The sequence below is a fragment of the Lacerta agilis genome, chromosome 2 (genome assembly GCF_009819535.1).
Source record: "Lacerta agilis isolate rLacAgi1 chromosome 2, rLacAgi1.pri, whole genome shotgun sequence".
Lineage (NCBI taxonomy): Eukaryota > Metazoa > Chordata > Lepidosauria > Squamata > Lacertidae > Lacerta > Lacerta agilis.
This window is the reverse complement of record NC_046313.1, coordinates 120109536-120168127: the sequence shown is the minus strand read 5'-3', so window position 1 is coordinate 120168127 and position 58592 is coordinate 120109536. Positions and strand designations below refer to the sequence as shown.

Here is a 58592-nt window from a genome sequence, read left to right as displayed (position 1 = left end):
AGGGAGACTTTGATTTGTATAGAGGCAACAATTGGAACAATGTTCTTCTCATTCAGCAACCCAGCACCAGATCTTTACTAGGGGCACATTTTTGTCAGTGTCTCGCATATATTCCTCAAGCAGGTGACCCTGTTCTGCTTCCTCCCCATTGATAACAGAGACTAAGTCCAGCACAACAAATGAGGTACTTTTGAAACCATTCTGGATGGCAGGGTCTCCAGCCAAGGCCTTGTGACCCATTTCACATGAGGCCTTGTGCCCCGCATATTAGGGGGTTGGACTGGATGGCCCTTGTGGTCTCTTCCAACTCTGATTCTATGATTCTATTGTTGGTTCTAACCTTGTGAAGTTTTGCTCTTCTCCAGATTTGAAAACCACTTTCTCCAATTAAACATGATAGCAATCTCGCTGCTGTAATCTTCCATAATCCTTTTCTAATAGTGTGTTCAGAAAGAGTTCTGCCTTCTACTGAACTTTTTTTGTTTGTTTGTTGTTTGTTTGTTTTTGCTTCTATTTTTATCTAAGTAATTTAAATTGTGATTGATATTAATGCTGTATTCTTAGTTTTAGATTTTATGATTTGTGTGGAAATTGTTTTACATTTGGTTGTGTACTTTTTGATGTGTTTTATTTATTGTCTATGACTTTTGTTATGTTGGTAATTATCTAAATCTTGTCATGTTGTAAGCCACCTTGAGCATTGTTTTAACTATGGAAAGGCGTGATACAAATAAAAAATGATGATGATGATGAATATTAACTTTAAAAATCTGCTGTATGTATGTATTTGAATCCAATATATTATTTAGCCTTTTTACATGTCCACCCAGCATGATAAAAATGTCCCTTTGTGTTCTGTCATTTCAACAAAACATTTGAAACATATTTATACATTCTCAGTACTTCCTCAGGAGTTAAATTCCTGTGATACACCGTTTTATAAAAAGTCTCTTTGAGATCATAACAAAATGTAAATTTTATTTTTTTGCCAATTAATTTTTATTCATTTTACAATAGTACTTTTCATTATATCATCTACAATGATTTTTATATCTTAACTTACAAAGGTTTTTTGCAGTCCTACCAATGTATTTAGTTGAGTACAAATGTCTTTCAAATAATTTGTAAAATTAGTCCAATATTTGATGAACTTTTGGCCCTGATGTTCTCGGATTCTTCCCGTCATTTTAGCCAGTTCTGCATACTCCGTTAATTTCAATAGCCATTCTTCCTTTGTCGGTAATTCCTCATTTCCACTTTTGTGCTAATAAAATTCTCGCTGCGGTTGTTGCATATTGTAAAAGCTTAATGTCTTGTCTATTAATATCTGTACCTACAATTCCCAGTAAGAAAGCTTCTGGTTTTTTTAGTATATGTATATTTCAACAATTTCTTCATTTCATTGTATATCATGTCCCAAGAGCATTTCACTTTCTTACATTCCAGCCAAATATGATAAAAGGTACCTTCTTTTTCCTTGCATTTCCAACATTTAACAAAATGTAAATTTTAACCCCTTAGTCCACATATGTTCATTCTATTCTATTTGTATAAGATCTGGATTTCTAGAGAGGATAGGAAGTGAGGGGCATGGTCCTCCAGAGCAAAATCCCCTTCCTCCATCCCAAGTTCCTTCCTGCAAGGGAAGGGTGTGTGGCTTTGCTCCCTCTCTCCATGTGCTGCCTCTGAGGTGCCTTTGGGACCTGGTGAATCTTCTCTCTTGTGCACTGGGGTGCACTCACTGGCAGAGGAAGGGGGGGTGTCAGCAGGTCCTAGTCACGTGTAGGCATCTTCCAGAGACACATGCCCGACTGGCATGTTCTCTCCCTGCTGGTCGATCGTTCAGGAGATTAAAAAGCTTTCTCCAGCCCAAACATCACAGCGAGTGATACCTAGAGGCATCAGCACACTTACAGAATCAGCAGAGTACAGTCATACCTTGAGTTGTGCTCGCTGCAGGTTGCACGTTTTCGGGTTACAGATGTGCCAAACCTGGAAGTACCGGAACAGGTTACTTCCGGGTTTCAGCGCTTGCACATGCACAGAAATGCTAAGTCGCGCTTTGCGCATGCACAGAAGTGCCGAATTGCATCATGTGCATGTGCAGACGTGGTGCTGTGGCTTACGGATGCTGTGGGTTGCAAATGCGCCTCCCGCACGGATTGCGTTCGCAACCCGAGCATCCACTGTACTTAGACAGTCAGCGTACAGACTCAGTAGTGCAGCATTTGGCTAAACTACGTTTATATACATTATACACATACAAAAAGCAATTTATTTTTAAAAATCCGATTTAAATTTTAAAAAATCCGATTTAAATAAAAAAAAATCCGATTTAAATGATAAAAAAATCCGGGTTTTTTATTTTTAAAAAAAATCTTTGATTTTTATCCACCCTGCCGGGAGGTCTACAACTCTGTTCTTCCTTTGCATCCAGGCGCTGCTTCCTCTTTGAGGGGGAGGGAGGGGTTTTGGGAGGGGCATGCCTTTCTAAAGGAGCAGAGAGAAGCTTCAAAAGCGAGAGATATGAACAGAATTAAGGGCAAATGAAACAGACCTGGTCTTGCCCCTCCGCCGGAAAGGCGCGGATTTGTGGCCTTGCCCTCTGCATAACACATTCTTTCAACAGCATGCAGCGGGTTCACTACCTTCTTTGACTGGCAGGAGCTCTTCTATTTAGCCAACGACCAAGGGAAGTTTGTGGCCATGTCTCCAGTGGAGGAGCCCCACATCCAAAAGTCACCTCCCCGTGAGTTAGAAGAACTCTCTCTTGCTCTTGGCTCCTTCTCTCTTGCCTGTTACTTCAGCTCCTGCTCACGTTCCTCATCCATAACAAAGTATATAGGCCCATGTTGTAAGTCTGAGAATTAGGACTAATCTATACTGGACAGTAAGGTGAAGGTATAGGTACCCCTGACCGCTACGTCCAGTTGCAGATGACTCTGGGGTTGCGGCGCTCATCTCGCTTTACTGGCGGAAGGAGCTGGTGTACAGCTTCCAGGTCATGTGGCCAGCATGACTAAGCCGCTTCTGGCGAACCAGAGCAGCGCGCGGAAACGCCATTTATACTGGACAGTATAAAATGTCATAAATGTGTTATAAGCATGTGACACCAGAGGGTGCTGTAAAGTGATGTAAAACTGTCGATGTAAAATTGCATTGAGAGCTATGTAATGCTTTTGTAGTGTTTTTACAATCTGTATGGATCCAGCCTTAGCTCAGATTTCTCTTCATTTTAATCTACAAATGATCTTGTAACTACAACCAAAGCCTGCCTTCAGATTGCTACCGTGAGTAAACTTTATTCTCATTTTAAGAAGACTGTTTTGTGTTGTTATCATTAAGAGGGAAATAAAGGGGGGAAATACCAGGAAGAATCCAGTCTGCACAAAGGGCATCCGGGATGGCTTCATTCTAAGGCTGGAAACAGGTAATCAACAGCTTCCATGAGTAAGGAAGGATAATATAAAACTAATATATCCTCTCCTAACTTCATATGCACCCCCCATATACACCTGCACAAGAAGCCCCCTCCCCTTTGTAGCATGATCTCACCAGAGAGGGAGAAGATGCAAGGCAGAGCAGGGACCCAGTTCCTGGGTGCCTTTAAAAAAAATATTTAAAATATTTAAAGGCTTCACGGGACCCTGCCTGATTCTTTCAGGTGGAAGCCTCATCCCAGATATCAGGAATGTCCCCCAGCAGCAACATCCCACTAAGTCAGTCCAGATGATGCCATGGTCAATGGCATAAAAAACCCCTCCTTGAAATGGCAACCAGAAATAACAGGGTCTCCCTCCCCTCGTCCCTCTTGAGATGAAGGTCATCCCATCAGGGCAATTGAAGCTGATTGTGGGGGTGGCACCGAGACCAACCATGCCTGCTGCCCCCTCACCCATCTTTCTGGTGGCTCCTGAAGGGGGCACACACCTCATTTTCTGAGGGGTGTTCATGGGGTGTTTCCTACCCAGAAGGAACAAGTTTCCTACCCCAAGTTGACGTCTTGGATTTTAAAGGGTTGATTCCCACCAAAATCAAGGGATTAAAATGTTTCAGTTAAATAATGAAATGTGTAAAAACAGCCTTTTCACTAATGAAGTTGTGTGGAAATGGGCAGATTTAGACTGCCGCCCCCCCCCCCTTTCTCTCCCAGGGCGGACAAGTGAGGCACTCTGTGAATATTGACTTTTAAGGGATGGAAACAGTTCAAAGACAACAGTGGAAGATTTTAGGAAAATCTTTATTGGTGTGGTGCAACTCAGGGGAGATCATCCCAAGGCTGTGAAATCATTATGACAAAATAGATGGATCTTTACAGAGCAATTAACAAAGCACCCACAATGAGGAGATAAAGGCATCAGGGCAGGGGAAGGAGGGGGCTGTTGCTGGGAACTGGACTCATCCTGCCTGTTGGGGGGGGTGAAATGGAGGAAGAATTGGGGGGGATGTGCTTTTAATATGTTATCGTTCCTAGCTGCTAATTATGAGCCCTGAGCCTCACAAAGGGCGGAGTGGGGTGCGGTAGGGGCAGTCCGCACCGGGTGCCACCACTGAAAGGGGTGACAAGTCCCAGGCAGTACTCACCACAGGGCCCGCAACGCGCCTGAGCCACGCTGTAGGGTGGTTGAGGGGGAGGAGGCAGGCAGACTCCTCTGAGCCACGTGCACCGCTGGCCCCGCCCCTGCGTGCCACTGGCCCCGCCCCTGCGTGCCGCTGGCCCCGCCTCCCACCGCCCCAGGCACCCAATCGGATTGCTCCGCCACTGAATGAGCCATGAAGGAAGTGGGGACTCTTTGCCAGATGCAAATGGGTGGACCCCCACACTGAGCTCTGAGTTAGGGGGCAGAGACAAGAGAGTTTTGAGCTTTCGGGATTTCAGTTTGCTGTGGCGGAAAAGGGTTCAGTCTGTCGGTGGCAAGCTGGAGGGAGAGGATCAGAGCCATGGCTGGGGTTTGCTAGAATCCAAGGCAGCTGTTAAGGGTTAAGGGAGAAGGAAGAACCTATTGGGGTGCGGATGCTGTGAGCCCCTCCAATGGATGCTCAGGCTGCAGAGAGGTCTAAAGAAACCGTATGTCCTAAAGACACCACAGTCTCCGCTGGGTCTCATTTCCAAAGGAAGCACGAACTCTGGGTATGTGCCTGGACCCCTGGAAACATACCCCACTCAGAGACTGGGGGTGGCGTGCATCAATATGGTTGGCTAATTCCCATTTGGATCAGGAGGAAGAGGATGGCTCTGCAAGGGGGGGGGAAGTACTTGGACTCTTGTCCAGAAGGCAGGCCCTCCAAGATGGCACTTGTTGAAAGTGCATCAAATTTTATGGGGCTCCCCCATCAGGGCTTTAAGACCTACCGGTAACTTTCAGTCCTGACACTCTGACTGGATTCATCATTGCTTTAAGGTTCAGCTCAGGCTTCTCCGGGGAGATTCAGAGCACAGAGTCTCTAACAGAGATGTGCAAATAAAGCTAAGCCAGGCTATGATAACTGCCGATCTGCCAAATGAAAGAGCAATGGAAACCTCAAGGGACACCCAGAAAAAGGAGTAATAAAAAGCAACCAATGGAAAGCTCCCATCCTCTGAGCAAGGGCAGAGGGCAACTTGCAGGAAGGAGTTCTCCACATCCCGGGATCCCGAGGGAACAGCGGAAGTCTAACTGATGAGTCCTGCAGGCAGAGAAGAGAGAGACAAGCCCATCACTGTGGGGTGCGAAGAGGGGGAGATGAATCCCTGGCAGGATTTGGGGGACACTGAAACAGAGTGAGCAGCAGGCATTCCGAACTACAGTTCCCATTGTGCCCTCTGTTACGGAAATTATGGGGGGGGGGTCACCTAAGCAAAGTCTCCTCCTGAGTAAACTCATTTGGGGTATGGAGTGATGCCCTTAAGGGGACCCATCTCTCTGCCATGATCCAGTAGGCGAGAGACCACGTACACAGGGAAATGCCTCAGCAGGTAATCTCTGGGTGCTTCAGGCTAATATCCCTCAACCAGAATCCCATTGTTCTCTCCCAGATAAGTGCTCAAGGTATCCTTGCCAGTACTTAACACCCATTCACACTTCTCAGGGCTATCTCCCTGATATTGCTCTGTTTCCCCCATATGCTAATCTTGTCTTTCCTGTTTTTCCTATATGAAAATCATGTATAACCCTTCCCTTTTGTGAGGTAGTGATGATGTAGTGATGATGTTTCCAAACTGTATTCTGGGATATGATGGGAGTTTTAAAAGTTCTTGTAACACTGTTCTGGGTGGGCAGTTTGACTGTAACCTATTGCGCAATAAACCCTGTCTTGTCCTTGCTCCAGTGGCTGGACTTCTTTTATTTAACTCCGCAGAAACCAGTGGGCCTATCCCTAAGGGCCAGGTGGCTGGGCAGTTCCACACCTGGGATTTTTTCCATAACAGTTGGTGCCGAAAGCCGGGAGTTGCGGTTCTCCCATGTTGCTGACTGGGGGCCCTGAAATCTTCAGCCGGCACCAGGCCATTTGCCTGGGAAGATCTTTTGGACCCCCGGCCATCTTCAGGGGCGGTAATTTGCAAGTCTCTAAGGAGCCAGCCAGGGAGCAAAGACAAGATTCAGCCGGCTTCGTCTTCAACGATCCAGGGGATCGCAGTGGAAGACGCGTGAGTATAAATCCAGTGCACTGGTGATTTGGGGGTAGGGGGGTGGTTAACCTGGCAACCGTATTCTCTACTTTCTTGCCTATCGTTCTTCTTGCCTTTCTCTCGGTCTGTCCCATAGACCGCTGCTCAACTCGGAAGGGGAGTCCTGAGCTCTATCTCTTTTTTCTCCAATACCCGGTCAGCCGCCCCGTTAGCTGGCCTAACGAACGCAAGGGACTGGGCTCTTTTTCTACTTTGCCAGCCGCCCCGAGTAGGTGAAAGATCCTAACGAACGCAAGGGGCAAAGGACTTTCTGCACTATCCCCAACCTCAGCTGCCCCGTTAGCAGGTCTAACGAACGCAAGGGAGGTTTTTCCGGACCGTTTCACTCTATCGAATAAAGGGCTGCCCGATCTGGCACTGCAGTGGCAGGCGTCCAGTAGGGCTCCCTTCCTTTAGCTGTTAAACGATAGGTAGGAGGTTGCCAGGTGGGGAAATTCTGTAATGGGTGGAAATGGTTTGGGAAAATAGGAATAGTTGAGAAGAAACGGAAGAGAAAGGAAGAGGAAAAGGAGCTCCAGAAAAAGGAAAGGAAGAGGTAGTTTTAGTGTAGATCCTCTTGGTCAGCCGCCCCTCTAGCCGATCTAGAGAACGCAAGGGACCAGGACTAGTTGAATTGGAATGTCGCGTGTTTGCTCTGTGTTAAGACCCCATTTTCTTACCCCTGTCTGCATTAAGATATCTTTCCCGGCCTCTCTTTAAACCCCAGGTTCCTCTTAAACTCCCAAAGGAACGATGGGTGCCAAAGCTTCGAAGCTTGGTCAGGCTCCTACTGGGAAGAAGGCTTCTCGGAAGCCTTCTGTCACCCAGCCGGAACCAGACTCTCCCCTCGAGTTTGTTTTGGATCACTGGAAGGAAATTCCAGACCATGAGCTATTATCCAGGCAGAAGTTGCAAAACTTCTGTAGGAACTCCTGGCCATCATTTACTGCAAATGTACCATCAGAACTCCGCTGGCCACCGGAGGGATCCTTTAACATGGATCGCCTAAATTCCATGAGAAAGCACTTGATGGAAGGAAGACCCCCACCAATTAGAAATTTGGGACCTTCCTACTAACTTCGCTTAATGAAACAAAAGGGAAGTGAGCCAACTCCTTACAATAACCAACTAAAGGATGGAAATCTATGTTTACATGTTACATGTTGTCTGTTGTGTGTATGTGAGTCTGTTGTGTCTCTGTCATTTTGTTTTCCTTATGTAATTCAGTGATTTAAAAGGGCCTGAGAAAACCAGAAACAATTACAAAAATCCAGTCTGAGAGCATGTATGTTAGAGATCTTAAGAGAGTTGTGTTTTAAAACTGGCCATCAGACTGCCCTTTCTTAAGTGCGCATTGTTTAAAACTGCAAGCTTGCTTCAAATTTTAGTTTAAAGAAGCTATTTGGACCTGATCAACTTAAACATGATATGTTTTAATCCTCGATTAGGAGCCGCCCAGATTGGCTGGGGAAACTCAGCCAGATGGGTGGGATATAAATAATAACTTAATATTTTATTAAATATGATACTGAGGGGTGCAAATATTTATTATTCAAGAGAGGCTCCAAAAGTGTCCCTCCAAGTGGTAGGAAAATCCCCTGAAGGGGTTTGACTGTGTTCTGAGAAGGGGATTGCCCCCTTCCCTTTGCAACTAAACAGGAAAGAAATCTGTACCTAATGAGAAATGTCTAGTTGCAACTTGAGTTTAGAGAGAGCTAGTCTACTGTCATGTTCTAGTCTACTTTGGAATGTGCTGTGAATTTAGCCTAATGTTTCTGCTGCAGACAGCCAAGTTGAGTATAACTGCTCTCGCAAGCTAAACTGCAGCGCCTGTAATTTCATTAAGCCTTAGGTAGGTCTCCCTTTGAGAGAGAAATGTGGTTGCTGTTGTTCTGAGGAATTGTTATGACTATATGCCTATGAGAATATGGTGTTCCTTCTAGGAAAAGTGTTATTAAGGGTAGAAGCTTCCATAGCCAGCAATTGTCTATCTGAGTCCAGTTTTAACTTTGATTTGGTTGGACAGAAGGGTTATTGTAAGGCTCCCAATATCAGTCTGTAAGATCAGCCAGGATTAACTAGCCCTTTTCTTGGAAAATGCCCCTTCAGCTTCTGTCTCTTTCTGGTCCCCAAATCGGAGTTTGCCCAGGTTCTCCTTTTGAGTTTGTCAGCCTTAGAAATTGGCCATAGCTTCTTAAGGGTGCACAGTTTAAAAAAAAAAAATGTGTGAGGGCTTGATCAACCCAAAAACATGGCAAATATTGGAATGGGTGGAAGTGGTGTGTAAAGATTTGTTGTTTTAAAGAGACTGTAGAAGGCCATTTTCCCCCCTCTCCAAAGAGAAAAAGAGGGTGTGTGTGTGTGCTTACCCCTTTTCCTGCAATAAAGGGGAGCAGGCAAAAAAGGGGGATTTGTAACTTTGAATTTTTATATAAAAATTTTGAACTTGTGAACTCAGTGTTCAATACACAATTTTCCTGCTGCAGAAGTCTTAAGTTTTACAAGATAAATTGCAGTGTCTGATTTTCATCAGCCTTGAGCCTTTAAAAAAAGGTTTTCTTTGTTCTGTCTGAGCCTTTTCCTTCCCCATCTTCTTCTGTGCTTAAACAGGTAAATCTACTCCTGAGTAAGGTTCCTTAACATGGAAACTTGGGGGGGGTGGTTGCTAAGGGTAACCCCCCTTCTCACTTTCTCATGTGTAGTTATTGTAATTCTTAACTCCTATGCATTTGTTCACTAGGCTTTAGGAAATTTGTTCAATCATTCACTTTAATTTTAAATCACTTCAATCAAAATCTAGGCTGTTTGAAAACTAAGGTACGATTGGTTGGATCAATTCTTGAATAAATACTATTCCTTATAAAAGACTCTCCCTATCAAATCTTAGGAAAACCGTCTGTTCACTTGTATCTTTAAGAAAATTTCTCTAAGAACTTGCCATCTCTAGTCTAAGGAAAAACTCACTCAAACTAGCTTAACGTTTGCTAAAAGGTTCTGTATAAAGATGGTACTTTTCTTTTCCTCTTAGTACATGTGTGCTTGCATGATAGTTGTGTCTGTGTACATAAGAATTGTCTCTCTCTAGTAGTAAAAATCTTGTGAACCCTGTAATTTAGGGGGTTGGACTGGATGACCTCAGCGTCCCTTTCAACTCCCACTTTATAGCTATGTGGAAGGCCATGCCATGTGTCTGCAAGCATTGGAGGGTACTTTTTAAATCCTGGTGTGGTGGTGGGTTGAAATTCAGCCCAGCTTTCAGAGTTATGAGTAGAGTGCTGTGTTTTGTTTTATAAAAGGAGTGATTACCAATTCACCTAGCTTAAGTTTTAAAGTTTAAGCACATACTTGAAGAGCCTTGAAGAGCCATTTTCCCATACATGAGGGGGCAGAAAATTTAGTCTGCCTTGGCTAAAATCACTGAGAATATTTGAATTTTATGAATTCTGACTCTCTGGCCATTTTTACTCATATATAAGGGAGCAGGTATTCTGCTAATGACCAGAGGGGGTGCACACAAAATAATAGCCCACATTTTAATAGAGATCTGTACCCCGAAACCTGTAGATAAAGGAGGCATAGCTCCCAATTTATTTTGCCTGGGGTATGAGATGTTTATTTGATACCGTAAACATGATTAATTAGTGCTGAGACTTCATTATTAGGAATTTAATTTGACCAAACTTAGCTAGGTTAGTCTGAATGCTGAAGTTCTAAATATTTAAAGTTTAAGATTTATAAGCCCATTTCCTAAGCAGTGAGAAACAGGAAATGTGTCAGAAAATGTCTTAGGACGAAACCCTAGAAAAATGGATTTAACCTGACCAAACCAAAATTTAATTTGACCAATTTCATTGCTGTTTGGTTAGGGGTGCGTATTGCTGGGTTTCTGTTTAAAATCCGACCCTGTTCTTTAAAAAAATCTACTCCTCACGCTTACCTTCCTCTATTCAAGGTAATTTAGCCAATGGATGCAACTCTTTCAAATGGTACAATAGGTTTCTAAATCATGAATTCTGTACATGCACAGAGGCTACTGACAAAGCTTAGCCTTGCAGGGAGATTGCTCCAGAGGCCACCTGAAGAACAACAACCGAATTAAGTATTTGGGCTTTAAAATCCTAACATGCCAAATTCTTTCCACAGGTAAAAAAATGAGAGTGCTCTCTTCAGGATTTTTTGTTTGTTTGTTTTTAGAGAAAGGGGGAGATTTAAGTGAATTCTATAACAGTTTTTAATGCATTTTTAGGAATGGGGGGGCAACTAAACAAGGTCTCCTCCACACTTGGAAGGTAAAAAAAATTAAAAAAAAAATTGCTGTCTTTTGATTCTACCACTGATTTGCACCTTTGGTAAAATGCTTCCTCTGAAATCCACCCAAGTGATAGACTATGCAAACGAAGGTTCTATTGTTCTTTCCCAGTAGGTACTCAATCCTATCTCTTTGCATTTCACCCCAAGCATTCTCTAATTTAATCTGGTATAACCCTTTCCTTTCCTGATTTAACAATGATGAAATGTTTTGTCCCTCTCTTCTTCCACAGCAAAGAAAAAAAAAAGAGTAAGGAGATACAAACCGTAATTTCTCTTAATCTTCCTTCCCTTACAGTCATTTTCCCCTTGGTTCCTCCTAGGTCATTTTTTATATTTTGGGGACATGTCGATTACATGTTGTCATTTGTTGCATCTCCTGAACTTATGGCTGATATTTATTGCACATTGTTTAAATGTGGATCTAATTTTTGATCTTGTTTCCTTTTAATATTTTTACCTTTTGAAAAAAAAAATCCAAACAAACTTAGCAGGTAATAACAGTAATTATCTAGAAATGGGATGACAATATTGAAATGAATAAAATGCTTAATGTGTTAAGATTTTATTTTTGCAGAGACCCAAGGAGGCTTTCCCTTTGGTTCTTTGGCCCCTTCCCTCCTGTCTTTTAGCCCCAAGTATTCCTATTACATTACAGGCTATTCCTTCAAAGGATGTGTTTATGAAAACTGGACAATGAACCTACAGCAATTCTTCAGCAATTGAACAGCATCAAAAGTGGCCACATCTATCTCACTTCAAAAGGATATGGACTGACTGGGGGTGGGGGGGGAGCTGAACTGTAAGGACATTTTCTCTCCTTTTGACTTCAAGACTCTGTGCCCCAGAATTGTCTCAAGATCACTATTGCTTCAAGATATGGAATTGATATATAATTGTTACGTTATATGTTGTGTGACATTATGCAAAAAACCTTGAACTATGTCTGACAGTATATGTAAATTCCACAAAGGGGGGAACCCAATTTTTGTGTTTAATTGTTTTCATGTTTACTGTATGGTGTCTTGGTGTATATTGCTTACACCCCAATGGAGGATTCTCATAAATTTTATGTTTTCTGATAGATCAGGCTATTTCGTAGTCCAATATTTAGGTTAGACCAATTTATGACCACATTCCTTGTCTCACCTGGTATTCCAACCTTCCCTACACATTTTAGATTGTTTTAGGTCATTTTATCAAGAAGAAACTTCAAGATCAAAACAGAACCCCAGATACATGAAGGTGTTTATGCTTTGATTTAGCAGGAATGGTTCCCTATAGGTTAAATTATTAATTTGGAACACTGCCTTTTTAGAATGGTTTTTCACAGTTTGGTTTGGAAAGTGAGAACCAGGGGCATATGTAAATTCTAATTGGACTTTGTTTGAATTGGACAAAGTGTATCCAAGGTGCCATTGGCTTTTGTCCCCTTAAATAGCAAGAGTGCAGGCCCACCCCTTTGAGAGCAGGACCAAAGCCACAGAGGCCCCAAGGTTGGTCAGGGTGCGGCATTTCTCTCCAGGGAGTGTCACACCTAACCACATGGGGTAAAAAAAGGCTTTAGGTCAAGTCAATGCAAGCCCTTACACCAGGGATGCATGTTGATGGGTGTTGCTGTGGCATCAAGAGACCAGAGGACAGCTAGCTTTGACACCTGGGAACACACACCAAAAAAGAGAGAAAAAAACAAAACAAACTGCATTTTCAGTCACAGGCGGACCTTTCTGGTAAATAAGCATAAACCACTATTGGAAATGATTCTCCCAAAGTGCTAGCATAGTAATTTAGTAACAAAATGTAGCATATGTTATTTTTACGTAATATCCTATGTCTCGCTAGGTACACTGATACACTTCCAAAGAGCCTTAAGAGGCGTGACATGCAAGTCCCTGTCAGGTTACATACACCCACACCTGGGAGGTTGGATGCCATGATAATATTTAGTGTATATAACATGCAGGACGAAAGGGGGGTGGGAAATATGTCTATCTCTGAACTGTAGATAAGTGCGGAGAAAGGATTTGCGGTTCTTTCAGAACCTGATGCAAATCTATCTCCGAAGGGGGGAATGTTACGGAAATTATGGGGGGGGGGTCACCTAAGCAAAGTCTCCTCCTGAGTAAACTCATTTGGGGTATGGAGTGATGCCCTTAAGGGGACCCATCTCTCTGCCATGATCCAGTAGGCGAGAGACCACGTACACAGGGAAATGCCTCAGCAGGTAATCTCTGGGTGCTTCAGGCTAATATCCCTCAACCAGAATCCCATTGTTCTCTCCCAGATAAGTGCTCAAGGTATCCTTGCCAGTACTTAACACCCATTCACACTTCTCAGGGCTATCTCCCTGATATTGCTCTGTTTCCCCCATATGCTAATCTTGTCTTTCCTGTTTTTCCTATATGAAAATCATGTATAACCCTTCCCTTTTGTGAGGTAGTGATGATGTAGTGATGATGTTTCCAAACTGTATTCTGGGATATGATGGGAGTTTTAAAAGTTCTTGTAACACTGTTCTGGGTGGGCAGTTTGACTGTAACCTATTGCGCAATAAACCCTGTCTTGTCCTTGCTCCAGTGGCTGGACTTCTTTTATTTAACTCCGCAGAAACCAGTGGGCCTATCCCTAAGGGCCAGGTGGCTGGGCAGTTCCACACCTGGGATTTTTTCCATAACACCTCTAACCATTGGCCATGCTGGCTGGGGATGGTGGAAGTTGGAGTCCGCAGGGCCTGGAGGTTATGGGTCTGGCAGGGGAGACTCTGAGGAGGGAGACTTGGCTGGCATGGGGAATCCCACGACTCTGGGCCAAAGGTGCCCCCCTGGACTCTCTCTCTCTCTCTGGTCCCCAAGACTCCTCCTGTCCCTGCTTTGCACCCTCCTCAAGTGTTTCCACCTTCCTGGGATGTTCCTTGAACTCTGAGGATGCCTCTCGCTTGCCCAGATGAAGAATGGAGAGGGGTAGAAAGTAGTCTTATTCTGGAAAGGGAATATTTGTGTGCATTGCTCCACCCACTTTTGCCTGGGGACACACCCAAAAGTGGCACATCCCACCCCCCACTGGCGGCCCAGGAGAGAATGCAGCCCTGTGGGGTTACAAAGGTTCCCCACCCTTGGAAAGTGGGCAGGGGAACAAAGGTCTGGTCTCCTCACTTGGCCCCTGAAAGTGAGCTTTGCCTGACAGACTCCCAGGAGAGGAATTCTCCTGCAGACCCACTTCCAGGAGAGGAAATTACAGCATGTGCATATTTTTTTGGGGGGGCGGTTTAAAACCAGAACCACCCCCCACCTCCGGCTGTATGAAAAGCAAGCAAGGGGGACATCCTAAGCAGCCGGGAGAAGGGGTGGGGAAAGGAGGAGGGTGGAGGAGGAGAGAGGAAAGTTACCTGCAGGCTGGGGAACAGCTCTCCCTGGGAGGGAAAAAAAGAATAGATAGAGCAATACTTGGTCAGCATCAAATATCACCTGGAATAGACCCCCTGAGAACCCCACAGCTCCCAAGATCAAGATAATGCAACCAAGGAACAACTAAGAACTGTTCCCCCCTCCCCCTGCAAAACAGAATATGAGGGGTTAAAGATTACTCGCTATATGGAAATGAATATTTCTTTCCCAACACAGAAAGGACACCAGGGGATGTTTGGCAATCTGTTCTTCTCCCCATGCACCAATGCCCCCCACAAACCGCACCTCGTTCCTTAGGCTGCATCCTATGGGGGATCAGCCTTGCCCAGTTATTAATTAATTCACGCAAAGTAATTCATGCAAATGAGGAAGAGGTCCATGTAAGGCGATGGGATCCTGGCTGCAGGTGTCTCAAAGGCCCTGTGCTCTGTGTGGAGAGAGAGCCTTGCTCTTACTGCTTTCAGCAGAGTTTTGATCAGAAGAAGAAGAAGAAGAAGAAGAAGAAGAAGAAGAAGAAGAAGAAGAAGAAGAAGAAGAAGAGTTTGGATTTGATATCCCGCTTTATCACTACCCGAAGGAGTCTCAAAGCAGCTCACATTCTCCTTTCCCTTCCTCCCCCACAACAAACACTATGTGAGGTGAGTGGGGCTGAGAGACTTCAAAGAAGTGTGACTAGCCCAAGGTCACCCAGCAGCTGCATGTGGAGGAGAGGAGATGCGAACCCGGTTCACCAGATTATGAGTCCACTGCTCTTAACCACTACACCACACTGGCACTTCAGGAGCACTTCATAGAAGACAGGAGGACCTTAGAACAAGAGCTCAGAAAGTACAAAGGCTTCTCAATCCAGAAGAAGAGCTGTGTTTCTCCACAGTGTAAAAAAGATGGAGAGAGTCTCAGGGAAGAGACAGAGATCCTGCAGGTGATTCTGGCCCTAGGCTCCATTTGAGACACCAAGAGGGACCTCCTAGGAGTGGAGAAGGAACAGAAGCCTCTCCAGAGCCTCTGCCTAAGAAGAAGAGGGAAGGCTGGAGCCCAATCCAGCCCCCCCAACCCTCCCCCCCGGCCCTCCATTCTCACCTTTCTTGTTCTTCAGGTAAAGGGCGAGTCCCGTGGCCCCAAAGACCAGCCCCAGCACAATCCCCACAATCCCCGTCCACATCTTGCTCCTGGCAGAGTCCGACTGGGGCTCTGAAGGAAGAAAAAGCCTTGAGTGAGGAAAGGCAGGTCTGGGCTCGACCCGTCTAGTCCCCCAGGAATGTCCCCCCCACTCCCTTGGGCAGGAGTCAGTCTCCACTCCAGGAGATGAGGAAGGTGGGTCAGGGCTGGGAAGGCGTCCTACCCCATTTCACCGTGACGGGGCCTTCGAAGCTGGCGTGCTCCACCTGGCAGGTGTAGACGTCTCCACGTTCCGGCTTTGTCTCCAGCATCACCTCAATATGGAAGGTCCAGTCCCCGTTCCGGATGAGGTCCGTGGTCCACACTTTGGGCTCCTCCTTCCCGTTCCTGAACCACTTGATCTCGATCCCCGCAGGGAAGAAGCGGCCCACAGTGCAAATCAGCAGAGTGTTGTGCGGTGAAGATTCATCGTTGTCTGTGGGGGTGATCTTCACCTTGGGCTGGACTGGGGGAGGAAAGGAAGGAAGATGTGGAAGGAAGGGCAGAGATTTAGGCAGGGAGGGACCTAGAGGCTTCAAGGGAGGGAGGAGAGGGGAACAAGGGACCCTCTCCCACCATCCAGGGCCATAGTTAACAGGGGAGGGGGCTTGACTGCAGCTGCCTGGCTCCTAATCGCAAGAAATTGGAGAAGTGATACAGTTCCAGGAAAGGAAGATTGGCAAATTAAATTGATAACATACCAAAATTTGGCAAAAAAAACAACAACCCAGGAATATCTGAACAAAAAACGGATAAAGATTAGAAAATGTTTAAAGAATATTTAGCAAATTTTGTAGAAAAAGCTGATCTCCTAGCAGACAGGTGAAGGGCTCAAAAAATAATCAAAAGAGAAAAGAAAATATATAGATACAGGTATACATAAGAACCAAGATATATAAACTGTAATTCAGAAAAAAGGCTAGAAGTTTTAACACAGGGGGTGGGGTGGGTAGTAGGAAAGAATTGTACTCATGTTCGCTGTATTTATGTTGTTTTTGTGTGTGTGTTCTCCCCCCCCCTTTTTGATCAATAAAAAACTTTTTTAAAAAAGAGGGAGGAAATAATTCAATGGAGCTTACTCCCAGGTAACTGTGTAAAGATTCTGCGGTCTCATACTGCAATCTTCAGTATTTTGACTCAGAGGTTCAATAGGACTTACTCTCTGGTATGTGCCTGATCATTATCAGAGTTTCCCATTCATTATTATCTATTATTAGATAATCCCTGCACCCTAGGGATGATGGGAGTTGCACAAAAACAGCTGAGGTTCTTGTGCCTTTTAGAGCTGAATGGCAGGTAGAAATGCAACAGGTGAAGCCCTTTTCTCCTGTGGAAATGCAATTATTGGGAAAGCTTCACCTGTGTGTGTGTGTGTGTGTGTGTGTGTGTGTGAAAGAGAGAGAGAGAGAGAGAGAGAGAGAGACACAGACAGACAGACCGACAGACCACCAATTTATTTTTGGGCCCTTCACTCCAATGGGAAAACAGCACACCAGTTTGTGTATGATAAAGAGCAGATGCTATGCAAATCTACAACCACCTCCTGCCCAGCACCAAGTGATTATAGTAACTTCCTTTTCAATATACTCTTGATTTAGGGATGATCCCTGAAGAAGGGGGTGGGAGATGGAGGGGAGACTGGTAGCTGAAAATAGTAATGAGTGGGTGGGAAGGAAATGGAAATTATTATTATCTAATCTTGTATATATTTGATTTGGAGATTGTGGGGTTAATTTCTAATCCAAATTAAAGGTAAAGGGACCCCTGACCATTAGGTCCAGTCGCAGACAACTCTGGGGTTGCAGCACTCATCTCGCTTTACTGGCTGAGGGAGGCGGTGTACAGCTTCCGGGTCATGTGGCCAGCATGACTAAGCCGCTTCTGGCGAACCAGAGCAGCGCATGGAAACGGTGTTTACCTTCCTGCTGGAGCGGTACCTATTCATCTACTTGCACTTTGACATGCTTTCGAACTGCTAGGTAGGAAGGAGCAGGGACTGAGGAATGGGAGCTCACCCTGTCATGGGGATTTGAACCGCCAACCTTCTGATCAGCAAGCCCTAGGCTCTGTGGTTTAACCCACAGCGCCATGCACGTCCCCTAACCCAGAATTAGGGCTGCCATATTCCCCGAAGTGAAAATCCAGACAAAGTGGTTGAGCTTAGGCTTCTTGGATTTTAAAAGCACTAAAAGAATAAAAGATTTGTCCTGCTTGCCATACGTCCTGATTTCCCCCAACATTTTGCCAATTTGGCAAAACCCACCCCCCATGCCATTTAAACATCCCAATTCCCTGGCTGTACCCAGGAAAACCCAGACGTATGGCAGCCGTATCTGAATCCATGTCAGGTGTGCAGTAAACGCCATGCCAAGGTGTCACAATAATTGAGTAATGTCCAAATAACATCATTTTGTACTTTCAAAATGTTCAGGGTTTCTGTTTGAAATCTGCTCGCTCTCTCCTCCCCCTGAAAGGCTGCGTATTCCCCCCTTGCAGCCCCCCACTCTAATGTAGTCCAGTGCTGGACTGTGTCCTGGGTTCAAATCCCCCCCTGGGCCTTGAGGCTCACTGGGTGTCCCTGGCCAGCCCCAGCCCCTCAGCCCGGCCTCCCTCACAGGGTTGTTGTGGGGATGGAATGAGCAGAGGGAGAACCACGGACAGAACACCAGCTCCAGCTCCTCGGGGGAAATGGTGGGAATGCACAGGCAGTAATTGAAGTTTAGGGAAGTTTTAAATGTTTGATGTTCTATTGTGCTTTTAGTTCTGTTGGGAGCCATCCAGAGCGGCTGGGGAAACCCATCCACATGGACGGGGTATAAATAAAAAATAATAAATTGAAACAAAATAAAAAAATTCCTTCCAGTAGCACCTTAGAGACCAACTACGTTTGTTCTTGGTATGAGCTTTTGTGTGCATGCACACTTCTTTAGATACTGAAACAGACTTCTGAAGAAGTGTGCATGCACACGAAATCTCATACCAATAACAAACGTAGTTGGTCTCTAAGGTGCTACTCGGAGGAATTTTTTTAATTTTGTTTCGACTACAGCAGACCAACATGGCTACCTTCCTGTAAATAATAAATTTATTATTGTTATTATTTTTGTGTTGCAAGCTTCCCTGAGACCTACAGGTATAGGGCGGCATGAGAATTTAATTAATAATAAACAAACAAACAAAGGCAGACCCCATCCACATTACAATACACAAAATGGTTTTTGATGCTTCCAGTGACCACAGAAACTCCTTCTGCCCCCCAGCCCAGCATCTGCCTCTGGAGTGGGGCATCAGGAAAGGCCCCTCTTCTCTCTGAAAAGTGGGAGGGGAGGGGGCCTTGGGAGGGGCAGCAGCTACAGGGGTTGAGAGGGGGGAAGTCCTGTGTCTTTGACAGTCTCAGCAGGAATCAGGTGGCCCCCTGGACTCCGGTACTGGCCCTCGGCGGTCCGGCAGGGTTTCCAAGCGCCCAGCTTATTTAAAAGACTATGTTCGCCAGACAACTGCACATGAAATGCTGCCTTATAAATAGAACTCATGTAAATATGCAACAAATATTGTAAATAGTCAACAGTTATGCTTTGCTTGCAACTTGTAAAATAGAAACCAATATGCTTATCTGCCTAACTGAAACCAAGAAGAGTACAGTGGTACCTCGAGTTAAGTACGCTTCAGGTTAAAAATGGACCTCCGGAACGAATTAAGTACTTAACCCGAGGTACCACTGTATTGCTGTATGCAATGGAACCACTATGACTGGTTAATTTAGGCGGGGAACCCTGGGTGGTGGTGGTTGTTACAATGTTGCCAGCCGGCTGCCTATAAAAGCAGGCCGGCTGAGCTGTTCAGTTCAATTCTGTTCCAGCTTACTAATAAAAAGCTGCTTGGAGAAATCTCTGTGTCCTCTGCTACGTCTACTCACTACTTAATACTTTGATGGTGATGGTGATAGTAAATAATGCATTTTTGTGTTGCAAGCTGCCCTGACACCTACAGGTATAGGGCGGGATGCAAATGTAATTAATAATAAATAAATAAACTCAGACAGACACCCACCATCCACATTGCAATACACGAAATGTTACAGGTGGGTAGCCGTGTTGGTCTGCCATAGTCGAAACATGCACACGAAAGCTCATACCAAGAACAAACTCAGTTGGTCCCTAAGGTGCTACTGGAAGGAATTTTTTATTTTGTTTCAATACACGAAATGGTTCGTGTTGCTTCCTGCGACCACAAAAAGTGAGGCATCAGGAAAGGCCCCTCTTCCTCTCTGAAAAGCGGGAGGGGGTCCAGGGATGGGGAAAAGTCCCGTGTCCACCCCACGCCCCCCATTTTGGGTTCTACCGGGGCCCCGTTTCCAATGACGCCCCCCTCTCCGATTCCGGACTCACCGCGACGGGACTGGGAGAAGGGCTCGAAGATCCTGTAGTTGTGCCGGCAGAAGCGATCCACCTCGGCCATCTGGCGCCGCAGGTTTTCCTTGTCCTTATTCCATCTCTCGACGTCGGGCTCCGTCAGTTCAGCCACCGCCACGTACTTCCCTCGGTCGCTGTCGAAGTAGAGGAGCTCCTGCCGGTCGAAGAAGTACCTTTGTATGTAATGGGTCCGCTGCGTCCCGTTGGAGAAGTGGCACTCGCCCTTCTTCTGGTGCAGGAAATGTTCTGGGGGTGGAAAATGAAAGTGGGGTGGGGTGGGGGGGTGGAGGCTTCTGGTTTTCGGTTCCCTTAACGGCGCAGCTCCCACGATAGCGGAGAGTTTTTTCTCTCTCTCTTTCGTGTCACATGATCCCATGGCGGGGGGGGGGGAGGCTGAGCAGAGAGACCCCCCCCCCTTCACCTCCTCCCAAAGGAAAGGGAGAGAGCGGCAGGAAGGCCGTTGTGGAGAGGGAGCCACAACCTACAAGGCCCTGGACCCCCAAAAACGTAGCCAGGATTTATGGGGTGGGGAGAACCGAGCTATCTGCTTTATTTAATTTATTTATTTATTCAAGGGGGGGCAGCTGCTCCCTGCCCCCGATGGCTTCGCCCATGTTTATCTCCAGTTTTTAAACCTCCCTCCCCCATTTTATTGCCCTACGGCTGGAAGAGGAAATGTTGGGTGGTGGGAAAGAGACCAGGAGAAGGGAGAGATGCTGAAGAGGGAGGGAGACGCTTCACTGCACACACACACCCCCAAACACAACGAGACCCTCCCGCTGCGGGAGACCCACTTTCACTTTCGCTTTCCCAGCCAGAGCGCTGGAAGCGACGGCTGTCTACGCAGGAGCCCATTTCAGCACCCAGAGGACCCCAAGGCAGGGTGGGCGGGTGGGGGATGATTGGGAGAGGGAACCTGCCGCGAGGAGGGGGAAAGTTCAGGTTCCCCTTTGCCCCAGTTTTGCTGCCGATGTCATGGGCGAGGCAGGGAGGGGCAGTTGCCCCCCCCAATAAATAAAAATACAAAACAAACTGAGGTTCCCCCCTCCTAACAAAAGTCCTGCCCACCCCACAAAAATCCTGGCTACGCCCATACCTGGGTTTCTTATTTTTGAGAAATAGCAGACGAAAGGTAAAATTATGCGTTATGTGGAATCATTTATAGAGTTAATGATTGGTTTTGAGATATCTTGGAAATGATGGGAGATAAATGGATTAATAATGATAAGGATGATTTTTGGGCTCAGGGCCAGATTCAGCTGCGGTCCCCGCCCCCAAATCTCCTAGGGCTGCCTGACATCAACTGTCCTGCAGGAAGACTATTTAAAAGAAGATCAAACCTATCCATTCTTAATCAAATCGGCCCTGAGTGCTCACTGGAAGGAAGATCCTGAAGTTGAGGCTCCAGTACTTTGGCCACCTCATGAGAAGAGAAGACTTCCTGGAAAAAGACCCTGATGTTGGGAAAGATGGAGGGCACAAGGAGAAGGGGACGACAGAGGATGAGATGGTTGGACAGTGTTCTTGAAGCTACTAACATGAGTTTGGCCAAACTGCGGGAGGCAGTGAAGGATAGGCGTGCCTGGCGTGCTCTGGTCCATGGGGTCACGAAGAGTCGGACACGACTGAACGACTGAACAACAACAACAATTGTGGTTTCATTAAATTTCAATTTAATGTTATTTGTAAGCTGCTTGGGTCGGATTTTAATCCTGAAATGTGGGATATAATTAATTGCAATAAATAAATGCACTCCCTCCCCAATGCAAGAAGCCTGAGCTGCTCTTTTTCAGTGGGGAGGGTGTTTCCCGTTCCCTCCTGCCCCTTTGCCCCCGATGTCCTGGAAGAAGCAAAGATCCCCTGTGGGGAAGCAATGGTTCTTCAACATCAACTTCGCTGAACTAAACCCATCTTGTTCGGATGCCAGATTAACTACTCTAGTCCTAACTTTAAAAAATGGAAAGTGTAATTGGGAAGCACTGGTCTGCGAGCGCTCCTATTGGAGGACAGCTTTTACCAAAGGTGTCATGGGCTTTGAAACAAAATCGAAAATTCTTTCTAGTAGCACCTTAGAGACCAACTGAGTTTGTTCCTGGTATGAGCTTTCGTGTTGGTCTCTAAGGTGCTACTAGAAAGAATTTTCGATTTTGTTTTGACTATGGCAGACCAACACGGCTACCCACCTGTAACTGGAACTATGGGCTTTGAAGACGCTCGAACTCAGGACAAAAGGAAGAAACGTGCTAAGAGAAAAGTACGCTTGGCCAACCCTCCCCTTGATCAACTCCCTCCTGTGCCCCCGCTGTGAAAGGACGTGTGGATCCAGAATTGGCCTCCACAGTCACTTACGGACTGGCTGTTAAGATCATGGAGGTCCATCCACGAGGGATCGCCAAAGGAGCCCCTGGGGGTCCCGCTAAGCGGAGTTTCCTCTTCCTTCTCCCCCCATTGCAGAATCTTTACTCACCTGGAGGCTCCTCCACGCCCAGCCCCTCCGAAGCGGAGACCACCAGCGCCCCCATCCCCAGCAGGAGCCCCCAAAAGGCCAAAGGCGCAGCACCGGAGCCCCCCATCCTTCTCTTCTTCGCCCCCTGAAGACTCCGAAACGGGACTTTCTCCGCTCAGCCCCGGGGGAAACTCCTGCCCAAGCCCCGCCCACTCCACCTCCCCGCCACGCGAGCGTCCAATCCGCCTCCGAGCCGAGGCAGCGTCATCGGTCGCCAGGCAGGGAAGTCCTGGAAAGAGCATTATCGAGGTCTCTCTCTCTGCTCTCGGTAGATCTGCAAGTTCCTCTTTGCCTTCTCAGCTTCTTCTGATGTCTCCATCGTTGTTGCGTCGCGTGTGAATCAATATCTTCCGGAAGCCCCCCGGAAAACCTATTGTGGGGGGGGGGGGTATAAAGCTTAACAGGAATCTGTCAGTTCCATCCCAAAGTTTACTCTGGCAGCAAAAAAGGAAATTTCATACTCAGGCTTCAAAAGAGCGAGATGCGCTTTTCTTCTGTCGTGTTTTAAGCCGCTAAACTCGTTCCTTCATGTATCCGGAAAGAGCAAGGAAGTTTCGTGCGTGTCATCACAGGATCATAACAAGGGTCATGTGACATGTCCCCCCAGGGGAAACCAGACAGCCCCCCCTCTTCGATTTCAAGGGGGAATAACTGTCTGATGAGGGAGGGGGGCTGTTTCCCCTCTTCGCCCACCAGCCTGCATCCCGAGGAGACCTGGCAGCCCCCCAATAAGGAGACCCCTCACCGCAAATAAAAGCCCCCTCCAGCCCCCAGCGCCCCTTTGCAAGAAACAGGCTTAGCGCTGGTGTCTGAGGAGCCCCATGCACAAACACACGGGGGGAGGCAGAGAGGAGCCCTCACAGCCCCTTGCCTGGAGGACACCCCTCCCCTCTTGGAAGGATCCAGCCCCCCAACCCCAAAAATATTAGCTGCCCTTTTCCTGCTCCGTCTACGGCTGAGGCTCCTGCCTGGGGATGGTTTACCTGGAAACAAGCTGGTCATCGCCAGGGCGCTTTTTCATTGGCCGAGCCGGCAGGGACTTTCCTGCTCCGCCAAAGTCACCCCCTGGCCGCCCCAACCCCACAGACACTTGGAGGGCGAGCATCCAGGAGGAGGAAGGGGCAAGGGACACTTTGGCTGCAATCGCCCCTTTTGCTGGTCGCCCCTCGGCCCAGGAAGAGCTGCAGAGATGGAGCCCAGAGGAGGAAGAGGAGGAAGAGGAGGAGGAGGAAGAGGAGGAGGAGGAAGAGCCCTTTGCTGCCTTTGGGCGACCCTCCTCCTCGCCCCACCAGGGACCGGAGCCCTGAAAGGTCAGGGGGCTCGGGAGGGAGGGGGAGAGGCCTGGGGAGGGGTCCCGGGAAGGAGTTTAAGGGTCCCTGCAAAGAAGCCGGGTGGGGGGGATTGGGGTGAAAGATCGCGCCCCTGGGCATTGCTTGTGGGCAAAGGTGGAGGGGTCTCTTGGGCTACACCGAGAAGCCCCCTCCCCCTGACAGGTGCGGAAGCTGCACCCGGGAATACGGAGGGGTTGGCGGGAGGAAGAAAATTGGACGCCCCCAAAACACGATCGAGGGGAGGGAGGATTTGAACCCTCAACTAAGGTGGCTCAGGGTTGTTTTTCTTTTTTTAGGGTGGGGGACTGGGTGCAAAGAGCACCCACCCACCCCCACACTGCCTTGCTTCAAAGTTCTGGATTTGTGCCTCTAGCCTTTCCTGTTGGAAGGAGGGAAAGGGAGATAAATCGAGAATTGTTCTTTCTCCGTTATAGACTAGGCTGCCACAGAGACCTGTCTGGTTCAGAAGCCCCCAGTGGTCACCCCAAAAAGGCATTAACCCCCCACATCCCTAATGCCCCCCCAAGACAGAGTGGTCTCTCTCCTCCCCAGCAACACAAAAGGGGTCACAAACTTTCACAGACCCTTAAAAAATCTCTGAGCAGAAAAACCCTTATAAACTGGAAGGAAATCCTTGTATTCTTGGTTTCACTTTGGGGCAAGGAGCTCAGGGCAGAGTTATATCCTTGCTATATTCACAACAACCCTGTGAGGAGTCATGGACTGGTCTCTCGAAGGATTACCTCAACTTTCTATCTAGTCACCCCAAACACAAATGACCCCCAGGATTAGCTTTTGGGGCTGTTATGGCTATGAAATGAGGGGATTTGGGAGCAGAGAAAGTCCCTTTTTGCATCACCTAAAGTCTCCCTCTCCCCCCCCGCCCCCCCCGCAGTGGAGGACACCCTGGTGGAGCTGGACTTCTTCCAGGAGAGCTTCCCTTCGGAGAAGAAGTCCGGGGAGTTCCTGCTGGAGTTTGACAACGAGGAGATCCTGCACGTGGACTGGGAGAAGAAGCAGAACGTCTGGAGGCTGCCGGACTTCCAGCGCTTCACCAGCTTCGAGGTGCAGGGCGCCCTGGCCAACATCGCCGTCATGAAGAACAACATGGAGGTGCTCATGAAGAGAAGCAACCGCACCCGAGCCCTGAACGGTAGGACACGCGAGGGGGGCAGGGGGTGTGACAAGGAGGACCCTTCAGGACCCCTTTCTGCCTACCCAGAGGGAACTCTGCTCGAGGGAGCCAGCTTAAAAGGGAAGGGAAACCTGATGGGAGGGGCAGCTTTGCACTCTTTACGAGCTCAGAGGCTTCCCCAAACCTGAACACCACGTGCAAAAATACACACAGCAGTTAATGTAGGGAACATGGTGTGGGAGATTTTGCAGTCAAATCTAACAATGCAAATTCTTGCTAGTTACCATGTCAAGGGGTCAAGTCCACAGAGCTGTACTGGTGATAGAGGGGCTCAGACGATAGAAATGTAATTGGGAGAGAGGATTTTGGGTGATGTTATTTCCTCCTGCCTGGGGAGGAAGGAGAAAGTAGTATTTTCTTCTCTCTCTCTTCCTTTGACCAATGATGGAAGCAGACACCTGCTCCAATTTCAGGCATGCCTGAAGATATTTTTTTTAATGCAAATATTTTGTCTGTGTTGTTTTAATGCTGTTGGTGCTGAGGGTGAATGCTTGACTGTGAGCAAATATATGTTTTAAACTTACTTTTCAGCCTGTAGCCTGTTTCTTTGATAAACTGGGAGGAACAAAGGGGGAGATCAGCCTAACAGCTAATTGCTATGCTTCCCATTTCTAGACTGCTTAAAATGGGTTTCAATCCCATTTCTTTCTCCATCTCCTTCCTCAGTTGCTCCTTCGGCCACCGTGTACCCGGAAAACGCCGTGGAACTGGGGGACCCCAACGTCCTCATCTGCTTCGTGGACAGGTTCTCCCCCCCAGTGCTGAACGTCACCTGGCTGAAGAACCAGGAGGTGGTCTCCGAGGGCGTGGAGGAGACAGACTTCTACCCCAGCGTGGACAACACTTTCCGCAAGTTCTCCTACCTCCCCTTCGTCCCTCAGCAGGGAGACATCTACGTCTGCCAAGTGGAACACTGGGGCATCCCAGAGGGGAAGATGGAGAAGATCTGGGGTAAGCACCGGGCAGGATGCGGGCTTTTCTCTGGGACTATAACTCAGAAACCCAGATTCTTAACTTATACGAAACACGTTCTGATGATCAGAGTAATTTATGCAAGTGAAGTAAACTTGCAATTTTGAATAATTTATTCTGATCTTGCTAACCGTGGGACACAAAAAGGAGCTCAGACGCCTTTTGGGGGTTCCTTGAGTTAGGTTCTCTCTGTTTAACGTAAATGTTTATATTAAGGGCTGTGGGGCAGGTGTGTCAGGACTCCTGGGTTCATTCTTCTGCTGAACACACACAGAGAAAGAGAGGCCCTCCTTACCCTTACCCTCCTCTCTCCATCCCAGTTTCCAAGGCGCCCTCTCCCATCCCGGAGACGATGGAGAACGTGCTGTGTGCCCTGGGCTTGGCCTTTGGCATCCTGGGCATCATCGCGGGCACCATCCTTTTCTTCAAGGCCATGAGGATGAACGATCGCAGGGGCTTCATGTGAGTCAAACCCGTTTCCCTTCATGGGCTCAGAGACAACTGCAAGGGGTGGGGTGGGCCTCATCCTGCCCAGAAGGTGCTCAGCCTCAGTACTCCCAGCTCACCAGCTCCCTTCTCCTCCCTTTTCAGATAATGGGGGATTCCTTTCCTGACAGCCTCTTCCTCTCAGCTCAGCTCCTTTGCCAAGAGTCTCTTCTGCTATGAATCAGCTGGAAAGAGTTTCTACCTCCGTGTGCAGCTTATCCTTAGAAGCTTTTCGGATAATATGTTTAATTTTGAGAACAATTACGAAAGCCAAAGACTTCCATTACTTTTCTCCCTTTTATGTTTCCCTCTTAACAAAGAAATTGCTCTCAGACTGTTTAAGTAAAGAAGAAAAGTATATGGTTTACTCACATTAAATGTCTTGCCATGGTTCAGCATTTACTGCTCCCTCTATGCAGGTTCTGTAACTCCTTCTTGCCTTTGCTTCTGGCTGCCCAGTAATTGTGCATTTCATAGAATCATAGAATTGCAGAGTTGGAAGGGACCCCAAGGGTCATCTAGTCCCACTCCCTGCATTGCAGGAATCTCAGCTAAATCATCTATGACGGAGGGGCTTGTGGTTTGGCTGCAGGTTCTCCCACAAACTCCATGGTTGAGTCAGGATAGTGTTTTGTGGGGGCTTCCTGCTTTGCCTCGCCTTCCCTCTGCGTGGCTCAAGGAGACTCCCTTCCAACAGAGTGTCAGGCATACTAATTCATATCTCCACCCCACTTACCAAAAACCACTCACCTCCCTCTCTAGTTTTTGGAGAGAGCCTTACTTAGTTCTGTGCATTGCACTGCAGGAATACACCCCTCAGGTGTTTCCTTAATCCCGAAGAGGATTCATCTACCTTGTTGGGGAACTTTAGTTGCGAAGAGACCCCAAACATCTTTCTCGTCCACATAAAGCACATAAAGGAGGGTTGTATCTGTCTGCATGGAGGAAAATATCCCTTCTTCATCTGCAAAACTTTCCCAATGGCTTCTGTGCAGGCCAATTGCTGTATTTCATACATGCTCCATATTTCCAAAAGCAATAAATAAATCTTATAGTTTAATGATTTGTTTCCAGTGCTGATTTCTCTGCCTGTAAGTTCTGGATATATTTATTATTTCAAAGCGAAAAGGTGACTCATTGAGGAAATGGGTAGCATTGCAATCAGAGTGGCTACATTGACCCCTCGTGTCTTTAGGGCCAAATTCTGGGATATGGAAGACCAGGCGAGTCAGCTAGAGCAGAGGGACTCCTATCAGTCTGATAACCCGACTCTTCTGATCCTCAGGGCCTGCTGTGGGTTGTGTGAAGCACCAAACTATTATCCCACAGGATCCGGGGAGCCCCACTCTGGGGAAACAGAACAGCCCACCCCCCTGTCCTAAAATGCCTCACCAGAGCAAAGCACCTGTTATTCCTGAGACTGGAGTGATTGATGGGGGGGAAGAAGAAGGAAATGTGCAGAGAGCCCCTCCAAATCCAGTGTGCATGAATGCATGTCTTCTGCCAAGGAGAACAACCCACAGGGGAGGGGTGTGTTTCTGGAAATGCAAGGTCAGGGTGTGACCCAGTCAGCCTGGCCAGACCTCCATCATGAGTTGGCTGTGTTGCCCGGAGCATACCTTAAAACCCTCAGGTTTTATCTGAAGAAGTGTGCATGCACACGAAAGCTCATACCAAGAACAAACTCAGTTGGTCTCTAAGGTGCTACTGGAAATAATTTTTTATTTTGTTTCGACCCTCAGGGAAGGTTTCACTCTTTTCTGGTAGCTCCCTTTCTTTCCCCTATTTTTGTGTCCTCATTAAGATAAATCAATGCAAGTTGAAGGAGTTGCTGAGCTCTTTCTCTCCCCCCTGCAAGAGTCTCCAGAAGGTAAATGACACCACAGAGCGGGGTTTGGGAGAGGCGTCCTTCCTGGAGCCAAGCCTTGAGAGGAACATCACAGAGGCCAACAGACAAGGCTCAGCTTGCTGTGCAATCTCATAGCTTCCCCTGGACCTCAGGTGGTGGGATGCAAATGGGGGGGGAGTCAATTAATGCAGCAAGACAAAAGGCAGAGTTTGGCAGAGGGGCAGCATAGGAGTGCTGTCAGGGCAAGACTTGGGGGGCAGAAGGCCAGGGCCCCAGTCAGCTGAAGGAGCAGGAGACCCCGAAGGCTGCAGGGCTGACTCTCCACATCTGGAAGCAGCTGAAGGAACACATGCTACCAGGACCTCTGTAAGGAGGGTAAGAGTCGGAGTCTGGCATTGCCAAGAGACCCCAAGTGGGATGAGAAGGGGCTCCTGAGCCGCGATCCTTCAGTATGGCAACATTTCTCAAACTTCATCTGGGATAAGTCTGGTCTGATGCAAGTGAACAGCAGGTGGGCTGATCCCCAAAAGTCAGAAGTGGGAGAAGGGCTGATCCAGAGGGAAAGAGTTAGGGAGAAAGTGGGGTGCGGGTGGCCTGATCTTTGCAGGAGGTCTTCTTCCTTCTCCTCCCTCCCTCTTGCCTATCAAAGGCTCCTTCTCCCCTTCAGCAGCCGAGGATACAGTCAGAGACCACCAAGTGCGGCACTCTAATGGGTTTGGCAAGAGCAACGCGTTTCTTGCCCAGCAACTGATGACCAGGCAGAGTCGGGATATGTGATTGGCTCCGATCAAGCTTCCCCTCCAGGAAAGTCCCCAGCAAGACAAAACAAAAGCAACACCCCCCCCCCAGCAGAAGCAGCAGCATCAATAGCAACTATGCTTTACCCCCCCCCCCAACCCTGTTTTCTGCTTAAACACAGAAGTGGAGATTGTGACATTGGGGTTCCCTCGAAACAGGAACTTTTAAAATAAGTAATCGGTTGGAACTGTTCCGGCTTTAAGATCCGCTTCACAGAATTACCGGGGGGGGGGGGGAGTTAAGAGGCTGTCTTCTCCCCACTGTCAATAATCATCCCATGAAAAATGTGAAATCCCACACTCTAATTTCTAGGCTTAAATGCAAAACTGCAAGTGGCAGACCCTTCATATTCCACTGCCAACAACAACGTTTGCAAGCTGTGAGCTTGTGACAGCCTCTGCATTTTGCTTCAGAGAGGAAGGAGCCAATATTATCCCAGCACTCAGTGCCCCCCCACCCATAGTGAGAATTCTCTTTATCTGGTTTTTCTGAAGGAAAAAAATGGTTCAAAACAGGACCAGTCAAATAGGTTGTAAGCATGAGCATAGGGGAGGTGGGGGTGGGGGTGGGAAGCCGCCGCCAATCAATAAAAATCAATTAAAACACAAAGCAAACTGACGCTTCAGATCTATATTCCACAACCGCTCCCATGGGAGAAAGGACTGTCCCACTGTAGCTGCAGCATCATGTTTTCACTGTCCTCTCGTCAATGTGCTCCATTTCTCCCTGCTGTGCTACATTTCTCCTTGCAGGCAGTGCCAATATAATTTGGGTGTACATGCAGCTCCTGCCTGAGGCTGGCAAGGAGGCCTCTTGGTGGAAGAAACAGACCAAGAGGAGGGGGGCAAAGGGAGTCCCTGGACAGGAGGGGCAGGATCCAGGCAGTTTGCACCCAGGTGTCAGAAGAAGGACTTCTAGGCCCATAGCACATGTCTCCCTCCCCCACCTCTCCTTCCTTCTGCCCCCTTGTTTCTGGCAGCAGAGGAGACGCTGCAGAAGGGTGCTGGGGGGGGGAGTTTCGCTTCCCCACGCATGGAGACATGTAGCACAGCTCAGCATTCAGGGAAATGAAAGAGGGAAGCTGGCCACGATCCAGGAGACTGAGGTCGACAGGGAGCGCGGCAAAGCCTCCTCACAGAGAAGTAGCTGCTTCCAGCCCCCCCCCCCCTTCAGCCCAGCAGCAATGGCTTAAGAGGAATTGCGATTTTAGGGAAGGAGCCCCTTGGGAATGGCTGAGCTGAACGGAATGGGGCTGGGCAAGCCCCATAGCACCCTCTGCTAGAGAAATAGGCGCTTCTTCATGAGTTGGCTGTGAGGCAGAGACAGGTCTCTTCAACCTTTGCAGACCCAAGACCCCCTTTCAAACCAAACATGCATTTCTTAATATTTTACTCTACATCTGCGTGGTGTCAGGGCTCCTGTTGCAGCCCACCTGGGATCAGGATACGACCCACCAGTTGAAGACCAGTGACACAGAACATGTCCTAAAAAGCCCAGGGAAGGAGTCACTTCTTTCAAGGATCTTTATCTGGTGTTTCCCCTCCTCTCCTTATTTTGCCCCTATTCTGTGTGTGCGCTTTGTAGAAATGCCACGTTCCAAAAATGAATGCAAGTCGGAAGAGTCGTCCAGCTCTTCTTCCCCTTGGCAAGAGTCACCAGGAGGGAAATGACCCCCCAGAGAGGGGTTTGGTAGAGGCGTCCCTTCTGGGGCCAAGGCTTGTGCAGGGACATCCCAGGGACTGAGAGACAAGGACCAGCCTGCTGTGTAATATTATATCTGACAGTTGTCACAGTTTCTTAGAAGGGGAAATGGGATCTTTTTTTGCAGATCCTCTTTCACCAAAAGAGCAAACATTGTCCTGGATCTCAAGGCAGAACCTTCAGCAAAGTATCATGTGGGGAGGGGGGCCAGGGGCAAGGCTGTGGGGCTGGAGGCCAGGGTCCCACTTGGCAGAAAGAGCCACTGGTCCTGTGAATGTGAAAGGGCCGATTTGCCTTGAAATGCGACCATTTGAAGAAGGGGAGTCTGCCAAGGGCACCCAAGAGTCTAAGATCGTCCCTGGGCCTTCTAAATGGGGGGGGCCTCCTTGGGATGAGCAGAGGAGCCTCTCCCAAATTTCATCCCTGAAAAGTCTCGTCCTCTAGCAGACACCCAGGGAGGGAGGGCTCCCCACAGCAAGGGGCCTGATCCCCCAAACAGGATTAAGGTCGTCCGATTCTGTCTTCATCGGCATTATTACCCTCCCAGTTTGATGTCACCTGCAAATTGGATGAGCACCCCCTCATTTCCTTCATCCAAGTCATTTATAAAGGCGCTGGACAACACCAGGCCCAGGACAGAACCCTGCGGCCCCCCACTGGTCACTTTTCCCCACGATGAGGAGGAAGCAGTCATGAGCAATCTTTGGGTTCGGTCAGTCGACCAGCCCCAAATCCACCTAGCAGTTGCCTTAGCTAATAACCCTAAGAGAACTTAATTTAATTGGAAGTATTATTGCTCATATATCTTCCGCTGGAAGGAAGATGAAAGGAGTCTGTGAACAGCCAAGGAACAAATAAGGTTCTTTCTTGAGTCATCTGCAAGGACAGGAAGAAACACCATGCACAGAATAATTGCCACACACAGGAAGAACAATATTGCAGTTGTTGTACAAGGGATTATTTTTATGAACAGAATGTAATTGAAATTAATAAGATTTTGGAATGCAGAAATAAAGAAAACCATCAAATCTAACATGGGGGGGCACTTTATCTGAATTATATAATTTGGTACCTCAGGTTATAGACGCTTCAGGTTACATACTCCGCTAACCCAGAAATAACGCTTCAGGTTAGAATCATAGAATCATAAATCATAGAATCCTAGAGTTGGAAGAGACCCCAAGGGCCATCCAGTCCAACCCCCTGCCAAGCAGGAAACACCATCCAAGCATTCCTGACAGATGGCTGTCAAGCCTCCGCTTCAAGACCTCCAAAGAAGGAGACTCCACCACACTCCTTGGCAGCAAATTCCACTGTCCAACAGCTCTTACTGTCAGGAAGTTCTTTTTGCTTCAGGATAAGAAAAGAAATCGTGCTCTGGTGGCACAGCAGCAGCAGGAGGCCCCATTAGCTAAAGTGGTGCTTCAGGTTAAGAACAGTTCCAGGTTAAGAACGGACCTCCAGAACGAATTAAGTACTTAACCTGAGGTACCACTGTATTGGAGTAGAAGGAAAAATCCCAGCCAGGCAAAGACTCTGAAGGAAGCGGCAATACATGCCTGGGGAAAGTCCCAGGGGCCTCATGGAGAGGTTTGGGAGGCCACATGCGACCCCCCCACAATCCAGGCTCCCCACCAGGGCTTGAAAGACCAGTCCTTGCAGTCCGATGAGATTCAGGGTTGTTTTCAGGGACAGCTCAGGCTCCCCCAGGGAGATTCAAAGCACAAATTTTCTAGCAGAGAGGTCCAAAGAAGTAAAATCAGGCTGCGATAATTTGAAATCCACAAGCAGAAAGGGAAACACAAAAAGAAACTTCCCCCCCCCCAAAAGGAGTAATGGCAAGCAAGCAACAGAGGTACGGGGGGGGGGGGCACACTGTTGTTCTTGATCTGTGGCTCCTTCCATCCACCTTCCAAGGAGGTTTCCACCCTCTGAGCATGGACAGAGGACAACTGGCAGGAAGAACAGAGCTTCTCCACATCCCAGGATCCTGATGGAGCAGCAAAGTCTAACTGATGAGTCCTGCAGGCAGAGAAGAGAGAGACAAGCCCATCACTGTGGGGTGAGGAATGGGGAGAAAGGGGTAGAGGATTCCCTGGCAAGATTGGGGGGACACTCCATCGAGCAGCCATCAAATACTGGGAACTACAATTCCCATCACCGCCAGCTATGGGACTGGCAGGGGAGGCTCTGAGGAGGGAAGGTGGCAGCGGGAGCAAGACTTGGCTGGCTTTGGTGGCGGAGAAGAGTTTCAGAAGAGACCAAGGAGATCTGTCTAGATCAGAAAGGGGGAACCACGGACCCCAGACCAAATGTGGCCCCCAGGCCTGTCTTTCTGAACCCTCCAGGAGTGATTCCACCTCCCTGGGATGAACTCTGAGGATCCTCCTTGCTTGCCTGGACCAAGAACAGAGAGGGGCAGGAACTAGTCCACTCAGCAACACGGGAATTGGCATGCTTTTCTCCACCCACACTTGCCAAGCAGCGGCATGTGGCCCCCGGAAGGAGGGGATGCAGGCCTTGGGGGCGAAAGAGGACCCCCCCAGAATAGATGCCCTGCAATGGGCAGAAGGGCCAAACGCCAGCCCCGGTCTCTTTCCTTGGTGACTGCTAAGGAACTTTGCTTGACAGTCTCCCAGGTGGGAAATTCCCCTGGAGACCCACTTCCAGGACATAGAATCATAGGATCCTAGAATCCTAGAGTTGGAAGAGACCCCAAGGGCCATCCAGTCCAACCCCCTGCCAAGCAGGAAACACCATCAAAGCATTCCTGACAGATGGCTGTCAAGCCTCCGCTTCAAGACCTCCAAAGAAGGAGACTCCACCACACTCCTTGGCAGCAAATCCCACTGTCCAACAGCTCTCACTGTCAGGAAGTTCTTCCTAATGTTTAGGTGGAATCTTCTTTCTTGTAGTTTGAATCCATTGCCCCGTGTCCGCTTCTCTGGAGCAGCAGAAAACAACCTTTCACCCTCCTCTATATGACATCCTTTGATATATTTGAACATGGCTATCATATCACCCCTTAACCTTCTCTTCTCCAGGCTAAACATACCCAGCAGCCTAAGCCGTTCCTCATAAGGCATCGTTTCCACTCCATGATATTGGAGTGCATCCATCAGGGGATGGATTGATCCATAGAAAGCCCCCCCCCCTTCCAAAGGGTCTGGGGCTGAAAAGCGAGCCATGGTGGGGGCACAGCCAGAAGCCAGGAGAAGGAGGTTGGGGGAGGAGGAGGAAGATGGAAGAGCAGAGAGGAAAGTTACCTGCAGGCTGAGGAACAGCTTGCCCTGGGAGAGAGAAAAAGAATAGAAAGATTCGGTCAGCACCAGATATCCCCTGAAATAGCTTCTCTGGGAACATGCTACCCCCCAAGATCAAGATGACACAAGGCACAGCTAATAACTTTTTTTTCCTTATTCTGTCCTATGAAGTATGAGGGGTAAAATAATAGTCTTTGTATGAAATAAATATTTCCTTCCCGATACAGAAAGGACACTGGGGGACATCTTGCCCACTAACCTCTTCCCCGTTGCCCAATGCCCCCACCCCACAAACCCTCCCATATTCCCTCAGCTGCCTCCTTGGGGGCTCTGCATTGCCCAGTTGTTGATCTTGGGATTCATTTCAGACACACAAACAGTGATGAGACCCAAGGGAGATGAAGGCCCCCTCCTGACTGTCAGTGTCTCAAAGGCCCCTCCCTCAGCAGAACATACATGTCCTTACTCTGCTCAAAGGCTTCAGAGCCAGAGATGTTTTTCAATTTCTCCTTCATATGTTGGATAAGAAGTTTAGGTCTTTACAGATTTAAACCTCAGACCACCTCCATACTAGCTGAGGCTCCATTTGAGACACCAAGATGGACTTCCTAGGAGTGGAGAAGGAACAGACCCCTCTCCAGAGCCTCTGCCTAAGAGCAGGAGGGGAGCCTGGAGACCAATCCAGCCCCCCCAACCCTCCCTCTCCCCCTGGCCCTCCATTCTTACCTTTCTTGTTCTTCAGGTAAAGGGCGAGTCCCGTGGCCCCAAAGACCAGCCCCAGCACAATCCCCACAATCCCCGTCCACATCTTGCTTCTGGCAGAGTCCGACTGGGGCTCTGAAGGAAGAAAAAGCCTTGAGGGAGGAAAGGCAGGCCTGGGATCAGCCCCCTGAGGGGGGACCGACCCATCTAGCCCCCCCGGAATGCCCCCCACTCCCTTGGGCAGGAGTCAGTCTCCACTCCAGGAGATGGGGAAGGTGGGTCAGGGCTGGGAAGGCGTCCTACCCCATTGCACCGTGACGGGGCCTTCGAAGCTGGCGTGCTCCACCTGGCAGGTGTAGACGTCTCCACGTTCCGGCTTTGTCTCCAGCATCACCTCAATATGGAAGGTCCAGTCCCCGTTCCGGATGAGGTCCGTGGTCCACACTTTGGGCTCCTCCTTCCTGTTCCTGAACCACTTGATCTCGATCCCCGCAGGGAAGAAGCGGCCCACGTTGCAAATCAGCAGAGTGTTGTGTGGTGAAGATTCATCGTTGTCTGTGGGGGTGATCTTCACCTTGGGCTGGACTGGGGGAGGGAGGCAAGGGAGAATGGGGAGGAAGGTCAGAGATTTAGGCAGGGAGGGACCTAGAGCAGGAACGTCCAACTTCCAAGAGACTCCGATCTGTGGGAATGATTAGGAACGTGGATGAGGATATATTGTCAGATATATCCTATCCCAGCTTGTGTTAGCAAGTTCCAAACTTAGCAGAGTTTCATTCCCTTTTAAAACACACACAGCAGATGCGCTTGCACAGGCTTGCTAAAGCCTAAAATAATATATATATTCCTGGTATAATTCCCCTATATCCCTCTTAAAAGACTGCACACGACACAATGTATCTTAAATGAATAAAAAGACTTTACTCACATTACTTCCTGAGTTACACAGCGTTTCTCAGAATGGCTGGCATGCTTAGTAAAAAGTATTTACATGTGGTTGCTACTTCCATAGGGGGGAAAGTAGTTTCCTTTGTTCTCTTGGCTGAGAGCCAGGAGAACATGCTTGTTGCTCCTTGGATAGACGAGGAGAAAAATGGTGACTGGTCTAGGGATCTTGTTCCCAGGTGAGACCAAACCTACTTCTGGTTACAGAGGAAGTTAACTCAGTCCAGGTAGCAGGAAGTTAAGCCTGGAGGACTGAGTTACCTTCATGTCCACTCTAGCAATGTTGAGTTGGACTGCTCTCTGTTTACATCCCACATGATCTACTCCCACTATAAATAAACTGGCAGTGATCTACTCATTGGATTGACCAGAGTTCTTCAGCTTTTTCGGGGGAGGCTTCACCAAAGTTGTTGAGGACCCCAGCTTGTGGGGGGGGGGCTTCCTCTGACAGCAGCCCCCCCCCGTGACTTCAGAGTCAAAAAGTATCTGCTGAGCATCAGAGTGGTGCTAATCTTCAAGGGGGAGCAAGAAAACCTGGGAAAGGATCTCCCTTATTCTTTCCCCATCTGTTTTTTGAATTGTGTGGGAGAGAAATCCTGGAGAAGGGGAGAGTTTTTTTCCTTCCTTCCTTCCTTCCTTCCTTCCTTCCTTCCTTCCTTCCTTCCTTTCTTCTTTTGCTTCCCTCATTGTCTCACAGATCAATTACAAGTGGTGAAGAGATCAGAACATCATTAGGGATGATTCCTGGAGAATGGGGGGGGGAGTGGGGAAAGTGGGGGGGGGGAGCTGGAGGGGGAGCCTGGTAGCTGAAAAAAGTAATGAGTGGTTGGGAAGGAAATGGACCGTGTTTATAATAATTATTATTTAGGACTTCCGGCTGGCGACGCCATAGCGGGTGGTCGGGGCTGCTTCGGCTGCGAGGCGCCCGATCCATCCCGGGGGTTAGGAGCCCCGCAACCGCAAAGCGGGGCTCCGGTTGGGGTGCGGGAAGAGCGTCCCGCACCCTGGGCTCCCCGGCTGCGCCCACGGAGGCTCCGAACCCTTCCCTTGCCCCCCCTGTAAAGGGGGAGTGGGGGTGAAGGGACAACGGAGCCGGGCTTACGGGGATATGCCCCAACCGGGATGCAAATGCGGCGACAAAGCCCGCGGTGAGCGTCTTAGTTCTACCTTTGAAGAATGGAGCCAAAGGAACCCGGTGGTCGTGAGTAATTAATTTGACCAGAAACTGAGCTTTTGGAACGATCCGGGGGGAAGGAGAAAGGCAGCCTGCCTTCTTCCCTTCGAGTTAAAGAAGCTAACCAATTTGAGTAACTGCTGCTACAGAACTGTTTCAATGTACTTAAAATTGATACATGAGACTGGCAAACTTTTTTCTCGGGAAGTAAATTCGTGGAAAATATCTCCATTTAAAGTTGCGGTATCTGCGCTCCAGTTTAGGAAAATGGCGACGAACAGAGAGGCAGGAGTAGAAATCTGATACCCACTTCCTCCCCCTCTACCAGTATGCTGGGCTTCGTCCTTGAACTGGTACTGAACTCTGGACTAACGGACGAACAGAGGCTCACTGCTTTGAAGGTGGAACTGCTGTACAGGAAAGTCAAAGTCTTGTGTGGGGGTCTGAAAGAGAACCAATTGCCCACAGAGGAGGCTTTTAAAACTTTTAATACTTTGGAAGAAAGTCTTGCCAAAGAGCTGAGAGGGTGTCTGGGAAGATGGAGAGAAACGAGTGAGCTACTTCGGAGAAGAAACTCGCCTTTTGGGGGTGGCAGTCCCAAGGCGACGGTAAGATTTGTTATATCCAGTCCCCGAGGTGTGAGCTCGGGGGCCAGGGACAGAGAATTATGGTTTTTACAAGAAGAAAAGGAATGCTACAAAGAACCGGAGAAGCTGAGAGACGACGAGATGGACATCCTGGAGCTCGTGGCAAGGAGAGTTTTGGACTGTGCCTGGATCTGTGGACGCTTGGAGAGGGAAGCTACAGGGAAATTCAGTGTTGATGCCACCAGGAGAAGAATAATGGACAGAGGGGGTGTGGGGTGAAACACTAAGTAAAATTTGAAGTAGCCTGTCATGGAATTTTGAAATCGGAGGGTGAATACTGTCAACAATCTTTCTGTTTTATTTTTTGTTTGAATATGAAAGGAGATATTTTGAGTTACTATGTTATTAGCAGCAGTTTAAAGGATAGAAGAGATAGATATGATATAAATGATTGGTGAAGATTTTAATGGAAGAAGAATTATGATGAGATATTACTACGATGATGCATTGTTAGTTAAATGTTGAATATATAATTGTGTGTAATTATATAATTGAATTTGAATTTCAGGAGAAATGGTTATAAAATAGATTAAGAATATGAACTCGAAGGAGAAAGGGCAGGGGAAGTCAATGGTCAAGATATGGAAATAGAAATTTTCTTTTTAAAGAAAAGATGCAACAAGAAAACTTGACACTGTTTGTATTTGTTTTATCAGTGTATCTGTTTTGTATTTGTTTAATTGTAGGTGTGGGTGTGGGTATATGTTGTTATAAGAAAAAGGTCAATAAATTCTTATAAAAAAAAAAATATAATAATTATTATTTAATCCTGAACATATGTGATTTTGAGATTGTGGGGTTAATTTCTACACCCCCCCCATTTAACAAAAAACTGGACATATGGCAGCCCTACCTGAATCCATGTCAGTTGTGCAGGAAATAACAGGTTAAGGTGTCACAATTAATAATTGAGTAATGTCCAACCAACATCATTTTGTACTTTAAAAATGTTCAGGGTTTCTGTTTGAAATCTGCTCGCTCTCTCCTCCCCCTGAAAGGCTGCCTATTCCCCGCTTGCAGCCCCCCACTCTAATGTAGTCCAGTGTTGGACTGTGTCCTGGGTTCAAATCCCCCCTGGGCCTTGAGGCTCACTGGGTGTCCCTGGCCAGCCCCTGCCCCTCAGCCTGGCCTCCCTCACAGGGTTGTTGTGGGGATGGAATGAGGAGAGGGAGAACCATGGACAGAACACCATCTCCAGCTCCTCGGGGGAAATGGAGGGGAATGCATGTGCAAGAAATGAATTTTAGAGAAGTTTTTAATGTTTGATTTTCTGTTGTGCTTTTAATTCTGTTGGGAGCCGCCCAGAGTGGCTGTGGAAGCCCAGCTAGATGGATGGGGTATAAATAATAAACTAATAATAATAATAATAATAATAAATTATTATTATTATTATTATTATTATTATTATTATTATTATTATTATTGAATTCAGCAGGGGGGCACCTAAAAGAAGGTCTCCTCCCGAGTAAACCCGCAGGAACAGACAAATGCCCTCAAGGGTCCCCCAGAGAAGGCCCCCTGCTCTCAGATTGACACCATTGTCGCACAAGCAGCACACACATTTCCTTTAGAGTCCTAAAGAAGCCCAGCTTATAAAGGCTTTTCTTTACCCTTTCCCCCTCCGAAACGAACCGCTCCGTATGTTATGAATGAGCAAGGTATCTCAGTGGAGCGCGCTTTAGCCATTGAGAAGATTGCATGCCTTTCTGTATTGAACGTTCAGCTATAGCGTTCTGCATGCCTCGTTAACTTCTGACAAGGCGCTGACAGCTGAACAATAGAATCGAAACTCCGTATCTGTATCATCCAATCAATGTTGCAACATTTGACAATGGAACTGAAAGTAATCAATTAAAAATCGTTACATTCGGCAGTCTACACGGCTACTGAATTGACTGTTGCTGAAAAAGCCTCAGATCTTTGGAAATTCATATAAAATCCATACTTTCATGGATTTTCTCCATTCCGGTGTCATCTTGTAGGTAGGTGCTCAGGATGGTCTTCTCCAACACTTCACACCTCTTCATATGTTGCCCAGAGTCATTATCTTATGTTAATCTTGTTTACCCCTATGTTAATTATGCATGAATCCTCTCCTCACCGCCCCTTTTTTGATGTTTTGCTGATGCAGTAGTGATGAAGTCATGATGCTTTTCGAACTGTATCGTGGGATATGGAGGGAAGTTTAAAAAACCCATGTCACCCTGTTCTCACGGTTCAGTTTTACTAGAACCTTGTTGCGCAATAAACTTTGTGTTTTCCTTTGCTCCGCTGGTGGCTGGTCTCTGTTTATTCTCTCCGCAAAGTCTGCGGGCTCTTGCCCGACGAGCCAGGTGGCTGAGTAGCCTCGCACTTGGACTTTTCCATAACATCATCATCATCATCATCATCATCATCATTGTAAATACTGCATTTTTGTGTTGCAAGCAGCCCTGACACCTACAGGGACATCAGGAAAGGCCCCTCTTCTTCTCTGAAAAGCGGGAGGGGGCCAGGGAGGGGAAGCAGCGACAGGGGCTGGGAGGGGGGAAAGTCCTGTGTCCACCCCACCCCCACCCCCAGTTTGGGTTCCTCCGGAGGGGGTATTTCCCATGATGCCCCCCCTCCCCGATTCTGGACTCACTGTGCCGGGCCTGGGAGAAGGGCTTGAAGATCCCGTAGTTGTGCCGGCAGAAGGAATCCACGTTGGCCCTCCGTGCCCGCAGGCCTTCCTTGTCCTGGTTCAATTCCTTGACTACAGACTCCATTATTTCAGCCACCGCCATGTACTTCTCTCGGTCGCCGTCGAAGTAAAGGAGCTCCTGCCGGTTGAAGAAGTGCCTACCTAGGGCATGGATCCGTTGTGTCCCATTGGAGAAGTGGCACTCTGCCTTCAACTGGTACAGGAAATGCTCTGCGGGGGGGAGGGAGAATGAAATGTGTGTGTGTGTGGAGGCTCCTGGTTTCCGGTTGCCTTAAAGGCACACCTCCCACGATAGCGGATAGTTGCAGCACAACCTCCTTGGCCCTGGACCCCATGGGTGTAGCCGGCAGATTACATCGCTATAATGGAGGGGGCAACAAATTATCAAGAAAGAATTTTGTTTTTGAAAATGCCTGCTCCAAAGGTCTTATCTTACTATACTATGGATTATATAGCTATATATGAAATTTCATGCATATCGGTTAATATCTTGACCCTCCTCCACCAAAATAGCTAGTCACTTGGCTGTTTTCCTAAGTTGTGAAGGCTGAAATTTCAGTTCAGTGGAGCACTTACTGTTCCCAACTCTAACCCTGTGGAAAGCCATCTAATTAGACTTTAATTTGATTTTGAGATGTTTTTAGGAGGTAATTTAATTATTGTTTGGTTTTATACCAATGTTACCGGTATGTATCTGATGTTAGCCACCCTGAACCCGACTTAAAAGCACAACTTCAAGCAGTACCAATGAGACGAAAACATGGAAGGTGCCTAAAGAAGCCAGGGTGGCTATCTAAAGAACTTTTAACTGATTTAAGATTTTAAAGGGATATGTACAAAAAATGGAAAAAGAGGGAAAGCACCAGAGAGGAATTCAAACAAATAGCCAGCAAGTGTAGAGACAAAGTCAGAAAAGCTAAAGCACAGAATGAACTCAGGCTTGCTAGAGAGGTTAAAAGCAATAAAAAGGGCTTTTATGGGTATGTCCGTAGCAAAAGGAAGAACAATGAAACAGTGGGGTCACTTAGAGGAGAAGATGGTGAAATGCGAACAGGAGACAGAGAAAGGGCAGAACTCCTCAATGCCTTCTTTGCCTCGGTCTTCTCCAAAAAATAAAACAATGCCCAACCTGAAGAATATGGAGCAGATGATTCGGCGGGGGAAACACAGCCCAGAATAAGTAAGGAGGTAATACAAGAATACTTGGCTAGTTTAGATGTATTCAAGTCTCCAGGGCCAGATGAACTATATCCAAGAGTATTAAAAGAACTGGCAGAGGTGATTTCAGAACCACTGGCAGTAATCTTTGAGAATTCCTGGAGAACAGGCGAAGTGCCAGCAGACTGGAGGAGGGCAAATGTTGTCCCTATTTTCAAAAAGGGGGAAAGAGAAGACCCAAACAATTACCGCCCAGTCAGCCTGACATCAATACCAGGAAAGATTCTAGAGCAGATCATTAAGCAAACGGTCTGTGAGCACCTAGAAAGGAACGCTGTGATCACTAAAAGTCATTTTTTGACAGAATTACAAGCCTGGTAGATGAAGGGAATGCTGTGGATATAGCCTATCTTGATTTCAGCAAGGCCTTTGACAAGGTGCCCCATGATATTCTTGTAAAGAAGCTGGTAAAATGTGGGCTAGACAATGCTACCATTCAGTGGATTTGTAACTGGCTGACTGACCGAACCCAAAGGGTGCTCATCAATGGCTCCTCTTCATCCTGGAGAGAAGTGACTAGTGGGGTGCCACAGGGTTCTGTCTTGGGCCCAGTCTTATTCAACATCTTCATCAATGACTTGGATGATGGGCTTGAGGGCATCCTGATCAAGTTTGCAGATGACACCAAATTGGGAGGGGTGGCTAATACCCCAGAGGACAGGATCACACTTCAAAATGACCTTAAGAGATTAGACAACTGGGCCAAAGCAAACAAGATGAATTTTAACAGGGAGAAATGTAAAGTACTACACTTGGGCAAGAAAAATGAAAGCCACAAATACAGGATGGGTGACACCTGGCTTGAGAGCAGTACATGTGAAAAGGATCTAGGAGTCTTGGTAGACCACAAACTTGACATGACTCAACAGTGTGATGCAGCAGCTTAAAAAGCCAATGGTAGCATTGTCTAGCCCATAAAAATTGAATGGTAGGATTGTCTAGCCCATAAATAAAAATCAATAAAAAATACGGAGCAAACTGGTTTTTTCCTTCCTATCTACGCCCCCTCCTGTCTACGCCCGTACCTGGGTTTCTTAGTTTTGAGAAATAGCAGACAAAAGGTATATTTATATGTTATGTGGAGTTAATAATTGGTTATGAGATCTCTTGGAAATGATGGGAGATAAATGAACTAATAATGATGAGGATAATTTTGAGAGGCAGGTGAAGAAGCGCTCACGGCCGGATTCAGCTGTGTTCCCCGCCCCCCCCCCCGCCCCCAAAATCCCCTAGGGCTGCCTGCCATCAACTGTCCTGCAGGAAAACTATTTAATGTGATAATATTGTAGTTTTATTAAAATGCAATTGAATGTTATTTGTAAGCTGCTGGGGTAGTATTTTAATCCTGAAAGGTGGGATATAATTAATTGCAATAAATAAATACTCTCTCCATCTCAAGTTCCCTCCTGCTCCTTTGCCCCCGGTGTCCTGGAAGAAGCCAAGATCACCCGTGGGGAAGCAATGATTCTTCAACATCAACTTCGCTGAACGAAACCATCTTGTTCGGATGCCAGATTAACTACTCTAGTCCTAACTTAAAAACGGAAAGTGTAATGCTGGTGGTCAACAAAAGAGGTTTAAAGACTCTCTCAAGGCAAATCTAAGAAAATGTAGTATAAACACCGACCACTGGGAAACACCTGCCTGCGAGTGCTACGAATGGAGAACAGCCTTTACCAAAGATGCCATGGGCTGAAGACACAAGGGAGAAACGTGATCGTCAAAGGAGCCCCACTGATGGGGGTCCCGCTAAGCGGAGTTTCCTCTTCCCATTGCAGGATCTTGGCTCACCTGGAGGCTCCTCCACGCCCAGCCCCTCCGAAGCGGAGACCTCCAGCGCCCCCATCCCCAGCAGGAGCCCCCAAAAGGCCAAAGGCGCAGCGCCGGAGCCCCCCATCCTTCTCTCTCCTTCGCCCCCCGAAGACTCCGAAACGGGACTTTCTCTGCTCAGCCCCGGGGGAAACTCCTGCACAAGCCCCGCCCACTCCACCTCCCCGCCCCGCGAGCGTCCAATCCGCCTCCGAGGCGAGGCAACGTCATCGGTCTCCAGGCAGGGAACTCCTGGTCTCTGCTCTCGATAAATCTGCAAGTTCCTCTTTGCCTTCTCAGCTTCTTCTGATGTCTCCATCGTTGTTGCGTCGCGTGTGAATAAAGATCTTCCCCGAAGCCCCCCCTGTAAACCTAAAGGGGGGGGCTATAAAGCTTAACAAGAATCTCTCAGTTCCATCCAAAACTTTACTCTGGCAGCAAAAAAGGAAATTTCAGACTCCGGCTTCAAAAAGGCGAGATGCGCTTTTCTTTTGTTGCGTTTTAAGCCGCTAAACCTTCGTTCCTTCATGTATCCGGAAAGAGCAAGGAATTTTCCTGCGTGTCATCACAGGATCATAACAAGGGCCATTTCCGGATGGTTTACCTGGAGTCAGGCTGGTTATCGCCAGGGCGTTTTTTCATTGGCCGAGCTGGCAGCGACTGGAATTCAGAAATAAAGAAAACCATCAAATCTGGCATACGGGGCCCACTTTATATAAATTATACAATTTGGTATTTGAACAATTGGCATTAATAATTGTATTATAAATTGGTATTGTTATAATGAGACTATTATTGCACTGTAATTGAAAACTATACAATTTAAAAAAAAAAAAAAAAAAGCGGTTACCTTGCCCAGCGCACATTTTACGAATATCATGGGGGACATTATCAAAAGCCTTACTGAAATCAAGATACACTATGTCCACACCGTTCCCCTGATCCACCAACCTTGTAACTCTTATAAAAAGAAAAAGGAATGAGATTGGTCTGGCATGACTTATTTTGGATAAAACCATCTTGGGTCTTAGTAATCACAGAATGTTAAGTTTTTTGGGCAATGTTGTGGAGCTTTATAGTCAAAACCAGTATTCCAGAGATGTTCTGGAAAATCCATGCACATGGCAACCCTAATTCTGCCCCTATTATTTGTGCTTCACCAAAAACTATGAGTGCCATCTTCTGGTGCCAAGGCTTGTGCAGGGACAACACAGCTGCCAAGGTCTCTTCTGACCCCCTGGCAGCCCAGGGTGGGGCAACGGGGATCATCTTCTGCCAGAGGAACAAATGTCTTATCTGTTTCTCAAACTGAGGGGGGGGCCCTCTAAATTGAGAGAGTCAATGAAGGCAGCAAGACAGAAAAATGAAGGAGAAGAATAAGGTTTTAATGGGTGGGTGGGAGGTGAAGTCTTTGGGGCAGGAGAACAAGGCCCACTCCGCAAAAATGAGTTGGGGGGCGGCCCAATATTTGCAATGGGGTCTTGGGCCTTTTTTCTCCCCTGACCCACTGCAAGGCCTATAACTATTTTAAATGCTGTAACCAAATGATATGATCTTTGGGGAGTCGTGATGCATGGTATGTATGTGTATGTGTATGTGTGGTTGTAAATGTATAAATGCGTATATGTGGCAGCAGATATGGGGTGGCATTCAATTTCGTTGTACTACGTACAATGACAATAAAGTATCTATCAATTTCAGGTTCTCATGAGGGGCTCTTGATAACGTTGACCACAGCATACTCAGTGGGGTGGATGTTGGGGGCAGAAGAGGAGGGTGGTTTGCCTGGTGCTCCTGGGGGACATTCCTGGTCTCTGGGGTGAGGCCTGCTCCTGGGAGAATCACGCAGGGTCCCCTGAAGCCCTTTCCCCCCCTCTCCAGGTCACCCCTCAAAGACTCATGGAGTTGTAGAGTTGGAAGGGACCCCAGGGGTCATCTAGTCCAACCCTCTGCAACCCAGAGCATCCCTCTCTTCCGCAGACAAACCCTGCCTGCACTTGGTGATGCCTGGGTCTTTTTCCGTCTGAGGAAATCCTTCTCGCCTGCCGCCTTTCTCGTGTTTGCTCCCTGTCTTAGTGCGACCTTGATGGTCCTGGTTCTCCTTCTGCCATTACAGTGTGAGCCGCCCTGAGGTCTACGGTTGAAGGGCAGTATACAAATTTAATAAAGAAACCAAGAAATACATGTAAACATGGACCCCTGGGAGTGTTTTCTCTCTCCTTTCTCTCCTTTGGAACTCCCTGCCTATTGAGACCAAGAGGCGCCTTCTTCATTGTTCTCTTTTTGGCACCTGAGGAAAACATTCTTGCTCAGACAAGCCGACCCAGATGTCAAGAAAGTTCAGGTGGTGATGCTTCCGGTTTTTGGCACGGACGGGAATGGCCGAAAGATACCATCGCTCCCGATCGCCATGGGGAACTCCGAGGCTGTAATGGGAGTATGCAGCCTCCCTAACCTTCCCAGGAGTGTGGGAAGGACTGCCTTGCCCACAGATGCCCCTTAAACCAGCTCTGACCCTTTGGGGAAATGAGCAGGGGGGCCTGGGCAGAGAGCACCCAGGGGAGAGGAACTCCTGCGGTCGGCCCAATCGTCCGAGATTCCCAATGCTTTAAAATATGAATTAGTGAGAAGCCTTGGGCATGCTTCAAATGAAGGAGGAAAAAGTATTTTGTTAAAGAAACTCAGCCACTGAATGATTAAGAAGAGAAGAGCAGATTTTATCACCGTATCGGTATGTGAAGCGGGGCAGAAGGGGGGGGGGAAGCCCTGGACTCTATGATTGTATTTTGCTTTAATATTTTAAATAATGGGCAAATACTCCCCCCCAGAAGACCCAATTTTATTATATATAACAAGTGAGATCTGAAAGACTGATAATTCGAATTTGGTGGAGAAGATTTGAAATTATATACAAGAACTGTGCAGGACTTAATGAAAAAGAAAGTTCAGGTGGTATGCTTTTTTTCACAATTAAGTGATGTATAAATTCATGGAATAAAATAAACAAACTACCCAGAGTGTTTCCCCCTCGCCAGCCTCCTGTGATTCTTGGCACGCTGAGGGGATTTATTACCTGCCCACCCCACTAGCAAAAAGTGGCCAAAAGATCGTTTCTGCTCTGCCTCCCAGTCTCCTCAAGGGGCGCAAAGGGGGCTAATGGAGGTTTGGGGAGGTTGTGTCAATCCCTCAGGAGGACTGTGGTGGATAAAGTCAGGACCCACCCTGGGGGGCACAGGGTCTCCTTCCTCCTTGCTTCCCAGCCCCCAAATGCCAGAGGTTTGGGGCCAAGGAGTGGGGCTGGGGGGTTTGTGGAGGTGCCATAACTGCAGGCGGGGGGGGGGGGGTTTCATCTGGACATCCATCGTGTTTCCCTCTGAGTCTTGAGGGGATACTAGAAATTCCCTCAGACCTTGGTCAACCTTGAGATCTCCTGTCAATTTCCCCCAGAAACAACAAACGGGGCTGAGGAGTCTGGTGGGGAATCCTGGAGTGTTTCTGTGGAGAAAAGGGCGGACATTTTCTCTCTCCTCAGAACAGGCAGGGAAATTGGTGAGGAACCTGGGCAGAGACAAGGGAGTCTCCCTTTGCCTGAGGGGTTTCCTGCTCTTTTCTCCTGAGGGAGCCCAAACATGAGGAAAATGGCTTCCCTGTGGAGATTTGCATCTTTCCCTCCTCAGGACCTGAAGGGTGAAGGAAGGGATGCCCAGGGGGGCAACAGACTCCATGTTCCCTCCTCCAAGGGGCCCACAGTCAGATAAATGAAGGAATAGAAAATTCCCTCAGGAGTTTTAGTCACAGGAAGATTCAAAAGATGTTTTTTCCTCCCCCTGAAGTTTGTGGAACGGCATTTGGCTCTCCTGAAGAGCTAGTTTGAAATCAAATACATAGTAGAATCACCTCAGGAGACCATGCGGTGTGGGGAGGGTTTGCCCAGGGAAAAATGGCTCCCAAATCAGTTCCCCTCGATGGTTGCTGCACAGACTGGAGTGAAACAGACTTTTCTTTCGTGTATTGGGATGCATGTGTAATAAACCACCTTGGGGTGTTGAATGGTTACATTAGAAGGCCTTAAACATGTCAAGAACCCAAAGGCGGGAAAGTATTGACTGAAGGAATGACTGAAGATCACCTTCTTTCAGGGGAAGTTGTGTGGAATCAGGCAGATCAGCCCCTTTTCTTACACCCAAGATTGTCAAGTGTGACGCTCCTTGAATATCGACATTTAAATGAATAAAACAGTTCAAGGACCACAGAGGGAAGGTCTTCATTGGTGTAACTCAGAGGAAACTCTCTCAAGGCTGTGAAATCTGCTTCTGCCTTGAAGTGGGTCAGGTGAGGATCCCAGTCAGAGGGCTGATCCTTAAGACCACAAAATAGGACATTTACAGAGAAATTAACAAACTACTCTCCATGATGGCAGGTGGCCACCCATCCTCTGCTTAAAAACCTCAAACGGAGGGGAGTCCACCACCTTCCAAGGGAGTCCTTTCCACTTTCGGAAAACTCTTACATTTGGATCAGGAGGAAGAGGATGGGTCTAAATTCCAACAAGGGAAAGATGGAACCAGTGGCGGAGGCAACCCTTGGGGCGGGTCGCGGCGCACGTGGATGCGGCATGGAGGTGAGGGGCGGGCCAGCGAGGAGGGGCGTCACTCTTGTCAGTAGCATGACGCCCCCTCCTCGCTGGCCCACCCCTCGTGCCGAGAAAAAGCCGCTGAAAGGGGGAAGAAGCAGCTTGGGGCCCGCCCGGCGGGGTGGGGTAAGGCGGGTCCGGCCAAAGTGTCACCCCCCCTGGAAATCGGGGCAGAACAACCCCCTCCCCACCCCCTTCCTCCACCCCTGGATAGAACTTGATGCTGTTTTGTCCCAAAGACAGGCACTCACTCATGAATGCAAGCAAAAGTTTATGAAGAGCCTTTGGGATCAGCCAGACGTCCAGTGGGGAGGAGGTTTATTTTGTGGATTGGTGTTACTCGTGGGTAATCTGCAGTTCAGAGTTGCTATTCTGGACAGTGGCTGAAGCAATAAAAATACTGACTCTCTCAACAGACAGAGATTCAAATTGTATTTAAGTGGTGGAACAGCTGCTTTGAGTGCTGAAGGCTCAATGCTTTGCGTCTCTAGGAAGGGCTAGAAAGACTTTCCATCTGAAACCTCAAGGGAGCCATGCCAGTCAGTGTGGGCATATTGGAGCATATCCAGTGGAGATAATGCTGAGCTGGATGGGCTCAGTCGAAGGCAGCTTCCGGTGACCCCTTTCCCCCAGGTGAAGGGCAGCTCTTCCAGGGAGTGTTAGGGGGAGGAAGTGGGTGTGGGAAACCTTCTCCAGCCCAAGGGCCACATTCTCTTCTGGGGAACCTTCTGGGGGCCACATGCCAATGGTGGGCAGGACTAGAGCCTCAAATGCCAGTGTTAAGTTTTCACAGGAGACCAGTCTCTGCACAAACTCACCCTTCCCTCTCCATCCTCCGTCAAGGCAATCAAGAAACATGATTGAAGGACAAATCTCAGCAGGGCAAAGACTCTGAAGGAAGAGCCAACAAAAGGCTGGGGAGAGTCCCAGGGGCCACATGAAGAGGTTTGGGAGGCCACATGTGAACCCTCCCTAATCCAGCTCTGAGGCTCCCCCTCAGGGCTTGAAGGATCAGTCCTTCCAGTCTGAGGAGATTCATGGTTTTTTTTTTCCAGGGACAGGTGAGGCTTCAAAGGAGGTTTTCACCCTCTGAGCATGGACAGAGGGCAACTGGCAGGAAGAAAAGAGCTTCTCCATATCCCAGGATCCTGATGGAGCAGCCAAGTTTAACTGATGAGTCCTGCAGGCAGAGAAGAGAGAGACAAGCCCATCACTGTGGGGTGAGGAATGCGGAGAAAGGGGGAGAAGAATCCCTGGCAAGATTGGGGGGACACTCTATATAGAGCAGCCATCAGATATTGTGAACTACAGTTCCCATCTCTGCCAGTTTTGGGACTGGCAGGGGAGGCTCTGAGGAGGGAAGGAGGCAGCGGGAGGGAGACTTGGCTGACTTTGGCAGCGGAGAAGAAGAGTTTCAGAAGAGACCAAGGAGATCTGTCTAGATCAGAAAGGGGGGACCACGGACCATGAATCAAATGTGGCCCCCAGGCCTCTCTTTCTGAACCCTCCAGGAGTGATTCCACCTCCCTGGGATGAACTCTGAGGATCCCCCTTGCTTGCCTGGACCAAGAACAGAGAGGGGCAGGAACTAGTCCACTCAGCAATACGGGAATTGGCATGCTTTTCTCCACCCACACCTGCCCAGCATTGGCATGTGGCCCCCGGAAGGAGGATCCCCCTCCCCAGAATAGATGCCCTGCAGAAGAGCTTTGCCCCCAAGGGCCAAATGCCAGCCCTGGTCTCTTCACTCAGCCTCTGCTAAAGAACTTTGCTTGACTGTCTCCCAGGCGGGACATTCCCCTTGAGACCCACTTCCAGGACATGATATTGGAGTGTATGCATCAGGGAATGGATTGATCCACAGAAAGCCACCCCCCCTTCCAAAGGGCCTGGGGCTGAAATTAAGCCATGGTGGGGGCACAGCAAGCAGCCTGGAGAAGGGGGTTGGGGGAGGAGGAGGAAGATGGAAGATGGAAGAGCAGAGAGGAATGTTACCTGCAGGCTGAGGAACAGCTTGCCCTGGGAGAGAGAAAAAAAGAATAGGAAGATTCAGTCAGCACCAGATATCCCCTGAAATAGCTTCTCTGGGAACATGCCACCCCCCAAGATCAAGATAACACAAGGCACAGCTAATAACTTTTTTTTCCTTATTCTGTCCTATGAAGTATGAGGGGTAAAATAATAGTCTTTGTATGAAATAAATATTTCCTTCCCGATACAGAAAGGACAATAGGGAACATCTTGCCCACTAACCTCTTCCCCGTTACCCAATGGCCCCACCCCACAAACCCTCCCATATTCCCTCAGCTGCCTCCTTGGGGGCTCTGCATTGCCCAGTTGTTGATCTTGGGATTCATTTCAGACACACAAACAGCGATGAGACCCAAGGGAGATGAAGGCCTCCTCCTGACTGTGTCTCAAAGGCCCTTTGCTCAGCAGAACATACATGTCCTTACTCTGCTCAAAGGCTTCAGAGCCAGAAATGTTTTTCAATTTCTCCCTCACATGTTGGATAAGAAGTTTAGATCTTTACAGATTTAAACCTCAGACCACCTCCATACTAGCTGAGGCTCCATTTGAGACACCAAGAGGGACCTCCAAGGAGTGGAGAAGGCACAAAACCCTCTCCAGAGCCTCTGCCTAAGAGCAGGAGGGGAGCCTGGAGACCAATCCAGCCCCCACCAACCCTCCCTCTCCCCCTGGCACCCCATCCTCACCTTTCTTGTTCTTCAGGTAAAGGGCGAGTCCCGTGGCCCCAAAGACCAGCCCCAGCACAATCCCCACAATCCCCGTCCACATCTTGCTCCTGGCAGAGTCCGACTGGGGCTCTGAAGGAAGAAAAAGCCTTGAGTGAGGAAAGGCAGGTCTGGGCTTGACCCATCTAGTCCCCCAGGAATGTCCCCCCCCCACTCCCTTGGGCAGGAGATGGGGAAGGTGGGACAGGGCTGGGAAGGGATCCTACCCCATTGCACTGTGACGGGGCCTTCGAAGCTGGCGTGCTCCACCTGGCAGGTGTAGACGTCTCCACGTTCCGGCTTTGTCTCCAGCATCACCTCAATATGGAAGGTCCAGTCCCCGTTCCGGATGAGGTCCGTGGTCCACACCTTGGGCTCCTCCTCCCCGTTCCTGAACCACTTGATCTGGATCCCCGCAGGGAAGAAGCGGCCCACGTTGCAAATCAGCAGAGTGTTGTGTGGTGAAGATTCATCGTTGTCTGTGGGGGTGATCTTCACCTTGGGCTGGACTGGGGGAGGGAGGCAAGGAAGATTGGGGAGGAAGGTCAGAGATTTAGGCAGGGAGGGGCCTAGAGGCTTCAAGGGAGGGAGGAGAGGGGAAGGAAGGACCCTCTCCCACCTTCTAGAGGGTGAAGCCTCTAGAAGGCGCAATTGATGCTCCCAGCTTGTGGGGGTGGGGCTTCCTCTGACCGCAGCCCCCCAACCCCCCCCCTGACACCAGAGTCGTGATGCTTCCAGTGACCACAGAAACTCCTCCTGCATCTGCCTCTGGAGTGGGGCACCCAGAAAGGACCCCCTTCCTCTCTGAAAAGCGGGAGGGGAGGGGCACAGGGAGGGCAGCAGCCACAGGGGCTTTGAAGGGAGAAAGTCCTGGTTCCACCCCACGCAGGACAGCACGACACCCCGCCCCCGGGGATGCTGGGTGGAGGCTTCGGGAGTCTCTGCAGCCCGCAGAGACTCCCGAAGCCACTGCCCGGGCTCCCCCGGCGGAGCACAAGTCGGGGCAGGGGAGAGGGGCGGGCCAGCAAGGAGGGGTGTCACCCCACCTTGCTGGCCCGACCCTTGCCTCTATGCTGTGGCAAAAAAAGCTGCTGGAAAGGGGGGGTTACTTTCAGTGCTGCCAGGGCGGAGCTGCAGGGGCAGCCAGAGAGGGGGGTTGACACCCCCCTCGCTGGCTGCCCCTGCGGCTCCACCACAGCACCGCCAAAAATAGCCTTTAAAAAAAGCCGGGGCGGGGCTACCGCCCAAAGTGTCACCCCCAGCAGGGCGCTGCCTGGGGCGGGCCGCCCCCTTGCTACGCCCCTGACCCCACGCCCCCCCCCCCAGTTTGGGTTCTGGACTCACCGCGTCGGGCCTGGGAGAAGGGCTCCAAGATCCTGTAGCTCTGCCGGCAGAAGCGATCCACGTCGACCATGTTCCTCCGCAGGACGACCTTGTCCTGGTTCCATTCCTTGACTTGGGTCTCCGCCAGTTCAGCCACCGCCACATACTTCCCTCGGTCGCTGTCGAAGTAGGCAAGCTCCTGCCGGTCAAAGAAGTGCCTATTTAGGTAATGGACCCGCTGCGTCCCGTTGAAGAAGTGGCACTCGTTCTTTTTCTGGAACAGGAAATGCTCTGCGGGAGGAGAATGAATATTGGGGGGGGGTGGAGGCTTCCGGATTCCAGTTGCCTGAAGAGCGCAGCTCCCACAATAGCAGATAGTTGCAGCTGCCGGGCAGGAGGGAGATGGTCTGTCTCTCTTCCATTCTCTCTCGTGTCACATGATCCCATGGCCAGGGGGGGGGGAGGCTGAGCAGGGAGAACCCCCCTTCACCGCCTCCCAAAGGAAAGGGAGAGCGTGGGAGAAAGGCCATTGTGGAGAGGGAGCCAAAACCTCCAAGGCCCTGGACCCCAAAAACGTAGCCAGGATTTATGGGGGGGGGGACTGAGCTATCCGCTTAATTTAATTAATTTATTTAAGGGGGTGCAGCTGCTCCCTGCCCCCGATGGCCTATGGCAAGTGCTTAAAGAAATGGGAGTGCCTGATCACCTCATTTGTCTCCTGAGAAATCTCTATGTGGGACAAGAAGCTACAGTTAGAACTGGATATGGAACAACTGATTGGTTCAAAATTGGGAAAGGAGTACGACAAGGCTGTATATTGTCTCCCTGCTTATTTAACTTATATGCAGAATTCATCAACCTTTTAATGAGGGTGAAAGAGGAGAGTGCAAAATATGGTCTGAAGCTCAACATCAAAAAAACTAAGATCATGGCCACTGGTCCCATCACCTCCTGGCAAATAGAAGGGGAAGAAATGGAGGCAGTGAGAGATTTCACTTTCTTGGGTTCCACGATCACTGCAGATGGTGACAGCAGTCACGAAATTAGAAGACGCCTGCTTCTTGGGAGGAAAGCAATGACAAACCTAGACAGCATCTTAAAAAGCAAAGACATCACCTTTCCAACAAAGGTCCGTATAGTTAAAGATATGGTTTTCCCAGTAGTAATGTACGGAAGTGAGAGCTGGACCATCAAGAAGGCTGATCGCCAAAGAATTGATGCTTTTGAATTATGGTGCTGGAGGAGACTCTTGATTGTCCCACGGACTGCAAGAAGATCAAACTTATCAATTCTTAAAGAAATCAGCCCTGAGTGCTCACTGGAAGGACAGATCCTGAAGTTGAGGCTCCAGTACTTTGGCCACCTCATGAGAAGAGAAGACTCCCTGGAAAAGACCCTGGTGTTGGGAAAGATGGAGGGCACAAGGAGAAGGGGACGACAGAGGATGAGGTGGTTGGACAGTGTTCTCGAAGCTACTAACATGAGTTTGGCCAAACTGCGAGAGGCAGTGAAGGATAGGAGTGCCTGGCGTGCTCTGGTCCATGGGGTCACGAAGAGTCGGACACGACTGAACGACTGAACAACAAAGGCTGCCTGCCACCAGCTGCCCTGCAGGAAGACTGTTTAATGTGATGATATTGTAGTTTTATTACAATATTAAATTTTATTAAAATTCAATTGAATGTTATTTGTACGTTGCTGGGGTCGGATTTTAATCCTGAAAAGTGGGATATAATTAATTGCAATACATAAATGCTCTCTCCGTCCCAATCCAAGAAACCTGAGCTGCTCTTTTTCAATGGGGAGGGTGTTTCCCGTTCCTTGCCAGATTAACTACTCTAGTCCTAATTTAAAAATGGAAAGTGTAATGCTGGAGGTCAACAAAAGAGGTTTAAAGACTCTCTCCTAAGGCAAATCTAACAAAATGTAGTATAAACACCAACCATAGGGAAACACTTGTCGGCGAGCGCTCCTATTGGAGGACAGCCTTTAACAAAGGTGTCATGGATTTTGAAACACACTCGAACTCAGGACACAAGGGAGAAACGTGCTAAGAGGAAGGCACGCTTGGCAAACCCTCACCGTGATCAACTCCCGCCTGGAAACCAGTGTCCCCACTGTGGAAGGACGCGTGGATCCAGAATTGGACCCAACAGTCACTTAAGGACCGACTGTCAAGATCATGGAAGACCATCTACGAGGGATCGCCAAAGGAGCCCCACTGATGGGGGTCCCGCTAAGCGGAGTTCCCTCTTCCTTCTCCCCCCATGGCAGGATCTTTGCTCACCTGGAGGCTCCTCCACGCCCAGCCCCTCCGAAGCGGAGACCTCCAGCGCCCCCATCCCCAGCAGGAGCCCCCAAAAGGCCAAAGGCGCAGCGCCGGAGCCCCCCATCCTTCTCTCTTCTTCGCCCCCGAAGACTCCGAAATGGGACTCTCTCCGCTCAGCCCCGGGGGGGAACTCCTGCACAAGCCCCGCCCACCTCACCTCCCCGCCCTGCCAGCGTCCAATCCGCCTCCGAGGCGAGGTAGCGTCATCGGTCTCCAGGTAGGTCTTTCTTTGCTCTCGATAAATCTGCAAGTTCCTCTTTGCCTTCTCAGCTTCTTCTGATGTCTCCATCGTTGTTGCGTCGCGTGTGAATAAAGATCTTCCCGGAAGCCCCCCGGAAAACCTATGGGGGCTATAAAGCTTAACAGGAATCTGTCAGTTCCACCCAAAACTTTACTCTGGCAGCAAAAAAGGATATTTCAGACTCCGGCTTCAAAAGAGCGAGATGCGCTTTTCTTCTGTTGCGTTTTAAGCCGCTAAACCTTCCTTCCTTCTTCGATTTTAAATGGGAATAACTGTCTCCTGAGGGAGGGGGGCCTGCATCCCGACGAGACCTTGAAGCCCCCCAATAAGGAGACCCCCTCCCCCAAATAAAATCCCCTCCAGCCCCCAGCGCCCCTTTCCAAGAAACATCCCTGGTGCTGGTGTCCGAGGAGCCCAATGCACAAACACACAGGGGGGAAACAGTGAGGAGCCCCCACAGCCCCTTGCCTGGAGGAGACCCATCCCCTCTTGGAAGGATCCAGCCCCCCAACCCCAAAAATATTAGCTGCCCTTTTCCCTGCTGCTCTTTTCGCTCCGTCTCCGGCTGAGGCTCCTGCCTGGGGGTGGTTTACCTGGAGACAGGCTGGTCATCGCCAGGGCGCTTTTTCATTGGCCGAGCTGGCAGGGACTTTCCTACTCCTCCAAAGCCACCCCCTGGCCGCCCCCGCCCCGCAGCCACTTGGAGGGCGAGCATCCAGGAGGAGGAAGGGGCAAGGGACACTTTGCCTTGAATCGCCCCTTTTGGTGGTCGCCCCCTCGGTCCAGGAAGAGCTGCAGAGATGGAGCCCAGAGGAGGAAGAGGAGGAGGGAGGAGGAGGAGGAGGAAGAGCCCTTTGCTGCCTCTGGGCGACCCTCCTCTTCGCCCCACCAGGGGACTGGAGCCCTGAAGGTCAGGGGCGAGGGGGAGAGGCCTGGGGAGGGGTCCCCTGGAGGTGGGTTAGGGGTCCCTTGAAGAAGGGAATGGGGGAGAAAGATTGTGCCCAGGGGCGTAGCAAGGGAATTTGGTACCCGGGGGCAAAGAAATTTTGTCACCCCCCCATTGAAATCATTAAAAGAAGGGAAAATAATATACAGTTAAAAATGTTATTTTCTGGTTTATTTACCTACATTGGTTTATTTACATTGTGAGCAGGGGGAATGAAGGCAGGCAAGGGAGATTCCTCAAACCCTGCCTCGCTGCTCGGGCAGGGGAAGGCACCTGAAGGTGGGTAGGGGAAGAGGGCTATTTGGTGACCCCTGCAATGAATTACCCTAGAGGGATATGGGTGTTTCCCCCAATGTTGGCACTGGGACTCCTGCACTGCAGAGGGTTGGGCTGGATGACCCTTGGGGGTCCCCACACAACACTACAATTCTGTGGCTCAAAGCATATTTTTTGGTTCCCTGGGCCTGCCCCATGGGGAACCCCACTTTTGGCCCTAGGTGGGAACCTGCAGCACCCCTGTGGAGTTTTATTTATTGCACACACACACAAACACGCACAAAACCAAACAAACCTGAGAGCAATTGGTGAAGAGAGTCAGTCAATAAATCTATTGGTAAAAGCAACTCATCAGAACAATCAAAGAATAAAGCCAGCAATAAACTAAAAAAAAAGATTAAGACATTGGCTTTCTAAGCATCTGGTCAGGGCCTTAGAATCACAGAGTTGGAAGGGACCCCGAGGATCATCTAGTCCAACCCCCTGCAATGCAGGAATAGGCAACGATGCCATACAGGGATGGAACCTGCAACCTTGGCGTTATCAGCACCATGGTCCAAGTATCTGAGCTATCCTGAAGGTCTGTCGAAGCAGAAATGTTCTCAGCAGAAAGAGTCCTGCAAAGGCACCTGACTGATGTCAATAGGCAGGGAGTTCCAGAGTTTTCTTACAAATGCAAAGAGGGTATTATGAGGCACCTGCAGCAGTGCCAGCTCCACACTGTGGAAGGAAAGGCACTCTGCGCATGCTCCATGTCTCAGCTCACCCTTGTTATTGCAGCCTCTGCCTCTGGCTGGTTAACATCCAATACCTTTTGAAATATGTGGGGGGTGGGGGTCTTTCTTTGTATTTGCTCTTGCTTATTATTTTGTCTTATTATCTATTTTGCATTTTTTACATTGCATTTTTAAGCTGCAAACTGCCCTGAGATGAAGGTTGGTATGCAAAGTTAAACTATACAAAGCAGGAAAGTGGAAATGAATGCCTGCTCAGCAGCCAGCAAATGGGAACTCTCTCTGCACTGGCTCAGAGGCACTCTGCTACGGCCTTGGCCCCAGAAAACTGGCTCTGGAGCAGACGCTGTTGGGATGCTGCAGAACGGACCCCTCTCCAAGCCCCCCCCCCTTTCCCAGCCTCCCACCCACCACCTGTGCAGCCAACCCAAAGCTCATTACCTGCTTCCTCCAAATCGACACACTCTTAGCAGGGCGGATTCTGCACCCTGCTTTCAACCAAGCTGGCAGAGTCACCCCCTTTCCTAGTGGGGACCTAGGAGGTGGGATTCCCCCCCCCCAGGCAACGCACGTTCAGCCAACCAAGGCAGATCACAAGAGGGAGGGGGGAGCTCCTTGAAAGGCAGCAAACTCTCCCCACCTCAACTTTTTTTGGTAAAGAATCCCCGGAATAGTGCAGGCCCCCAGAGGGCTATAAACAGCAATAAAAGGGGACAATGGGGAAATGCCCAAAACTCCATGGCTCAATTTAAACTGAGAGGCAAGGGCTGCAGGGGCTAGCAGCAAGGGAAGCCAGAAGTGGAGAAACGCTGCGATGCAACCAGGCAGGCACACATTACCTCCACAGTCTTCAACCGTACTGGGAGCCCCCCAGTGCCAGCCAGGGGAAAGCGAAAGGGATGTGAGGATCGCTTGCTCGGCCATCGATTTGTTATTCCTGCAGCAAATGATCCTTGCTCTGCACGAACGGCCTAATTTTTTTTTTAAGTTTTTTTTTTTTTTTTTTTTTTAAAGCCCAGTGTCACCCCCAGCAGGGGTGCTGCCCGGGGCCCCCCTCCCCTCCCCTGCGACGCCCCTGATTGTGCCCCTGGCCCGGGGCGATGCTTGTGGGCAAAGGTGGAGGGTCTCTTGGGCTACAGGGAGAAATCCCCCCCCCCACAGGTGCAGAAAGGGAGATAAATCAAGAATTCTGCAAGAAGATCAAACCTATCCATTCTTAAAGAAATCAGCCCTGAGTGCTCACTGGAAGGACAGATCCTGAAGTTGAGGCTCCAGTACTTTGGCCACCTCATGAGAAGAGAAGACTTCTCCAACCCGGGCAACTTCGAGCGCCAGGGAAGAGGAGGCTGCGCAGGGGGGGTGGCGGTGGCGCCCACCCCGAGAAAGGCAATATATGTTCTTGTTCAGTCGTTCAGTCGTGTCCGACTCTTCGTGACCCCATGGACCAGAGCATGCCAGGCACGCCTATCCTTCACTGCCTCTCGCAGTTTGCCCAAACTCATGCCAGTCGCTTCGAGAACACTGTCCAACCATCTCATCCTCTGTCGTCCCCTTCTCCTTGTGCCCTCCATCTTTCCCACCATCAGGGTCTTTTCTAGGGAGTCTTCTCTTCTCATGAGGTGGCCAAAGTACTGGAGCCTCAACTTCAGGATCTGTCCTTATAGTGAGCACTCAGGGCTGATTTCTTTAAGGATGGATAGGTTTGATCTTCTTGCAGTCCATGGGACTCTCAAGAGTCTCCTCCAGCACCATAATTCAAAAGCATCAATTCTTCGGCGATCAGTCTTCTTTATGGTCCACCTCTCACTTCTGTACATTACTACTGGGAAAACCATAGCTTTAACTATACGGACCTTTGTCGGCAAGGTGATGTCTCTGCTTTTCAAGATGCTGTCTAGGTTTGTCATTGCTTTTCTCCCAAGAAGCAGGCATCTTCTAATGTCTTATTTTTAAAAATAATATTTATGGAAATTTTTTAACAAAATACAACATCAACATACACAACAACATCTACAACTAATAAAAACAAAACATAACAACACTATATTTCTTATATCTAATATTTCTTCCTCACATCACAGTGGGACTTCCTCCTGCCTCCTCCTCCTGCGTCCCTTGTCAAATTATCTTTTCGTAACTTTCTAAATTTAACAATCCTAATCTAT

General features: G+C 48.7%; 4 protein-coding genes across 6 annotated transcripts; 1 reads left to right on the top strand and 3 right to left on the bottom strand.

Annotated features, from left to right (window-relative positions):
* Window positions 1-5386: 5386 nt before the first annotated feature.
* Window positions 5387-22679, bottom strand: LOC117042609 (H-2 class II histocompatibility antigen, E-S beta chain-like). The gene is made up of 6 exons (XM_033142147.1): window positions 22399-22679; window positions 19908-20224; window positions 15704-15985; window positions 15442-15552; window positions 14343-14366; window positions 5387-5667 (listed from the first exon to the last, which is right to left on the bottom strand). Exons 1-6 carry the CDS (start codon window positions 22677-22679, stop codon window positions 5654-5656), a joined length of 1029 nt encoding a protein of 342 aa, XP_032998038.1. The 3' UTR covers window positions 5387-5653.
* Window positions 22680-23611: 932 nt separating this feature from the next.
* LOC117042276 (HLA class II histocompatibility antigen, DR alpha chain-like) lies at window positions 23612-26767 on the top strand. The gene is made up of 5 exons (XM_033141807.1): window positions 23612-23747; window positions 24664-24921; window positions 25630-25914; window positions 26256-26397; window positions 26527-26767. The coding sequence occupies exons 1-5, from the start codon at window positions 23627-23629 to the stop codon at window positions 26528-26530; spliced, it is 810 nt and encodes a 269-aa protein (XP_032997698.1). The 5' UTR covers window positions 23612-23626; the 3' UTR covers window positions 26531-26767.
* Window positions 26768-32657: 5890 nt separating this feature from the next.
* Window positions 32658-43339, bottom strand: LOC117042277 (H-2 class II histocompatibility antigen, E-S beta chain-like). Of its 3 annotated transcripts, XM_033141808.1 has the most exons (7): window positions 43193-43338; window positions 40129-40393; window positions 39602-39606; window positions 35038-35319; window positions 34759-34869; window positions 34036-34059; window positions 32658-32791 (listed from the first exon to the last, which is right to left on the bottom strand). In XM_033141808.1, the coding sequence occupies exons 1-7, from the start codon at window positions 43296-43298 to the stop codon at window positions 32778-32780; spliced, it is 807 nt and encodes a 268-aa protein (XP_032997699.1). In that variant the 5' UTR covers window positions 43299-43338; the 3' UTR covers window positions 32658-32777. The 3 variants fall into 3 exon arrangements, with proteins under 3 accessions (XP_032997699.1, XP_032997702.1, XP_032997701.1); XM_033141811.1 differs by lacking the exon at window positions 34036-34059 and having other exon boundaries at window positions 43193-43339; XM_033141810.1 differs by lacking the exon at window positions 39602-39606 and having other exon boundaries at window positions 40124-40393.
* Window positions 43340-48932: 5593 nt separating this feature from the next.
* LOC117042278 (H-2 class II histocompatibility antigen, E-S beta chain-like) lies at window positions 48933-54335 on the bottom strand. The gene is made up of 6 exons (XM_033141812.1): window positions 54189-54335; window positions 51923-52192; window positions 50806-51087; window positions 50561-50671; window positions 49839-49862; window positions 48933-49023 (listed from the first exon to the last, which is right to left on the bottom strand). The coding sequence occupies exons 1-6, from the start codon at window positions 54292-54294 to the stop codon at window positions 49010-49012; spliced, it is 807 nt and encodes a 268-aa protein (XP_032997703.1). The 5' UTR covers window positions 54295-54335; the 3' UTR covers window positions 48933-49009.
* Between the last annotated feature and the right edge of the window lie 4257 nt (window positions 54336-58592).

What these genes read in the sequence shown, in the direction of transcription:
- LOC117042609 (XM_033142147.1), bottom strand. Translation starts at nt 22,679, where the DNA reads ATGCTCTTTCCAGGACTTCCCTGCCTGGCGACCGATGACGCTGCCTCG. An exon ending in GGGCGTGGAGGAGCCTCCAG is followed by an intron (nt 20,225 to 22,398) that starts GTGAGTAAAGAT and finishes ACCGAAAACCAG; the next exon opens with AAGCCTCCACCCCCCCACCC. An exon ending in TTACCTGAAGAACAAGAAAG is followed by an intron (nt 14,367 to 15,441) that starts GTGAGAATGGAG and finishes TTTCCCTCCCAG; the next exon opens with GGAGAGCTGTTCCCCAGCCT.
- LOC117042276 (XM_033141807.1), top strand. Translation starts at nt 23,627, where the DNA reads ATGGAGCCCAGAGGAGGAAGAGGAGGAAGAGGAGGAGGAGGAAGAGGA. An exon ending in AGGGACCGGAGCCCTGAAAG is followed by an intron (nt 23,748 to 24,663) that starts GTCAGGGGGCTC and finishes CCCCCCCCGCAG; the next exon opens with TGGAGGACACCCTGGTGGAG. An exon ending in GAAGATGGAGAAGATCTGGG is followed by an intron (nt 25,915 to 26,255) that starts GTAAGCACCGGG and finishes TCTCCATCCCAG; the next exon opens with TTTCCAAGGCGCCCTCTCCC.
- LOC117042277 (XM_033141810.1), bottom strand. Translation starts at nt 43,298, where the DNA reads ATGGGGGGCTCCGGCGCTGCGCCTTTGGCCTTTTGGGGGCTCCTGCTG. An exon ending in CTTCTCCCAGGCCCGGCACA is followed by an intron (nt 35,320 to 40,123) that starts GTGAGTCCAGAA and finishes TCCCTCCCCCAG; the next exon opens with TCCAGCCCAAGGTGAAGATC. An exon ending in CCCCGTCACGGTGCAATGGG is followed by an intron (nt 34,870 to 35,037) that starts GTAGGACGCCTT and finishes TTCTTCCTTCAG; the next exon opens with AGCCCCAGTCGGACTCTGCC.
- LOC117042278 (XM_033141812.1), bottom strand. Translation starts at nt 54,294, where the DNA reads ATGGGGGGCTCCGGCGCTGCGCCTTTGGCCTTTTGGGGGCTCCTGCTG. An exon ending in CCCCGTCACAGTGCAATGGG is followed by an intron (nt 50,672 to 50,805) that starts GTAGGATCCCTT and finishes TTCTTCCTTCAG; the next exon opens with AGCCCCAGTCGGACTCTGCC. An exon ending in TTACCTGAAGAACAAGAAAG is followed by an intron (nt 49,863 to 50,560) that starts GTGAGGATGGGG and finishes TCTCTCTCCCAG; the next exon opens with GGCAAGCTGTTCCTCAGCCT.